Source organism: Poromitra crassiceps (assembly GCF_964638095.1).
Source record: "Poromitra crassiceps genome assembly, chromosome: 1".
In the NCBI taxonomy this organism is placed as follows: Eukaryota; Metazoa; Chordata; class Actinopteri; order Beryciformes; family Melamphaidae; genus Poromitra; species Poromitra crassiceps.
In genome coordinates, this window is record NC_139623.1 from 41,809,688 (window position 1) to 41,881,776 (window position 72,089).

Here is a 72,089-nt window from a genome sequence, read left to right on the forward strand (position 1 = left end):
TCCCTCTCTGTCTCTCCTCCCCTCTCCCTCTCTGTCTCTCCTTCCCTCTCCCTCTCTGTCTCTCCTCCCCTCTCCCTCTGTCTCTCCTTCCCTCTCCCTCTGTCTCTCCTCCCCTCTCCCTCTCTGTCTCTCCTTCCCTCTCCCTCTCCCTCTCTGTCTCTCCTCCCCTCTCCCTCTGTCTCTCCTTCCCTCTCCCTCTGTCTCTCCTCCCCTCTCCCTCTCTCCTCCCCTCTCCCTCTCTGTCTCTCCTCCCCTCTCCCTCTGTCTCTCCTTCCCTCTCCCTCTGTCTCTCCTCCCCTCTCCCTCTCTGTCTCTCCTCCCCTCTCCCTCTCTGTCTCTCCTTCCATCTCCCTCTCTGTCTCTCCTCCCCTCTCCCTCTGTCTCTCCTTCCCTCTCCCTCTCTGTCTCTCCTCCCCTCTCCCTCTCTGTCTCTCCTCCCCTCTCCCTCTCTGTCTCTCCTTCCCTCTCCCTCTCTGTCTCTCCTCCCCTCTCCCTCTGTCTCTCCTCCCCTCTCCCTCTCTGTCTCTCCTCCCCTCTCCCTCTCTGTCTCTCCTTCCCTCTCCCTCTCTGTCTCTCCTTCCCTCTCCCTCTCTGTCTCTCCTCCCCTCTCCCTCTGTCTCTCCTTCCCTCTCCCTCTCTCTCTGTGTCTCTCCTCCCCTCTCCCTCTCTGTCTCTCCTTCCCTCTCCCTCTCTGTCTCTCCTTCCCTCTCCCTCTGTCTCTCCTTCCCTCTCCCTCTCTGTCTCTCCTTCCCTCTCCCTCTCTCCTTCCCTCTCCCTCTGTCTCTCCTTCCCTCTCCCTCTGTCTCTCCTCCCCTCTCCCTCTCTGTCTCTCCTCCCCTCTCCCTCTCTGTCTCTCCTTCCCTCTTTAGCCGTTTTCACACACACATATCGCGCAAAATTGCAGTTCAAAAGGCCCGCAAAACCGGCAGCCTCGCCACAGAAATTGCTTTCAGACAGCCAAGCAGCACCGCCACATTCCCATCCTGGGGTGTGCTTTCAAGCGACAGCCACCGCTCCCGGATTGAAAGGAGAGCGGAGGTATTTCCACCCAGCTCTTCTAAGCCCAAACGAATATTTTCATAGGTTAGTGTAGCCTAGGCTACTGTATGATGAACGAATTAATTCAACAACCAAACATCGCCGATGTGCCAGCCAACGAGGTGCAGCTGCGGTTGTTAAGGATCAAGCTGATAAAGCTGCGCTCGTTAAGGATCACAAACTGATAAAACACGAAAGTGTTGTCCACATGCAGCATGGTAACAAGGCTTTCAATATTAATCTGATCGATTTCATGCATCACAGATGCACCATCATGTAGCCTATTAGGTACAAGGCTAATTCTTATCTTTTGGTTCCAGTTTTTTGTAAAGCAAATGATTCCCATCAAGTAGCCTAATTAGGGGCCCGCATATCAAATAGCTGCAGTCTACATAACGTTCGTTGGGGGAATAGTATAGGCTATAAATGCACATGACTACTATAACGTTAGTAGTTTTTGTAAGGGAATGCACAAGTGGCTAGCTAGACAGATTGCAGTTCTGGAGCTGGTTTCCAGAGGGAATATCCTCAGACCAACTCGCCACAGACAGCTATAGTCCTCTGAAGCGTATTATTATATCCGTTAATTTGACCTACAGTAGGCTACTAATGTCAACATTGTTTGAGCATAAAGCCTAACCTACTTACACGCACGGAGCATTCCTCCTGGCGCATGATTGTATAGGCTACTTTTTTTACTTTCACTGTCTTTCTTGCTGCATGAGGTGATTTCTCCTGTAATTTTTTTTATGAATATGCTGAGCATTCGCACTGTTCCGGCTTGCTGCTCCTACGCTTGCAAGTGGAGGAGCTGCTAACCCGGCGCTGAGACTAGGTCGGCTGGCGGGACAAAACGGCGTACAACAATTACCCACCAACGCGCGTTCAGAACTTTCACATCGGAGGCGCGGATCCTATTTTCCGTGCATTTTGCGGCTTTCAAGGCCGGTGTGAAAGCGCCTTCTGTCTCTCGTTCCCTTTCCCTCTCTGTCTCTCCTTATCTCTCTCACTCTCTCTCTCTCATGACTCTGTAAAATCAAGCCAGGTGGTTGGGTCAAGGCCATTATGCAGAGCCAACTCCTCAAACCTCCCTTCCCTATCCCCCCCTGCACAGCAGTAGTTGTTGTCGGGCAAATCCTGATCTCTTCCAGTGTTACAGTTGCCCTGGGTGTTGCAGTCGGTGTGTGTGTGTGGGGGGCTGGGGGGGATTTACGCATGTGCGTGATTGACTTGGTGTGTGTGTGTGTGTGTTACCAGGGGCGTGATATAATGTAAGTACAGCCCAGCCAAATCTGGCAAGGTGTGTGTGTGTGTGTGTGTGTGCGTGCGTGTGCGAGTGCGGGCCCAGGTATGTACCTACAGCAGCCACTCTTGTTCCCACCTGGCCCTCCTCACACACACTCTGCTTCCATAAAGAGCAGTCTCTGATGAAGTGCTCTGATGAAAGGACCACAATGGAAATAAGCCTTTGGGCTTCATTGTGTTTTTATCCTTTTGGTGATTTTTGTATCTGGGGCTTCTCTGAGGCCACTTGTATTTCAATTAGCAATAAAGAATTTCAATCAATTCAATCAATCAATCTCTATAAATAAACAGACTTGAACTTGTCTGCGTCCTATAAAAAAGAAGAACAGCAAACATCAAATAATCTAATATGCCAAGGTTATAAAAACTCAGGCTGTGAAACTTTATTTTGGGGAATGAAGGAAACGCAACCAAAATAAATCACGTCAGTGTTTTTATTACTCAAATCTGATGGTGGGAAAATGGCAGAGAAAATGGCAAAAGCTGTCTCTACTGACTTACCATGTCAACGTTTTAGATTTCTAAAAGCACAGGCATGTAAAAGGCAAATATTTAGGAAGGCTCTTGGAAGTATATACCAGACCATTGTGTTTACAGTGCTGGAAAAATGTGAAATCTCAGCTCCAGCTCTCATGTTAAAAGCTTGCACTGCGATAAGAGTGTACAATAAAAGCCAGGCTGCAAAAAGAGAAAATATGTGATGAAATGATGTTTACTATTCCAACTGAGCTCATCCGCCGTTCTGCCCACGCAACGGAGGGCAAGCCATGATGTGTTTATATACTGCGAATGGACTTATCCTGCTCCTGTGTGACCCCACTTAACCAGCAAAACCTCAGGACTAATGAATAGGGAGATGGTGGCGCTTGTTGACCTCACAGAGACAAAACAGGAGTTTAGTGTCACGTAGCAGATAAGTTGTTTGACCTTCGACCCCACTCACAGCCGGTGAGAGAGGGAGTGCGAATGAAATGCGAGGTCAACAACTCCCAATAGTGTCCTCTCCTCTAGGAACACTTGGGTGTGAGTGGGAGGGAGAGGCTGTTTATGGAGAGAAACCAAGAGAGAAACCGCCCTGATCTACTTGACATTTGCACTTAAATGGAATATTCTTACCTATCCACCTTATTTCTAGCTGCCATGATGCCTTATGGGTGCTTCTTCCGGTGTAATCCTCCCAGCCTTGTTGCTGACAGCTTGACACCCGTCTGTAATGTTTCAAAGCTGCAGGCGAACGGAGCAAATCAGGTCCAGCTTGGCAAAAATCTTGTCGATAAATATCCAGAGTTGCTCAAAGAGCAACAGGAATAGCGGATGTGATAGATACAATTATTACATTCCCTCAAATAAACGTTAAAACTATGACACTGGGAGGGGGGGGGGGGGTAACGTGACTGACTTGATTGTTGCAGCTTGCACTAATAACAATCAAGTCACGTTAACCCCCATCCCGCCCTCCCAGCGTAGGAGTTTTAACGAGTCATTAATAACGAGGAAATGAGCAAGCTGCAACAATCAAGTCACGTTAAACCAGACCTTGTACCCATAATTATGGGCATTCAAAAATTTGTAAAATTCTCTGGACTCAGCAAAACCAAGTGATTCCAACAGTACATGAAGGCTGACTGGGACATCATCTGAGCACTGATGAAACTGACAGAGGAAGGCGACCCAACACAGGAGGTGAAGGATGCATTGGCCAGCTTTGTATGCTTACTTAACTGTACTGCCCAAAGGGCATCCATATAAGTATTCCTGAGCTGAAAGCGGAAAATTAGAAAGGCTGATATTAGAATTGAGTGCGAGAAGCGAAGCACAGACATTTCTAGTCTTTTTAAAACGGTACATTTTGCAATCTCCTTTGTTATCTTCATCAAATAAACATGCTGTCACACATACAAGCTCTGAGAGCCGGAAATGGGGAAATGGATATAATTATTTTTTCATCTGGCATGAAATTGGATAAGAGAACCCCTAATTCTAAGAGTCTGTCACATTCACCTACCACATGAGGGGGCACAGTGGCGCAGTGGTAGCACTGTCACCTCACAGCAAGAAGGTCCTAGGTTCAATTCCCACCTGGGTCACTGTCACTGGTGCATGCTCCTTTGATGCCTGTTGCCCAAGTGGGTTATCCGTAAAAACGGCCTTTCAGTGTAGTAGAGTCTCTATTTTCTCCCCGTGCTCACCTGGGGTTTCATCCATATAAGAAACCCCACTAAAAACATGCAAAAAGATCATCACCTGACCAGCAATGGATTTAAAAGTTGGTGCCACTGCTCCAGGCCTGCCTGTGGATGGGATGGGGGGGGGGGGGGGCGCCGTGCACGTGCGTGCATGCAAGAAAGCTGAACACATTACACCAGTTCTCAAATCCCTGCATTGGCTGCCAGTAAATCTTAGAATAGACTTTAAAATTCTGCTAATAGTTTACAAATCTCTCAACGGGTCAGGCCCACACTACATCTCTGAAATGCTTCTACACTATGAACCATCCAGATCCCTGAGATCTTCAGGCACTGGTCTACTAATTGTCCCAAGGACCAAATCTAAACATGGTGAAGCCGCGTTCTCCCACTATGCCTCTCATAACTGGAACAAACTCCCTGAACACATTAGATCTGCCCCTACTCTGCCTATTTTTAAATCCAAGCTAAAGACCTTTATGTTTACTCTTGCTTTTAACTGCTACTAAACTACTGCCTCTCTCGGCCTGTAATTTTAAAAAGATTTTTCCTGTACATTTCCAACAAATGGACTGTACATGTAATAATAATACTGAAGAGTGCCTTGTAACTTATTTAAAACAGAAATAATGTTTCATGTTTGTTAATTTGAGTATATATTTTAACTAAAACTGTCGGCTGTGTTTTTTATGTGTTTTTTATATGTGCATTGCTTTGCTGCTTGTTTTTTCGATTATTTTTTTGTAAAGCACCTTGAATTGCCTTTGTGTATGAAAGGTGCTATATAAATAAAATTTGACTTGACTTGACTTGACTTGCATGCACTGTAAACGGTTTGCTCGTGATGAAATAAAGACGGGTTTTGTCCGTACCCTTTCCTGTTCATATGTTTTCTTACTCCCGTGGGCAAACATTCATTTTGCAACCTTAAAAATCCTCCCACAGGCAACATAGCAGCAGCACGACTGCAGGAATGAAGCCTGTTATATAACTGCCTGTCTGAGACAGTCCAGTTTTGATCACTGTGTATAATCTCCCCATACTACAAGTGATCCCTGTGTATAACCTCCCCATACTACAAGTGATCACTGTGTATAACCTCCCCATACTACAAGTGATCACTGTGTATAACCTCCCCATAGAAGTGATCACTGTGTATAACCTCCCCATACTACAAGTGATCACTGTGTATAACCTGCCTCCCCATACTACAAGTGATCACTGTGTATAACCTCCCCATATAAGTGATCACTGTGTATAACCTCCCCATACTACAAGTGATCACTGTGTATAACCTCCCCATAGAAGTGATCACTGTGTATAACCTCTCCATACTACAAGTGTTCACTGTGTATAACCTCTCCATACTACAAGTGTTCACTGTGTATAACCTCTCCATACTACAAGTGTTCACTGTGTATAACCTCCCCATACTACAAGTGTTCACTGTGTATAACCTCCCCATACTACAAGTGATCCCTGTGTATAACCTATCCATACACTACAAGTGATCCCTGTGTATAACCTCCCCATACTACAAGTGATCCCTGTGTATAACCTCCCCATACTACAAGTGATCCCTGTGTATAACCTCCCCACACTACAAGTGATCACTGTGTATAACCTCCCCATACTACACGTGATCACTGTGTATAACCTCTCCATACTACAAGTGATCATTGTGTATAACCTCCCCATACTACAAGTGATCATTGTGTATAACCTCCCCATACTACAAGTGGTCCCTGTGTATAACCTCTCCATACACTACAAATTATCCCTGTGTATAACCTCCCCACACTACAAGTGATCCCTGTGTATAACCTCCCCATACTACAAGTGATCATTGTGTATAACCTCCCCATACTACAAGTGTTCCCTGTGTATAACCTCCCCATACTACAAGTGTTCCCTGTGTATAACCTCCCCACACTACAAGTGATCCCTGTGTATAACCTCCCCATACAAGTGATCACTGTGTATAACCTCCCCATACTACAAGTGATCCCTGTGTATAACCTCCCCATACTACACGTGATCACTGTGTATAACCTCTCCATACTACAAGTGATCATTGTGTATAACCTCCCCATACTACAAGTGATCATTGTGTATAACCTCCCCATACTACAAGTGATCCCTGTGTATAACCTCTCCATACACTACAAGTGATCCCTGTGTATAACCTCCCCACACTACAAGTGATCCCTGTGTATAACCTCCCCATACTACAAGTGATCACTGTGTATAACCTCCCCATACTACAAGTGTTCCCTGTGTATAACCTCCCCATACTACAAGTGTTCCCTGTGTATAACCTCTCCATACTACAAGTGATCATTGTGTATAACCTCCCCATACTACAAGTGATCATTGTGTATAACCTCCCCATACTACAAGTGATCCCTGTGTATAACCTCTCCATACACTACAAGTGATCCCTGTGTATAACCTCCCCACACTACAAGTGATCCCTGTGTATAACCTCCCCATACTACAAGTGATCACTGTGTATAACCTCCCCATACTACAAGTGTTCCCTGTGTATAACCTCCCCATACTACAAGTGTTCCCTGTGTATAACCTCCCCATACTACAAGTGATCCCTGTGTATAACATCCCCATACTACAAGTGTTCCCTGTGTATAACCTCCCCATACTACAAGTGTTCCCTGTGTATAACCTCCCCATACTACAAGTGTTCCCTGTGTATAACCTCCCCATACTACAAGTGATCCCTGTGTATAACCTCCCCATACTACAAGTGTTCCCTGTGTATAACCTCCCCATACTACAAGTGATCCCTGTGTATAACATCCCCATACTACAAGTGTTCCCTGTGTATAACCTCCCCATACTACAAGTGTTCCCTGTGTATAACCTCCCCATACTACAAGTGTTCCCTGTGTATAACCTCCCCATACTACAAGTGATCCCTGTGTATAACCTCCCCATACTACAAGTGTTCCCTGTGTATAACCTCCCCATACAGGAAGTGCACTCAGAGAGCGCAGACCTCCGCCAAGGCCAATACTGCACCCCCACCCCAACTCTCTACGTCCTTCCTATCCCGAACTATGGTCCCTTTTGCCTAGCCCCACCCCTTTCCTGACCACACCACTCCCACCACCCACATACATCTAGCCACTCCCCTACCCACCCCTCGAACTGTGAATCTATGCCCTGCCTATCCCTAGCCACAAGGTGTGTTCCACAGCTCCGCCCCCCATCCTTGATACCCCCCCCCCTACCAGCACCCACATCCCCGAGCCACTCCACTGACCCACCCCTCGTACCCAGACTCTCTACAACCTTCCTATCCCTAGCTACAGCCCCTTCCCCACCCCTTCCCTTACCCCGCCCCCTCCCACCACCCACATCCACTTAGCCACACTAGCCACCCCTAGGATCCTGACTCTCTATGACCTTCTTATCCCTATGCTATGGCCCCTTTTCCATAGCCCTGCCCCCCTTCCTTGACCCAAATCGGATCAGTGCCAAACATTATTGGGTTCTTCGTTGGCCCATGCATGCTACACCCTTCCAGCAAGTTTAATGAAAATCAATGCAGTATTTTTTCTGTAATCCTGCTAACAAACAAACAGACAAACGGACAGAGGGACAAATGATACCGGGGGAAAAAACAACGTTGGCGGAGGTAATGACCACATACTGTAGGCTACACACTGATACATCTGTGACACATGCTGGTCAGAGCTGGCTCAGAGTTGTTATTCGTGACATTTGCTGGAGCAGAATGGCACTCGTCTTGTCGAGCACTGGATGTTCTGCTTCATGCCAGTGCAGACAGAGGTGAGGCGAGAAACGAGAAATGGAAAAACTAAGTGTGGCTGTGAGGGAGAAAAGTGAAGAGAGAGAGACAGAGACAGACACAGAGAGACAGAGACAGAGAGAGAGAGAGAGAGGGATCATTACTTTGAGAGCAACAGGCCAAGTTGTGACAACGGAGGAGGGCTTGGCTTTGTGAGAGGCAATGGAGAAGATGAGAATGGAGAAAGTCTGATGGGTCTGCAACCGACACCAGGAGACAAATGTCTGCACACAATGCACACATCAAGCACATCATTACTGCTGTAGTAATGACACGACAGCAGGCCTTTCCAAACACGCACATTTTTCATCCTAAATTCAGACTCAAACAAATTAAATAATGAGACATTTCCCATGTCCGACTGGCTAATTGGACTGACTCTTAAAGGGATGCTAAAAGACACGTCAAGTTTAATTTCACACTTATTGACATGCAGTGGACGTGGGTGACATTAATCTAATGATTATTCCTATTGTCTCTCTCCCCAGGCATACCATTAAGCTGAAGCACAAGCATTAACCAGCGTGGTTGCCATGGAAAATTATCCAGATGATTTACTGCCCACTGCTGAAATAAGAGCAAGACATACAGATAATACACAAGACAGACATGAATACACAGCCCGTATTCAACATTAGTACCACTTTCCTCAAATTGAGCTGGACCCACTTTTTTGTGCAGTCCATCAATGTCTCCAGGCATAAAGGTGCTTCTTTTAAATGCTCTCCCCTTCGTCTCCTCTCATGCATTGCGTTTAATAGCTGGAATCAATCAGCGATGATGACTTCACCTGCTCGGCCCATGCAGAGAGCAAATGTTCCATATTTTGTCCTCTCTGCAAGTTTCTTTCTTAGAAAATGAACACTATACCCCTGTTTATCCCTCGAGATCCCACATTAGCCTGCAAATAGCCGTGTTTACAGCAAAATGCAAAAACACACAAATATTGGCTGCACTTATACAGTATGAGTTTTAAGAATGCTACTAACATCAAGATTGTAGCAGTAGCATTACATTCTTGGTTTTGCTATAGGCAACATAACAGTGTTGATACTGCATTTAACTTGGATGACAAGAGAAGAAGACAACAGAGAAGATCAAATGAAATACGAGCCCTAGAAAAGCAAATCCTGGCATTCTTCTTACTGTAATAACCTCAAATCATTCCTTTCAACCGAAACATTGGTCAAAACAAGACAACCTCAGGTTTATAACCACTGCACACCAGCTGTGTAAAATAGCCTACAACCTCCGCCAAGGCCAATACTCCTGATATGCAAATTTTCTGAGTCAGATCAGAACCCTTACCTTGACCCACCAACATCCCCCCAGCCACTCCACCTACCCACCGCTCGAATCCCGACTCTCTCCGACCTTCCTATCCTTAGCTATGGCTGCTTTTGCCTAACCCTACCCCTTTCCTTAGCACGCCCCCTCCCACCACCCAGATACACGTAGCCAGTCCCCCTACCCACCCCTCGAACCCTGACTCTCTATGACCTACTGTATGACTCATTAGCCAATGAACAGCCAGGAATGGGTCTCGCGCTACTTTTGCATGCTAAAATAAAGCTGATAATGTACAATTTGATTCAAGGGGGGAAAAACCCTTTCAGGGTACAACACAAACTGTGTATTTTGCTGCAACTCAACAGTGCTGCTTAATCCAGGACCTTACTTCCTGGAACTCTTGAGAGTAAAAAACTGGATTGGAGTGAATGGAGATGTCAGGACTCTTCTATCTACACGACTCTGGCTACGGCCCTTTCCCTGGCCCCGCCCCCTTTCATGACCACATCCCTCCCACAACCCAGATACACCCAGTAACCGCCCCACCCACCCCTCGAATCGCGACTCTCTACGGCCTATATCCCTAGTTACAGCCCCTTTCCCTGAGCCCCGCACCCTCCTTACCCCGCCCCAGAATGGATTCGCTCCCAAATTGAATGGGTTTTTCCTTGGCCCATGCTACACCCTCCCACCAAGTTTCATGAAAATTGGCCCAGTAGTTTTTCTGTAATCCTGCTAACAGACAAACAAACAGACAAACGGCACCAAAAGCATAACTTCCTTGGTGGAGGTTATGCTACTCACCTGGTAGAGCGCACGTACCATGAAGGCTTCAATCTTCCCGCAGCCGGCCAGGGTTCAAATCTGACCCATGGCTCTTTGTTGCATGTCATCCCCTCTCTCTCTCTCCCTCTATCTCTAACCACCAGCAATGCTGCAGCTATTCTTCCTGGGGTCCCCAAAACAGACTTTACATATGGCTCATTTCCACCACATTTTACTGCCCTGCACAGCTCGTCACCACTCGGCTCTAATCGTATCGGCTCGATGGACGTTTTGCTTCCACCGCGGATCATCTGCCCCCACCCACCCCCGCCCACAGCTGGTCGTCATAGCGACCGCATATCTGTCCTTCGCTTATAGCAAAGTAGGCTATAACATAACGTTACAATTAAATCCATCCACAGAACTTTTAAACTGTTTATGAAATACTGGTGTCTCTAAATGACCTACAGTGTACATGGGCAAATGTGACAATCAGCCAAGAGAATGGATATCACTTTGTAGTTAGTCAAACTCACAGGCATGGGCTGCGCTGCGCGGGGACGGGAGAGGCGCAACAGAGTGAAGCCTCTACCCCGCGGCCTCTCACCAGGCAAGACCGCGGCTTCACCAAACACCCGCTGCGGCCTAGCGGAGCGCTGCAGCCTCCACTCAGCTACAGAGCTCCCTGAGCTCCCCCGATTTTATTTCACCGGAGGCGAAGGCAGCAACACAAAAGACTGATGGAAATATACATAACAGAAGAGATGGTAAGACCACTAAACTGGTATGCAGCCGCCAGCATTGCATTGACAGTCAGTAGACAGAGTAAACACGATTCTGCCTGACCAATCAGTCGTCAACAATGTTTTCACGTCACCGTATGAACCCGGGTTCACAGAATAGAACCACGACGAGGCAGGTACTAAAAGTAGCACGACTCGACCCCAATACAAACCGGGCTGGGATAGTTTTTAGTGGTGGAATGAGACCATTTATCGAGTCGAGCGGAGCGGGACCGCGCTACTAGCTGCGGTGGAATTGGGCCAATAGTGACAGTGGATACAACTTACATCACAACACAGAACATACACATATCATACCTACAAAAACAGACACAAACAAAATACAACAAGACAAGCACCTGATCGGTTAATAATACAATATAGTATTCTGGGCCAGAATATTTGACTGGTACTCTAAGGCCTACGGGGTGGCCCTTCAGCCGGAGGCAGAACTCGCCATCTTCGGCTGCTCGGAGTCCTCTCTGAACTTTCCTACAGCTGTGCAACAGTCTCTGACACTGGGGACAACTGTCGCCAAAAAACTTCTGAAGGTATGGAAATCTCCCTCTCCACCCTCTTTCCAATTGTGGTTGACGGACATGACCTCTGTTATACGCATGGAGAGACTTAGGTTCCTGAGAACCAATGCACTTAGAAAATTTATAACTATCTGGGACCCGTTTTTAGTCTACCTCAACGAGGCTAGGGGTGACGGGTGACTCACCCGGCTGGCTTCCCATAGACCCCTTGAGTGAGATCCCAGGTATATCGTTTACAAGAACATAAGAACCTTAGGTGGCTGGCGGCACCACTTTGTAATGTTGATTATATTTTTTGTTTTGTTTTTGTTTTGTTTTTCATTTCTTTCCCCTGTGTCTGAGCCTGTTTGTCTGTTTTGTCTTGTTTGTGTTCTATAAAAATTTAAAATGTGGGGAAAAAAACAACAACAAAACAACAACAATATAGTATATAGTATGAAGACGGCTGTAAACTGCAATAATCGTTTGGTTTCCTAATTTTAGCTGGAGTTTTGTGTCCACTAGGCCTGCTTAAAAGCAGGTGGGATAGTTCTTCTGATATTTGTTAGAATAGCAACGTTGGATGCTCGCCAGGTCTATAACTGAAGTGCTGCCAGATTGGATTTGCTAAGTAACGTCCAGCGAAACAAAAAGTGCAATACAGTCTTTTAGAATAATAACACAACAATTCCAGGTAAAAGCCCAGTAACGGTGTGGGCATGTCCAGAAGGTTTGTGTGGACTCTGACTTGGACTCGAGATCCTCCGTCACTACACTGAGGCATTCATTTCCTCTGGTCAAAAGACCATGGGAACAGTTAAGAGGAAGGACAACGTGTGCTTTTAAACACTGACCTCTCTCTGTCTAACATTTACAAGAGCTTATTCATGAGGGTGTAGGTCAGTGACAGAGGTGGTGATAACGTGGATCAACCTCCTCACCGCATTGAATCCACGCACACTGCTCACTTGTCCTCTCCTCACTTGAAAAGGGCAGAGAAGTCTTGTGGCTGTGTTAGCAAACAGACGGTAATGGTGGAAGATCAAACATGTCGTTTTCTTTCATATACCACGGCGGCTTCAACTTTCCCCCTTCCACTGATAGCCTAGAGACTGCAGACTCCCATTTGATACAATTTTGTCCTATGCTATGGAATCAGCTTTTGGTGTTAGATATGACTCTGTCTATGCTGTAGGTAGGGAAGGAACAGTGGAGAAACCTATGAGGAAAACAATCCTCCTTCTAGTACCGCAGGAATGAGTCTGGAAAACATGCTAGCACGTCTGGCTCGTACGTGTAAAGTGGGATTTTTGTATCCGGTATTTTGGTTAAATGCATGAAATAAGGTTTGTGGTTAACAAAAATGAATGAAACAGCAAAGTTTGTGTTCAGCAAAATAACCTTCACAAAATGAGGAGTCACTTTTATGACTTTTGACTTTTGCGTAAAAGAAAATGCATTTATGCTTCAAGAGTCATAAAAGTGGTCCTTATTTGTGAAGTTTATCTTGCTGAACACAAAGTTGCTGAACACAAACTGTTTCATAAACTTTTGTTGACCAGAGACCTTATTTCATGCATTTAAAGGATGGCTTTACCTGTAATCAATCCACTTTGTATCATTAATAATCACATGGGCAGTGTTTACCTTCTCTCTCTTTGCAGAATCTGCTCCGAGGGCGGCTGTTATTGTTTATTTTTATTTTTATAATTATGCGCACTCAATGCGCATTTCTGCAGGCAGCAGCAGGAGCATTTTTCTCTGTGAGGTAAACTGAGAGAGAAGGTAAAACACTGCCCATATGCTTATATTACCAAGATTATAATAAATATGATAAAAAGTGGGTTGATTTACCGCTAAAGCCATCCTTAGCTTTAAACAGTGAAACTACAAACTTTGCAGATGTCCAGTTTGGGCACCACCGCTCTATTTCCCCTTCTCCCTACACGGGTAAAGTTATAGAGCCCTATTCTCCCACAGGCCTTCGGCGCAAAAACTGGCATTAAACGCAAAAAAACGTGCCTTGCGCCTGCCTTGGGAAGATATCAACATGGCTTTAGGCCCCGAAATGCGCTTTAGGTGAAATGGGCGTGGCACAGTCCCAGAATGGGCGAGAATGGGCATTTCGGCCTTAAATACCGGCCTAATGATATCTTCCCACCTGGCGTTAATTTAGCGCTTTGCGCTTTTGAAAACCAGGCCTATTCAGTGCGCCAGTTGCGCGGAGCGCTCCTCTGCCTCTCCTCTGTCACCCTTCTCTGTGTCACTCCCTCTCTCTTGCTCATCAGTCTGACAGACACAATACAAAGTTCGCCGGTTCTCTCTCTCTCTGACTCCCTCGCTCAGACAGACACAACACAAGTCCGATAATAAGTAAATGCTAAGAAAGAAAATAAGTTGTTATACTGTACATAGTCTAACAACATGACCGTTTTTTCTAACATGACAGTTTTGATCCCGTGACATTCAGAGGGTGTTGCATCAATCTACCTGTGCAGTGAAGGCGAAAGAAAACGAGATCATTCTGTCCAAACATTCACTGCCTGGCGTCCCTGCAACAGCCACACATGTGAAATGTCCCAGCATGCATTGGGCTAATCCATTTTGCTAATAAATAGCAACCAAATGAGCCGAACTAGATATAAAGGTAGATCTAAATAATGTGTAATGTGAACACAACCTGCAATTGTAGAACATTTCAATATTGGAGCAAATAAAACATCGAAATGAAAACACCACCCTATGTGAAACATATATGTCATATTGGGGCTATAATCCCTTGTAGATTTAACGCGAATTTAGATGAGTGACAGTGTAATGCGGTTCTACTGTCATGTCCTACTGTGATGTCCGCTCCAATAAATTGGCTCTACTTCACATTTTAGTTTTACAATAAAAACACATTTATGCAATGACTTTACATAATGTAGGCTATATTTATGTGCATCATCCTACCTGTGCAGCAGGGGAGAAGAAAAGGTACCAAAACAATATCATTCTGGACAAACTTTCACCAATCTAATTAATCTCATCATAGGGATAGGCTATATTTTTTATAGCTGATGCGTTTAGAACATTCTTTTCACTTTGATCTTGCTATAGTGTAGCGTATTTACATGCTTGCAGTATTTAAACTGCAGTTAGATTGGTTTGAGAATAATATGGAATAATAGCCTATATATGGAGACAGACAGAGGGGATAAAAGGGAGGGGGGGAGATCAGAGCCCTGGGCTTTTCTGAAGCCGGACTGGATCGCTCCGTGGAATTGGAGCTGAAAAGTGAAGCATGTGATTCGTTTACTGCACTTACCCAATGAGCAGATAGTGCATAATTTTACGCTTAAAAGGCGTGGTTGTAATGCTTTAAGGCTGCGTGTAGCGCCGATACCAAAATATCAAGTGCGCTGGTCCACGCCCACTACTCTGGGCTGCGTCTGGCGTTGAGCGCAGTTCATAGGCCGATGCAACGATAGAGCCCATAGGCTCTATCGTTGCAATGGCCTTAAATTAGCGCTTAGCGCCAGGCGCAGTGCATATTAGTGGGCGTGGACCGGCGCACTGGCTATTCTCGTGTCGGCGCTACACGCGGCCTTAAGCATTATAACCACTCCTTTTAAGCGTAGAATTATTAACTGTGCTCATTGGTGAACTGCAGTTACTCAATGACATTCTTCCTTTCGAAGCTCCGATCCACTCGATCCATGTCCGGGTTTTGGCTGAATGCTGTCATCTCTTCATGCCAATTTGGATATCTCAGCACATCACAGATCATAGCCTGAATAAAACAATTCAACCTACAGCCAGGCAAATACAGATCTGTTCAACAGGGCTGATGCGGTCTCCCTGTAGCCTACAATATAGAACGTTAACTATCGGTGACATTCCTGATAGCATCCAATTCCATGACCTTTATGTTGTAAACATAACTTTCACAATAGTGAACAAGCACCCCCACTCGGCTCATTCAGGGCAGGTAGTTTTATAACTTGTAGACCTGCTGCACAGGCTAAATGATGCAAATAAATATAGCCTACATTATGTAAAGTCATTGCACATAAATATAGCCTACATTATGTAAAGTCATTGCATAAATGTGTTTTTATTGTAAAAGTACATGTGAAGTAAGCCAAGTCTTATTGGTGCGGACATCACCGTGTTATGGCTATCACTCATCTATATCACATTAACTTTGCAAGGGATATATATTCCACCTGGATTACATATATGTTTCACATAGGGTTGTGTTTTGATTTTTATGTTTTATTTTGTCCAATATTGAAATGTTCTAGAATTGCATGTTGTGTTAACATACATATTATTTATATCTACCACTTAGCCTATTTAGGCTGATTTGGTTGCTATTTCTTGTCGAAATGTATTAGCCTCAATGCATGCTTGGAGATTTCACATGTGTGGCTTTGGTAGGGGAGCCGGCGGCGCAGTGAATATTTGTTTGGGCAGAATGATCATCATTTTCTCTCGCTACCTTTTCTTCTCCCCCACTGCACAGGTAGGGTGATGCAACAGCCTCTGAATGACAGGGGCTCAAAACTACAGTATAACAACTTTTTTTTCATCGGTCATTGTGCCTGTCTGATGCACGAGAGAGAGGGAGTGAGAGAGAGCACAGTAATATCCCTGGCGCACTGAGTAAGGCCTGGTTTTGAAAAGTGCTAAGAGCTAAATTAACGCCAGGGGGGAAGATAGCATTAGGCCGGTATTTAAGGCCGAAACGCCCATTCTGGCCTATTCTGGCACTGCGCCACGCCTCTTCGGCGTAAAGCGCATTTCGCAAGGCGCGTTTTTTTTGCGTTTAACGCCAGTTTTAGCGCCTAAGGCCAGTGGGAAGATAGGGGCCATGATCTCTCAATCCAAATCACTGTCAAATGGACAGCAGGGAGATTGCGGGTGAGGCAGGGCGGGTGCCATGAGTGTTGCCTGCAGGGGGTTTATCAGATCGGGGTGATTCAACATGTAAAAGCAGGGTCCCTGGAGGTGTGAGGGATTAGCCTTGGGAATGGTTTTACTTCGTTTCGAACTCAAGCTCTCACTAGTGCCTAGTTCGCTGCGTACGCAGCACTATGGAAGACTGTCATTTTTGCTTCAAAAATTACTTTACATTAAAACCTGACCACGCCCCTTTAGGTGACGTGGTGCCCCCCTGGGGCTGACTGGGCCACCCACCTCACCCCCGTGACTACGTCATGGCCAGTCAGCCCAGGGTCCGCCACTCTTCGTTTCTTCCAGCCAGTGTGAGGACGTCGTTTTCTTAAGCTCCGCGGTTAGCTCTGAAATTAGCGCTCTTCATAGCTTGGACAAATAGACTCGCTCCGGTTGATTTGCCCACCTCAAGAGGTTCGCGTGGACGAGATAAATCAGGATTCGGGGACCCGTTCCTGTACTCTTCACAAGCGGCATCGGATCAAGCCATCCAAAGCTAAGAGTGTCTTTCATTGTTAACTGTTGTTTAGCTGCCGCCGTGCAGCTCATGTGAACGTTTTCCCCGGCTGGGGTAACGTTGTGTTAGGCTTGGGCACTGACTCAGGTCTGCACTCAAAACTCTTAGCTAGGTTGCATACGTGCAGAATAGCTTGTACCGTTAGCACTAGAACAACGGGCTAATTAGCACAGTTGTCACAGATAGCTAGCTTGCATCCGTGCGGTTGCTTCTGTTTGCTAGGTACTTTAGGCGCCAGCTACTAGCGTTAGAGCGCGCGCGTTTCTCCGGCTGGAGTAACGTTAGATAGATAGCTAGCTAGTTGTCTCGTGCAGCTAGCAGCTAGCTTGTAGCACTCCAGCATCTTCACCGTTGCAAGCTACTGTAATTAGCCAGCTTACACGGTTAACTCCCGCTAATTCTGGTACAGTCGGCGGGGCTTGTTGGCGGGTTAGCTTTGCTTACTCGCACAATGAACCGGGCGGCTGCCATGAGACAGGGGGAGACAGCCAAGAGCTGTGTTAGCTGTGAGGCTACATTGGCGATCCAGGACCGCCACAGGGAGTGTGTGTTTTGCCTCGGGCATAACCATGCTAGCGATGCCCTGCTTAAGCCAGATTTCTGCCGGGCCTGCGAAGGCTTTACCCTGGCCGTTTTACGGGAAAGAGCGATGCTCTTTGTCCAGGTGGGCCCGCGGCTTAGCCATGCACCTCCCGACGGAGGCGCATGCGGTGGGTCTGACCGCTCGGAGGAAGAGGAGCTACCTGACGAGCAGGGCTCCCCGGTCCTACCCGAGCAGCAGGTTTTAAACTGGGGGGACGAGCCCATCGACCCTGTGTTACAACAGGGGGGGCTCTTCCCCTACGACCCCATTATTCCCCCCCAGGACGCCCCCCAAGGGGAGTTGTCTGGCGGGGAGGAATGGGACCGCGCTACCACGGTCACCTCTCTCAAGTTCAAGTTCAAGTTCAAGTTTATTAGTGTCCCAAAGGGCAAATTGAGTTGCAGCATATAGACATACAAATAAGAACATTGACAAGAAACAACACAAGTAGCATGTTAAATGTTACATGCCTATAGTTAAAATAAATAAAAGGCTAAATAAAACATCAAGGACCTTGTTTGTGGCACACAATGACCGATAATGTGCAAGGTAGCATTAAAGTGCACAGCAATCGGTAAAGTGCACAGCGATCGGTAAAGTGCACAGCGATCCGTAAAGTGCACAGCGATCCGTAAAGTGCACAGCGATCCGTAAAGTGCACAGCGATCAGTAAAGTGCAGACACGCAGCGACCGGTAAAGTGAGGTAGTAGAATAAAGTGCACAAATGGCCAGTAAAGTGCACAAAGTAAGGAAAGATAAATCAATAGTTAAAAACAATAAAAGCAATAAAATAATAGATACCATAAAATCAATAGAAACAATAAAACAATACAAACAGCGGCGGAGGCTGAAAGTAAAAAATGATAATAAAACACTAAACCATCAATGCCTTCCCTCAGCAGCGTTCAATGCTCGAATGGAGACAGGGACAAAGGAGAACTTGTGCCTATTTTTTGTGGCCCGTGGGGCACACAGTCGACGACCTGAAGGAAGGAGCCTGTACTCCAAGCTTAGAGGGTCTGAACGGATGGACAAAGCCTTCTTAAGTACTTGTCTGTTAAAGACATGGTCGAGGCTGTCCAGATGGATACCGGCTACTTTAGAGGCCACCTTCACAATTTTTCAGAGGGAATTCTTATCCTTAATACACAGGTTACCATACCAACAGGCAATGGAGAAGGAAATGACTGACTCGATATAGGCACTATAAAACAGTTTCATCAGAGTCTTATCAATTTGGAACTTTGCAAGTTTCCTCAGGCAATGTGGTCTCTGGTAGGGACCCGTTCGGAGGCTAGCCTCAACGAGCCCTATCAGAAGCAGTTTCTGGGGGTAATGTTTAGGGCTGCAGCGAAGCTCGGCATCGCTCGGGCCGAACCACCTCCGCCCCTCGAATCAGTGCTGCGGGGTTGCTATTACCAGCCACTCCAAGCACCACAGGCACCCCGCCCGAAGCCCTGGCTGCCCGTCTGTATAGACGTGGTTCGCGCGGTGCAGTCAGGATGGGAAAGGCCTCAGGAGGCCAAGCCGCTCTGCGCGGGCATGGCTCCGTGGTCGGCCGTAGAGGGGGCGGATAAACTTGCGTTAACCGCGATGCCTCCCCTCGAGGATATGGTGGCCAGACACCTGGCCCCTAACCCCGCGAGGCCCGCTTTGCCCTCTAAGGCGTGCCAACTTACAGCCAAGTTGGCCGAAAAGGCGTACTTGGCGGCGGGGCAGTCCGCCGCCATGACCAACAACCTGGCCATTTTGCAGGGCTACCAGGCGGTGCTCCTGCGGGAGATGCAAGGTGACCCTGCCCCCGAGCTGTTTACAGAGCTCAGGATGGCCACGGATTACGCCATGCGTATGGTAGACTGCCTGGCGCAGAACAGTGGGAAGGTCATGGCCTTCTCCGTTCTCACCCACCGCCACCTGTGGCTAAATCTTACCCAGCTCCTTGAGCAGGATAAGAGGAGGCTGCTGGGGGCTCAGATCTCCCCGGAGGGCCTGTTCGGCTCCTCCGTGGAAGACTTGGCCCAGCGGTTGGAGGCGCGTCAGAGGGACTCGGCGGCGGTCAGCACCCTCATGCCCAAGCGGGCGAAAGGGGAGGACCGCCGGTTCCAGGTCCAAGCGCGCGCGCAGAGTCGTCCTCCGGGGCCTCCGCCGCCGCGGACCGCCCCGCGCCAGCGGGTACGAGTCTCACCGGCTAGGGCGCCCCCAATGGATGCGCCCCACCCAGCCGCGGTGGGCCCATCATGGGTCCCACGGCAGGCCAGGGTACGCGGCCCCCGCCCCCCAAAACGAGGGGGTGCGCGGGGAACCCGTGAACCTTCACGGCTTGCGTGGAGACGGCCTTGGGGTTCGCATCTTCCTTTACCTCGCCGACGCTCTTATTGTGGCCGGCTCGAGGATCGGTGCCATGAAACATACCAAGGTGGTGACCGATCACCTACAAACCTTAGGGTTCCTGGTGAACTGGAAAAAGAGCTGCCTCGCCCCAGAGCAGACGGCGATCTTCCTGGGGCTCGAGTTGAACTCCCGGGCCATGCGAGCCCGCCTTTCGCGGGAGCGACAGGCGCGCACGGTGCGGACAGCGAGGACATTAAGTCTATGCTCCTCGGTGTCAGTGCTTCAGTGCACAGTCATGTTGGGCCTGATGGCCTCGGCACTGCATGTGCTCCCCCTGGGGACGCTACACATGCGTCCGTTCCAGATCTGGTTCCTTGCGTTGCGCTTGGATCCAGCCAGGGACCGTCATCGCAGGGTGCCTATGACAGGTCAGGCCCGCCAGGCTTTGGCCATATGGGCAGACCCCCGTTACCTATCGAGGGGCACTCGATTGGGCCCGGTCCCGCTCAGGCTAGTGATTCGCACCGACGCCTCCCTCTGGGGTTGGGGTGCGGTGTGCGGGCTTCTGTCGGCGAACAGCCGGTGGGAGGCTCAGGAGCATCGCCACATAAACGTCTTGGAGCTGGAGGCGATCCGCCTCGCTCTGCTTCAGTTCCAGCGAGTCATACATGGACGCCATGTGCTGATTCGCTCGGACAATACGGCGGCGATCGCCCACCTGAACAAACAGGGCGGTGTGCGGTCGAAGACTTTGAACCGGTTAGCGGCGGAGATTCACCTGTGGGCGTATCCCCGTCTCCTGTCAGTGTCGGCGGTCTATCTGCCGGGACGGCTGAATTACGGCGCCGACCTGCTGTCTCGAGGCTACCCCCGTCATACGGAGTGGTGCCTCCACCCTCAGGTGGTGGAACAGATTTGGGCCAGGTTCGGTCGTGCCCGCGTCGATCTCTTCGCATCGCGGCGCGCGCGCGACGCACTGCCCATTGTGGTTCTCGATCCAGGAGGACAGCCCCCCGTTGGGACACGACGCGTTGGCGAACGCGTGGCCACGGGAGGGGCTTTATGCGTTTCCACCGATCCCCCTGATCCGTCAGGTGTTGGACAGGGTGAAGGAGCAGCGTCTCCGGCTCGTTCTAGTGGCTCCGTTCTGGCCCAGGCAGACGTGGTTTGCGGACCTGGTCTCCCTGGCGCAGGGCCCGCCTTGGGCATTGCCGGTGCGGGCCGATCTCCTATCCCAGGCGGAGGGGGAGGTGTTCCACCCCTCCCCAGGCAGGTGGAAGTTAGCAGTCTGGCTCCTGAACGGGACCAGTTGCTAGCACGGGGCTTGCCCGACAATGTGGTGCGCACTATTCAGAGTGCTAGGGCTGCTTCGACCCGCACTCAGTACGCGTACAAGTGGCGGGTTTTTTCGCGATGGTGCACAAGTAAGGGTGTGGATCCAGTGAACTGCGGCGTGCGTCCAGTTCTCTGTTTCCTTCAAAGCTTGCTTGACGCGGGCCAGTCCCCGCAGTTGCTGAAGGTGTACGTAGTCGCGATTTCGGCTTGCCACATGGGGATTGAAGGGACCCCCGTGGGGGTGTGCCCTTTGGTCTCGCGCTTCATGAAGGGGGCGCGTAAACTGCGCCCACCGGTGCGGTGCGTTTTTCCCAAATGGGACCTGGTTACGGTGCTGGACGGGCTAACGGGTCATCCGTTTGAGCCCTTGGACTCCGCCGATTTGAAGTTTCTGTCCTTAAAGACCGCGCTGCTGCTGGCCTTATCGTCAGGAAAGAGAGTCGGTGACCTGATTGCCCTCTCAGTGCAGCAGGCCTGTATGGTTTTTGGGGACGATGGGCGCAGGGTTACGTTGCGACCTAATCCGGCGTACCAGCCCAAGAATATTAATGCCAGCTATAGGTCTATGGTTATAGACTTATCGGCATTCTGTCCCCCGCCGTTCAGTTCGGGTGAGGAGAGACGTTTGCACATGCTGTGCCCCGTAAGGGCGCTCTCGGCCTATGTGGCCAGGACGCGTTCATTACGCATTACAGATCAGCTGTTGGTCTGCTTTGGGCAAAGGGCCCAGGGCGGACCCCTTTCCAAGGATCGCTTATCACACTGGATAGTGGAGGCGATCGCGTTGGCATACTCTGCCGTGGGCAAGGTTCCCCCGGAGGGTATCAAGGCGCATTCTACGCGAGGTGTTGCGACATCCTCTGCGTTGTTGCGTGGTGTGTCGGTGGAGGACATGTGTGCCGCGGCCTCATGGTCCTCTCATCACACTTTTGTCAGGTACTACAGTCTCAACGTGTCCGGTTCGCAGTTCGCGCACGCGGTGCTGTCGGTGGCAAGAAAGTAGTATCGTTGCCACTCTAATATGTCATTCGGTTAGGCATAAACGTTGCCATATAGCCGTGGTTCACCGGTGCCTTTCGGGTCGCCCTGTGGGTGCTCCCGGCAGCAAGGTCGGTTGAATTGAGGCACTAGTGAGAGCTTGAGTTCGAAACGAAGTAAAACGTTAGGGTTGTGCTACAACCCGGGTTTTACGAGTGAGAACGAGAGCTCTCACTACCCAGCCTTGCTTAAAAAAACGACGTCCTCACACTGGCTGGAAGAAACGAAGAGTGGCGGACCCTGGGCTGACTGGCCGTGACGTAGTCACGGGGGTGAGGTGGGTGGCCCAGTCAGCCCCAGGGGGGCACCACATCACCTAAAGGGGCGTGGTCAGGTTTGAATGTAAAGTAATTTTTGGAGCAAAAATTACAGTCTTCCATAGTGCTGCGTACGCAGCGAACTAGGCACTAGTGAGAGCTCTCGTTCACACTCGTAAAACCCGGGTTGTAGCACAACCCTAACGTTTTCTTCGGTCTCCCAAAGCCACCACATCCTGGGGAAAATTGGCTGCAGGGAGAACGATACGGAGGCAGGCAGTAAGTGCAAAGGACACATCCTGAGAGGGAGGGAGAGACACAAGAGACAGGCAGTCGTGTGTGTGTGTGTGTGTGTGTGTGTGTGTGTGTGTGTTTACGCCATGGAAAACACCCACCTCATTGGTAGCAGTGGGTCTTAAAATCTTATTTTTCTATACACACGTGAATAAATCCACCAATGGGGGAGATAATTTCACTTGTGTCCAAAGCCAAGTTATTTTGACCCACCTTATTTCAATATATTGATCCCCCACCCCCCTCGAGAAAACCCTTGAAACATTTGAAACGGCATTGGAAATAAATGCAATTATTGCACAGCATTTGCAGATTTAGTCAGTTGTTTTAAGAAAAATATGATTTTAAGACCCAATACTAGACTACATTTCTTTACATGGACTGCACCGTTATCCTATTTTGGTTCTAAAGCAGAGACGGGGTGCCTTGCATGACGTTACTGAAGAAACATCTAGTGCAATCAACTGCCTGGTTGACACCCTCTCTCCTCGACACCCCTCAGCTACTGCAGCACCAATCCAATGGATGCATACACCTGCAATCAGCATTTCACACCTGCACATGCACTGCACATGGCTCTGCACATCCCAACCAGATTGCCAACTGATTGTGTCGATCCTTGACAACCGAGTGCAATATGATGATGTTATTTGGCTAATTAGTGAACCCCACACACAAAATACCAGTTTTCAAAACAACAGCTGCTTTATTATGAGGGGGGAGGAAGATAATAATGGGATTTGGGCTGTGGTAGACACGAGGACTGTTTTATGCTTTATATGGGCTGAGTTGTATGGAGCAGATGGGCTATATACTCTTGTCCTGAAGGAGCGGGAGGTCTATTAGTTTTCATTCCACCTTCTAATGCTTTAATTGGGGAGGATTAAGTGGGCAGGAAGTGACCCGAGCAAGTGATCACGCTGAACAGGGTAATAATAGTCATGGACGTGAGAGAAGCAGACTAACTGTATAACTGTCTAGGTTTCTCCCTGGTACTAGAGGTGACACTACAATCACACTGTGAGTGAATGGAATGGGTTTGCATATGAATAAAAGAAATTCCCTGCCATATTTATGTGATTGAAGACAAACTGAGGATCAAAATGAATGCACACAAAAATCGAGATACAGTCAGCAGCCAATTGAGATAGCCATTGCCAGATTATACATATTAGAGTGTTGTAGCCCCTTTTGGGACTTGTGTTTGTGGAACTGAAGGACTCAGCTCCACAGTCCCTTCCTCAAACGTTAAGCGAGGCCCGGAGAAAAGCCCCAAGCAGCAGAACATGCCGATCTGCTCGTCGTACAAGTGTTGCAGAGACATTCCAAAGCCACCTACCAAAGCACATGACTCCATTGATTAGATCTGCCGGGGTTTGAAAGCTTGATGCTCCTAATAAGTACCTATTTTTTATCCAGATTCTCTGTGATATTATTTTTTCGAGCTAGTCTTCTTCTGCGTTTGTGCCGGATGCGCCCAGCCATCACAGCGCTCCACAGCGCCCCTCCGAACAGAGAGGCACCAGTAGATCTAATCAATGGAGTCATCTGGCATATTTGGTATCTATACATACTGGTATGTCTGTGCACAACATGCAAGTGCACATGCACAACATGCAACACCAATTTTGTTGTTTCTTTTTTGTATTGTATTATATGTTTACTTATCCATTTTTGTTCTGTCACATGTCTGAGATGTCTGTTGTTAATCTGTCAAATAAATTAGATCAAAATATAGGTCAGGGTTCAGTGTGTTGCTCAGAGATTCTTCAGTAAGACACCGAGCAGTTGATGAGCAGTTAAGTGGGATTCAAAGTGATGACATTATGGGACATCTCCCTAACCACTAGGCCACCTCTAATCTGGTCTCAGGCCAGTGGAGGATGTGGAAAACTCTCTCAGGTTTCCATTCTTGAGTCTTGAATGCGTGAAGCCTCGAAAACCAAGAGCCCACAATGTCAGCAGGCTTTGTGGATAGAAAAAGGCCAGGATTACTAATCGAACTCTAAATACACATGTGCTAATTCCACAGCTTAGTGAGATCACTGCAGCGGTTAGAATGGACCCTGATTGAATCATGGTCGGGGGAAGGGGGGGGGGCGGTATGTATACACTAACAGCAGTTAGAATGGACCCTGATTGAAATAACCCATGTTTCATGGTGGGGGGGGGGGGGGGGGTATACAGGGTCCTAAAGGAGGCTGGGTGGATTACACGGCCTTTTGAACGGGTAACAACCTCCATGTGTGTCTGTCTGCATACATGTGTTCTTGACAGAGACTGGAAGGAAATGGGAGCCAGAAATGACTTTTCACTGCAGGAATGTTGGGGTCCCCGAAGAGGAGAATTAAGAACCGATGGCAAGAGGCTGGATAGATGGGGAGTGGGGGGGGGGGCGGGGGTTGTGAGCGGAGCGGGTATCAGTTGACAGTTTCTCACTTATCTTCAGTCAGCCCCTGACTGCGGCTTGGATACAGGACAGTTCCGAGCGCTCGCTTCAGATAGGTTCCCTGATAGGTTCCCTGGCTTCAGATAGGTTCCCTGCATGATCTTGGCTTTCCTTGAGTCTGTCTATCTTTAAATCCCATGTGTCAGTGCTGGAGTCTCAGCAGCCCCTGCAAAACTGTTCTAGATGGAAAGATTGAGTGAGGAAACAAGGTAAAGGAAGAGAAGACTATCAGCAGGTGGAAAATACTGCACGGTGATGTGAAGAGGTTAGAGGACAGGAATGCCTTAGTGCACAGTGATGTGAAGAGGTTAGAGGACAGGAATGCCTTAGTGCACGGTGAGGTGAAGAGGTTAGAGGACAGGAATGCCTTAGTGCACAGTGATATGAAGAGGTTAGAGGACAGGAATACCTTAGTGCACGGTGATGTGAAGAGGTTAGAGGACAGGAATGCCTTAGTGCACGGTGATGTGAAGAGGTTAGAGGACAGGAATGCCTTAGTGCATGGTGATGTGAAGAGGTTAGAGGACAGGAATGCCTTAGTGCATGGTGATGTGAAGAGGTTAGAGGACAGGAATGCCTTAGTGCACGGTGATATGAAGAGGTTAGAGGACAGGAATGCCTTAGTGCACGGTGATATGAAGAGGTTAGAGGACAGGAATGCCTTAGTGCACGGTGATGTGAAGAGGTTAGAGGACAGGAATGCCTTAGTGCACGGTGATGTGAAGAGGTTAGAGGACAGGAATGCCTTAGTGCACGGTGATATGAAGAGGTTAGAGGACAGGAATGCCTTAGTGCACGGTGATATGAAGAGGTTAGAGGACAGGAATGCCTTAGTGCATGGTGATGTGAAGAGGTTAGAGGACAGGAATGCCTTAGTGCACGGTGATGTGAAGAGGTTAGAGGACAGGAATGCCTTAGTGCACGGTGATGTGAAGAGGTTAGAGGACAGGAATGCCTTAGTGCACGGTGATATGAAGAGGTTAGAGGACAGAAATGCCTTAGTGCGCGGTGATATGAAGAGGTTAGAGGACAGGAATGCCTTAGTGCATGGTGATGTGAAGAGGTTAGAGGACAGGAATGCCTTAGTGCGCGGTGATATGAAGAGGTTAGAGGACAGGAATGCCTTAGTGCATGGTGATGTGAAGAGGTTAGAGGACAGGAATGCCTTAGTGCACGGTGATGTGAAGAGGTTAGAGGACAGGAATGCCTTAGTGCATGGTGATGTGAAGAGGTTAGAGGACAGGAATGCCTTAGTGCACGGTGATGTGAAGAGGTTAGAGGACAGGAATGCCTTAGTGCACGGTGATGTGAAGAGGTTAGAGGACAGGAATTCCTTAGTGCATGGTGAGGTGAAGTGGTTAGAGGACAGGAATTCCTTAGTGCACGGTGAGGTGAAGTGGTTAGAGGACAGCCTCAGGAATGCTTTAGTGCAGGGCTATTCAACTGGCGACCCGCAGATGAGTTCTAAAATTTTTTTTACAATTAAACCTCATTTACTTATTACACCCGACTGGTTGTTTTTCAGATGTCATCTTGCTAAAGTGAGCTATAAACAAGTCAGATCCACTATGAATGTTTTTCAGGAGATGCTGCGATGTAGCCACAAGAAAGGTGCAATATTAATGTTTTTTCAGGAGATGGCGCTGTGATGTAGCTAATAGGGGTGGGGGAAAAATCGATTCACCTAAGTATCGCGATTTTTAATGTCACGATTTTTTGAATCGATATTTTATTCCAGAATGGATAATTGCAAAAAAAAAAAAAAAATTGGTGCTTGCAGTCAGGCCACTCACTGAACAGCAGGCCAGACGCTGCCTACTGGTTTACTAGTGGTTTTATTACTTTATTAGTTAGTCTGAAGTAATAATTACACTTCAGGGTTAAAGTGGGTGCATCTCATTGTAAAATTGGACTTCAAACGGCCCAAATCTGGCTTCAAACGGCCCAAATTGGGCTTCAAACGGCCCAAATTTCACGCGCGTCGGCCCATATCGGCCTGGCCTGCTTGGTATCTAATGCCCGGCCTGAATTATGATCCCAGTCCGCCCCTGTTTTTAACTATATCGCCCAGCCCTACTCATGATATAATATACAGTCTCTAGTGTATGATTCAACTTTTCCCATGTTCTAATCTAGTGTAAAAAAGCAAACAAACTGAAAAAATAAAAGAAAAAAATAAACAAAAATCGCAATATCGAATTGCAATAATCGTAGAATCGCAATACTTAAGAATCGCAATATAAATCGAATCGGCACCCAAGAATCGTGATAGTATCGAATCGGGAGATAAGTGAATCGCCACAGCCCTAGTAGCTAATGAAGAAAGATGCATTATAAATGGTTTTCCAGGAGATGTCTGCTGTAGCTAGCTAGGTTCTAAACAAGAAATATGGTTAAAATGTTTACAGTAGTTTTCCTTTCTGCTGCAGTAGAATGTTACAATGCTGTGAGACGTAGCTAAACACAAAAGATGCAATATTAATAGTTTTTCCTGAGATACTCAGTATTTAATACTGTGCTAGGTTCTAAACAAGAAAGAATGTTTACAGTTGTTTTCCTTTCCTGATGCACTATACATGTTTACAATGCTGTGGTGTAGCTAAGAGAGGTCAGAATTGACCAAATTATATTTCAAATGGCTGGCATGTGTTGTAGAATACTTAGATTTGTTTGAAATGTGTTTACTTTTGGGGCTTTAACACAGCTTTTGTTGCACAGAAATTAAGCACTTTTAAATGAAAATTAAGCTACTTTTGCAATGTAGTGAAATGCAAGTTTTGAAAATTGTGGTGGCGCGTTGTGTACATATAATGGGATTAATAGCTCTTAGGTTTCTGACAATGTGGCCCCCTGAACAATTTAGTTGAATAGCCCTGCTTTAGTGCATGATGATGTGAAGAGGTTAGACGACAGCACATGCCACACTGCCTTCCAGCCCAGTCAAGCATTGACTGGGCACTTCCTCATACCAAAAACAACTGCCAAAACGACATATATGAGCGAAACGGTGCGTGCAGGTGATAAGCCTAATTTGAAACATCACGTCAGTTATGTTTAAACCTCGGTTATGTTTAGGCAACTAAAACAACTTGGGTTATGTTTAGGCAACTAAAGCAACGTGGTTAAAGACGAGCTGAACCCAAGTGGCGCGAGGTTCGGTCAAGTATCAAACTGAAAACAGATATTGCCTGAGATGAAAGAGGGTTGAGAGGCGGGCCATAGCGTGTCAATGATTTGATTTGACAGTTCTGGGCGCTGGAGTTGGCGTTGGCCAATCCTGGCGTGTTCCACCCCCAAATCGAGCGTGTAGTGCCGTTACGCGAGTGGGCTCCGGGAGACCCAGGCACCCGGCTGCTTCCGTGTCAACCGGTGCGGACATGCCGAGGCAAGAGTGCTGCCTGCCAGCTTGGAGCATCGACTAGCCATGGTAAAGAGCCATGGTAAATACAATATTCCTGAATGCGAGTTTAACGAACCAGTTACATGTCCTATCAGGGGCGGACTGGGATCATAATTCAGGCCGGGGATTAGATACCAAGCAGGCCAGGCCGATACGGGCCGACACGCGTGCCGGCGTCCGAAGGGCGCCAGATTTGGGCCGTTTGAAGCCCAATTTGGGTTGTTTAAAGCCAGATTTGGGCCGTTTGAAGCCCGATTTGGGCCGTTTGAAGCCCAATTTGGGCCGTTTGAAGCCCAATTTGGGCCAAGTCCAATTTTACAATGAGATGCACCCACTTTAAACCTGAATAAAGTAATAAAACCACTAGTAAACCAGTAGGCGGCGCCTGGCCTGCTGTTCAGTGAGTGGCCTGGCCTGGCCTGCAAAAAAAATTTTTTTTTTTTTTTGCAGGCCAGGCCAGGCCAGGCCACCGGGCATTTGCCCGACGTGCCCGATTATGCAGTCCGCCCCTGTATCCTATGCATTCTACATCAAATGAAGACATTACCGTTTGCTTTATTTTATATGTTACATACTTATTACCCTAGTTTATGGGCTAGAATTTTTTTTTTTTTTTTAAACTGTGTTTATTATTTTTTGCACATAAGACAGAACAGTACAAATCACAGACATACGCACAGGCTTAAAGCAGCTACGAGCAACTTTTTCGATTGTTATTAAACAGTATAAATTTAATATCAATGCATCACATCTTACCTCTAATAGTCGACGAGACCAACGCAGAGTAGTCTCACTTGAACCCCGAGTGAATCGGCCAGTGTAGTCTGTCTGTGGCCAGGGAAGATCAGGAAGTGAAATGAAACGGTTTGCAGCAGCCACTTCGGCCATAACCACAAAATAACTTCCAAAAAACCTGTTAGAATATAACGAGATGTTCGCGAGAGTCTGCGCGGCGTTCACATTGTTTATGCTGCGTTGCTAGGCAGCGCGAACGGGGTAGGCAGGCAGTTGCGTTTCACTTCCGGGTTTCACTTCCGCGTTTCACTTCCGGGTAGCCGGGCCGGCGGTAAGGAGAGAGAGAGAGAGAGCCCCCTGTTGACGCGAGTTTAGACAGACACAGACTTAATAATCATCCAAGGGAGCAATCTCCGATACACACGGCTTTGGTCTCGTCGACTATTAGAGGTAAGATGTGATGCATTGATATTAAATTTATACTGTTTAATAACAATCGAAAAAGTTGCTCGTAGCTGCTTTAAAAACATATTAAAACAGACAACCAAAACGGGGGGGGGGGGGGGGGGGAAATGAAAAAAAAAAAAAAACCTGACAAAAAACAAAACTACCACACATAATTGGATGCACAATAAAAAAAATATATATATATATATATGTATATATAAGAAAAAATACTATCTGTTCCTCCTTGACACTAGTATTCAAAGGAGACCTTCTCCACTCCTGCCCGACACATTCATACTCCTGAAATGATCTACAAACGGTTGCCAAATCTTATCAAACTTGTGTTCCTGCTTCCTCAGAGAGAACTTTATTTTTTCCAGTTCCAAATGCTTCATTACATCATTCATTAGGTTTAAATGGGTTGGTGCAGATTTCTGTTTCCAGTTCAGTAAGATGAGCCTCCGTGCCAGTATACAGACCAATGATACCATATAATGTTCGTCACCACTAATTTTTTCAGGATCAATAATTCCCAGAACTGCCGTTAAAGGGTCTAACTCAATAGGTCTGTGCAGAATGTTTGAAAAAGTTTTAAATATGCTATTCCAGTAGTTCGATAACCCTGGGCAGATCCAGAACATATGAGCTAAAGATGCTGGAGCAAGCCCACAACGATCACATAAAGGGTCAATATCTGGGAATATCTTACTAAGCTTTTGTTTAGACCAATGTAACCTATGAATTATCTTGAATTGTATAAGACCATGTCTTGCACATACTGAGGAAGCATGAACCTGTTCTAAAGCTATCTGCCACTGCCACTCCTCAATTTCCCCACCCAAATCATCCTGCCACGCCACTCTCAGGTGTTCTACAGTTGCTGTACATGTCAACTCATACAAAATCCCATATATATAAGATATGCCTCCTTTGTAATGTGGATTCCTCAACAGAATAGCTTCCATTGACGACTGATCTGGAGAATTAGGAAAGGATGGATCTTTTTTTTTTAACAAAGTCCCGAACCTGTAGATATTTAAAAAAATGTGTCCGTGGTAAGTCGTATTTGTTTTGCACCTGTTCAAATGATGGAAATACATTTTTAATAAACATATCCTTAAAAGTATGAATTCCTTTTCCCAACCAATCCTCAAAAGTTGTATTGTTAAATGACGGTGCAAAGGAGTGATTCTTCGTGAGAGGACCTTGAAGAGAGGCAGTCTGCCATCCATAAAATCTTCTGATCTGAGACCAAATCTTAAGTGTGTGAGACACTACTGGATTATCGAATGTTTTAGGATATGTAGAGGGTAAAGCTGAAAAAAGCAAAGCAGAAAGAGAGGTAGGATAACAAGAAATCTCTTCAATGGCTAACCAGAGTGGAGGTTTCTCTTGTAACCAGAAGGCCATCATCCTTATATTACTCGCCCAGTAATAAAGCTGAAAATGTGGCAAACCCATTCCACCTGTTGTTTTTGGTCTTTGCAGAAGTGCCTTCCGGATCCTGGGAGGTTTTTTATTCCAAATGAACTCTGAAATAATTCCATCTATGCTATTAAAAAAACTTTTCTTAATATATATTGGGATGCATTGAAACAAAAATATGGGCTAGAAATTCTGTCAGGTGTGGCAAGCTTTTTCAATATCAGACTGTGGTTAGGTTTAAGTTAAGTTGAGTTAAGTTATCCTTTATTGTCCCTGTGGGAAATGCATCATTTGACCCATCCTCTACTAGGAACATTCCTAGAACTAGGAACAGTGGGCAGCCGCAGTGCAGCGCCCGGTGACCACCTCCAGTTCTTTTGCCAGTGCCTTGCTCAGAGGCACTGACAGGTAGCCTGGCAAACCAGCCCATCACGTGAACTCACATTTTATTTGGTTCTGCGTGATGGTCTGGCTGTTAACACGTTCATTGCCAACAACGAGTTGAGTCGTCAAACACAATCCAGCTGTTCACTGCCAACGACGAGTTGAGTCGTCAAAAAAAAAATTTTTTTTTTTTTGACGGTGCTACGTGGATCAATGCCCCCCGCGTCTCCTATGGAGATATTGGAAGTATTGAATGTGTATAATCTATTTTACCGACCAGCTAGGTGGCGACGGTCCTCTCCCGACAGAGATAAAGTCAACCAAAAGCAGCCGCCTCCCGCGGCTGCTTCCTCCAAGGAAGGAAATCAAGGAAATGGCTTGGCGATTTTACAGTCAGAAACGAACGAGCCTCATTCTCATACTGTAGGCGGGGACGCTTTCGCGCTGCTGCGGTGGGGGGTTCCAGAAATGGACTGTGTGGGCAGCATAAAGCCTAGAGTCGCACGGGGCTTCATCGGGGCTCTCAAACCCAAGAGACGAGTGAGACCTATCCACACTCGCTGCCAGGGAGGGAGGGTGCTCAAACTCGCTGCCAGGGAGGGACGCTGCTCAAACTCCCAGCAGCAGAGCACTCACTTGTGACAAACGCAGGCTGAAAGCCACTAGACACGCCCACGGAGGGAGGAGTTGAAGGAGAGGGCGTTCGGAACTATATTGTTTGGATGTCTGATCTCTCACTGATGCCAAAAATAAATGGTTAAAGTGACTGTTCTTCCTGTTTGATTGAATTTCACAAAACTGCGATTATCTCAGCTTCCTGTCTCAGACGCTAAAACCATGCTGTACTCAACGGCTAATATCTACATAACTACTAACTCTACAAACTAACTCTTTTAGACAGAGAAAGCACACATTCTATTAGTACTTTTGTGAACTTTGTGTTGACAAACTCCAAGCAGAAAAGAATCCTCGGCTCTTGTAAAATGAGCCAGAATCCACAAAAAAACGGCTTGGCAAAAGCTACCTACAGCAAAAAAAAAACGGCTGGCAGTCAATGTGTTAAGCAGAAGCTGCAAAGCGGAAGAGCCAATCAGCGACTGCGCTCAGTGCCCTGTGATTGACAGCGCAAGTTGGCCAATCAGGAACGCCACTAGCAGTGCTCTAACAAAACAGTAATGGCTGCCTCCTTGCCTGTCCACCTCGAGGAGTAATGTCAGCGTTTGTCTAGTTTAAACAGCCATAAAGTGCAGTTATTGCAGAAATAGACTCAATAACAACAATTAAACAAGTACAGGAGTATCGCCGCAACCGCGGAGTTTCTCGGCGGAAAATATGTTTTTGCCATTCTCCCGAGTCGATTTGGGTTTGACTGGATCCAATGCTGATTGGCTGAAGGAGTTGTCTGTCAAGGCAAGTAGACCCGCCCACTGCGATACACTGGGAGAAAGCTTGGGGCCAGACCATCTCGCAGAACCAAATGAAATGTGAGTTCACATGATGGGCTGGTTTACCAGGAGTCTTAACCCTAACATACATGTCTTTGATGGTGGGAGGAAAAAAAAACTCTCGTAATGGACAAGCCCCGTCTTTTATTGTCACAAGAACACCACAACACATGCATGCGGCCACAACACACTCATGCTAACGGTGGCCGGTGAAAAGTGTCCTCTGCATTTAACCCATCCAGGCATGTCCTTTCCTCCGGGGGGCAGGCCAGGAGCAGTGGTCGCTTTCTCGTACAGCGCCCGGGGACCAACTTCGGATGTTGTCGTCACTGGTCGGATGACGGTGACGATCTGATCTTCTGCATGTTTTTAGTGGGGGGGTTATATACGGAGGAACCCCCTGGGGGGTACGGGGAGAACATGCAAACTCCACACAGAGAGAAAGGCCCTTACGACAAGATACCCCACCTGGGCAGTAGGCACTGAAGATATGGGGGGAACACAACCACAGCGCTCACAGTGTCCCAGGCGAGAATCGAACTCAGGACCTTCTAACTGACAGCTCTACCACTGAGCCACCGTACCCCGAAACCGGAGCACCCAAAGGAAACCCACATGGGAGAACACGGGAGAACATGCAAACTCCACACAGAAAGGACCTGGGATGGACCGCGGTTCGAACCCAGGACGTTCTTGCTGTGAGGCAACGGTGCTAACCACTGAGCCACCATGACGTCCAGACCGCCAGAGGTCACCACTACTTCCTGGTTACAGCTCCCAACTGGGGTATGCACTGCATGCAAACGTAATGTCATAAACATTCATCCTTTTAACCTCCTTGAAAATCAACCAATGTTGCCATTTTCCTTGTGAGGACGGGCTGGTAAAGAGCATGCCCCAGTGCTTCAGTGATAACAAAGCCTGCATAGATCCAAAACATTTCCATATCTCTCTCCCCTCATGAAACATAGACAATGCAAGAAAGGTGTCATAAAATGATGCAGTCTTTCAATTAAACATACTGAAATACAGGGGGTTCATCTCATGCCAGACAGGACTTATAAAGATCCAGATGCACTGACAATAATAAATGCTTTATCCAAAATCCATTTGTTTGAGTCTCTCCCCCTCTGGCACGACAAAATAAATGTATGTGCTGTCAGTACATGAACTGCCTCCTCTACAGTGCAGTGAGGTCATGTTTAATGAAACAAACAACACCCCGCCCACCACCACGGATGCATCTTCTGGCTTCTCACGCTGCAGTCCTCACATGACTTGGCAGCAGTCGTCTGAGGACAACTGCTGTGGGTGAGTAAGCAGAGAGAGAGAGCGAGAGAGAGGGAGAGAGAGATAGAGACAGAGAGGGAGAGAGAGAGAGACAGAGAGGAGAGAGATGCTTCACACTGCCTAGGGAACTGTACAGCATCAGCTCACAAATCAATGGGTATTGTGAACCAGTGAGAAAAGTAGCCTGCTGTGATATGCTGATACTGACTACACTCATACTGCTGCAACTATTTGCCTCCCGTGGTGGAACAGACTTGTGTAAGGGGAGAATGCATGGGGAGCCGTTGCATCGGAGAAAGGATGGATGGATCATGGGAGGGAGGGAGGGAGGGAGAGAGGACAGATTGATGATGGATGGATGGAAGGAAGGACAGAAAGAAGGAAGGAAGGAGAGATGGTAAGAGGGAAGGGGTCAAAGGCAAAATGGAAGAGCTCATTTCAATTGGGGTAAGATGTCTGTTTGCAGATATAAATCAAGCCAACATACATGCCTTTTATTACAAATATATAATATTGAATGATGGCTCGATACACTGGTTGTATATTGGAAGTCCTTAACCTTTGATCAGATTCCATACAAGTTCAACACATTTAACAGATTTTCCTGGGTTTCATTCAATGGAGAGTTGTTGTCTCCCATGATTTAAATAGTTAATCTTTCAGTGGCTTTTTCTACCTTGACAATAATGAAAAATCAGGGGGGGGGCACTTAGCACTTTGTTCATTTTGGGGATTGTTTTGGCAATGAATTATAAAAGAGTGAAGATATAGGCTATTGAATGTAGACACAAAATATCAGCTATCAGCGATCAATCCAAATTGATCTGCATCAGTAACCCTTCAGCAACAAACGCTGTGTGTGGTGACGGCTGTGGGCTCTGCTCGTCTCTGTTGTGGCTGTTTTATCGGAAGCAAACCGAGAAGGGGGAATGAGGAGCCCCAGAGCAGAGGACGCCCTGCTGCATCCCTCTGCAGCAAAGAGGAGTGGAGAAGGACGAGGAAGAAGAGGAGATCGATGACAGCAGGGGAGGGAGTGTGACAGGTGGTACAACACTGCCCCCATGTGAGGAGAGATCTAGAGATGGCTTCTCTCTCTCTCTCTCTCTCTCTCTCCCTCCCTCGTCTGGTATAGCTTCTACATTATCTGCAAAAACAGCCATGAAACGCATCGTCCTCGTTCAACACCTGAAAGTGGGGGGGGGGGGGTCTCACACTTTTATGAGCGAGGAGGCTTTCAGCCCAGAATCCCTTTGCCAAACTTAAATCCATGGGTCTCCTCACCCTTTGACAGATTCCCTCTGTGTTTGCAGGTGCTGGTACATTTACTGTCAGTCAGCAAAAAAGAACGCAGTGGGCCAGGGTGAGTCAGGCATTTGTTCGTTTATTGCAGTGCAGGTGTGCAGATCTGTTTTTCTGCTTTTCAAAGACTTTACCTGTGGAGGGGAAGAGCCAAGCCCCAACATTCAGTTCTGAAAAAAGGCTAGGTGGAAACCTAGCATAATGGCCGGTGTGGTAAAGCGTGCACATATCATGTTTCTCATAGGATGATTGCGGAATGGGATGTTATCTGGAGGGGAAAATGTTAACCTTGCTTGCAAGATGGATAACCTCGCAAGATCAAAAGAGATTCTCTCGACGTAATCCATCTTGTCATGCACAGGCAGTTAAGATGATTGGCCGAACCATGGCCGGCTCGACGAATCAGCGGCAGCCTTAGGCGGGCTTAGGCTCGTCTGGGCAAGTAGTGGGTACATGGTCTTTGTAGTTCTTTTCACTCGTCAACATGGCTGCCGCCGCGGAAGTGACAGGCAGTCTGAATGAAATTGAATGTAATGTTCCCAATTCTATGTATTAAATTCTAAAAAATGACCCTCAGCATTTGGGAAGGCTAAGCCACACAACTAGTTCGTTATAATCTAACGTCATGCTTCGAAGGTGACTTTACGACGATGAGGACGGTGAGGACTCAATCAATGAATACCACGGAGATCAGGCACCTTCCTCCGGTCACAAACGTGACGTCAGAGGCATGGCGATCTGATTGGTTGAAGTTAACACGCACCAGCGGTGATAGACAGATGGGTCATCCAATCACCTGCCAAGTAGCTTGGAAAAAGTGCCCGCCTCCATCAGTGGGTCGGGTTACTGCATTCCCAGATCGACTGGTTTAGTGAAACATAATGTGGAGCTAAACCGTCCATCTGGCAGCATCAGTTTAGGAAAATGTAGCCTAAAAAAAGGAAGTTTAACATGACTTGGCTTGTGTTAAATGAACCTACCGTTCGTCAATTCTAAACGTCATGCAGCTCTTTATTTTCTGTGGAGCAGTGCTGTAGTGGTCACTGGTCAAAAAAGTAGATAAACTAATTTCTGAGGCAGTTTTCTCACATCGTGCTGTTATCTAAAAAAAGGTGTAACACTTTACAATACTGGTGCAAACATGTGCATGAATGCATGCTTAACTCATGATGAATTAAGCCATTAATTGATGCTTACCGCATCATCAACTAGTGAGGTCTCTAGACCATATTTCAAGCAGAAGGCCATTCGTGCATAATCTAATCCGATCACCCCCTGACGTCAGTCAAGTTCTAGTATGACGTGGTCAGTCAAGGTCTTAGTATGACGTCAGATATGACGTCAGTTAATTCTCATATATATAGCAAGGGTTCTACGTCACCTCTCTCTCTCTGGCCGATCATAACAGCAGCTAGCTTCACGGCAGTCCATCTCCCCTGAAGCCGTCCTCCGAAGCGTTGTTTTGCGGCTGTTTTGCACCACATCTGCAGACCGAATCAGCACCCCCAAGTCCTCTTTACCCGTGGATAATCCCCGCGGATCTCTCAACGCTCCCCTCCCCACTCCTGGCATGTCGGTTCCCGAGCCAGAGCAGCCCATGGACAGGGACGACAGCTTAAACAACGATACCCCGTTCCGGATCAGCCACGGAGCGTATTTGCCCTCCGAGACGCCTGACGACACCGGCGAAGCGGCCGTGCCACAGGCCGCCGATGTACGCCACGACGAGAAGGCACGGGGCGCGCCACTGCGACGGGCCGCGCCACAGCTCAGCAGCCGATCCTGTCCCGGGTGTTCAGGCGTCCAGCTGCGTCCGCACCCAGGCTTCTTCTCCAAGCAGGCATCACAGGCCGTTCCAGTCCACGTCGCTTGTGGTCAGTTGCACGGCAGGCGCGGATCCCTCTGCTATCACCGGGCAGTTAAGTCTTTACTTTAACCGTAAATAAACGGGAGGTTGCGTGAGTAAAAGATGTCACGTCGCTGCCTGATGACGGTGACGTTATCACCGCACATTGTATATTTCATCCATAATTCCGTCAGCATGTTGTTGAAGCCAGACGGCCCAGGGGATGTTGACAGATCACCATCATTTTTCTTAACAGCAAAGCTGAATCGTTTGCATTGAGGCCGTGTTGTTTATCACCACTCTGACAGTAACAGCTTCGTTTACATTCACGCTGGCTGTCTCATTTCACGTTTTTCCGCGTCAAGCTACCCAGTCCTAACTCACCACTTCCTGTTAACGAATTTCAAGGTAAAACGCCTTTGGCGTTCCTGTTGACCATAAATAATACCAAAGCTAAAACAGTTAATACAGTGACATGCTAGTCATGTAACAAGAGGCAGCGAAACCCACCGTTATATAACCATATAACCAACCATAACATATCACTGCGAGTTTCAACTAGCAGTATATGGTGCATTTGCAAGGGGGTGAAACTATTTTATTCGTTTGTTAACCAGTTTCTTTATATCTCATGCATTAAGCATTTCATTTCAGCTCTAGGGTTGCGCCAGAATGAACAGCTTGCCCCATGGATCTCTTGGTCTGCCCAGAGCGTCCGAGATGATATGGCACTCCCGCATCAGTGCTGCAGGCCGGGTCCCGTCAATCACCGTGAATCTGCCCAGACTTCCCCATGGTCTGGCCTCAGCTGCGCCAGCAGGGCTATGAGCAGTCCGTAGCAAACAGGTGTTTGTTGGGGGAAAAGATGATGCTATCTGATGACATCATCACCGGCCGTCACCGTATCTTTTTCATGCAAATAGCTACTAATAATGCTTGCATTCCCATGAATTATTGGCATGTAATCTTGAAATAATTTGTCCTTGAAAGAAAAAAAAAGAAAAAAAAAAAGTGTTGAAGCTATTATTATAAGAATCTCGCATCGGGTGAATCATGTCTGCCTCTCCACCTAGCGATCCTGTCCATGTGTCATATTTATTTTCAGCTCATCAATCTCATCATGTGATGACTGCTCCGGATTCGGATTCTGGACTCCTCATCGCACAATTCGGTTCACCAGACAAACCACTAAGTAATCCAAGTCCAGCGCCAAGTCAAGTCATTAAGTCACCCAGGCCAAGTCGGGGAACCCTAAGTCACTAAGTCACCAACCCCTAAGTCATCCAAGCCCAGCGGCAAGTCGGGAAGTCACTAAGTCACCGAGGCCAAGCTGGGAACCCCTAAGCCACTAAGTCACCAACCCCTAAGTCATCCCCTAAGCCACCAAGTCACCAACCCCTAAGTCATCCCCTAAGCCACTAAGTCACCAACCCCTAAGTCATCCCCCAAGCCACTAAGTTACTAACCCTAAGTCATCCAAGTCCAGCGCCAAGTCGGGAAGTCACTAAGTCACCGAGGCCAAGCTGGGAACCCCTAAGCCACTAAGTCACCAACCCCTAATCATCCCCTAAGCCACCAAGTCACCAACCCCTAAGTCATCCCCTAAGCCACTAAGTCACCAACCCCTAAGTCATCCCCTAAGCCACTAAGTCACTAACCCTAAGTCATCCAAGTCCAGCGCCAAGTCGGGAAGTCACTAAGTCACCGAGGCCAAGCTGGGAACCCCTAAGCCACTAAGTCACCAACCCCTAAGTCATCCCCTAAGCCACCAAGTCACCAACCCCTAAGTCATCCCCTAAGCCACTAAGTCACCAACCCCTAAGTCATCCCCTAAGCCACTAAGTCACCAACCCTAAGTCATCCAAGCCCAGCGCCAAGTCGGGAAGTCACTAAGTCACCGAGGCCAAGTTGGGAACCCCTAAGCCACTAAGTCACCAACCCCTAAGTCATCCCCTAAGTCACCAAGTCACCAACCCCTAAGTCATCCCCTAAGCCACTAAGTCACCAACCCCTAAGTCATCCCCTAAGCCACTAAGTCACCAACCCCTAAATCATCCCCTAAGCCACTAAGTCACCAACCCCTAAGTCATCCCCTAAGCCACTAAGTCACCAACCCTTAAGTCATCCCCTAAGTCACCAACCCCTAAGTCATCCCCTAAGTCAGAGGTTCTCAAATGTTTTTCAGCCAAGGACCCCTTACAAGATAGAAAATATACCGGGGACCCCCTCATTCTGATTTGTGATTTTGGGCTAAGCTTAATTGTTTCCCCGGTAACGTGCTTGACTTTTAATTTGATAGGTTTTTTATTAGAATGTAATCCATGAACCATTTTAGATTTAAAGCATAAACTATTTTCGTTGAACTATGAAGATTTTGCAAAAAAAAATATATATATATTTTTTTTATTACATTACATTTACATGACGTCATTTAGCAGACACTTTTGTTTTGTCCAAAGCGACTTACAATATCACAATTTGTCAACAGTACAGAAAACCACTATGCAACACAATCAATGACAGCCAAGATATTTTGATAGACTAGCACCATGTAGGAAGTAGTTTGAGAAGGAATAAGTAACATGTAGCATTTTATTTTTTAATTAAATTTTTTTTTTTTTTGCAAACTTTTCGCGGACCCCCTGGCAAAGTGCCACGGACCCCTGGGGGTCCGCGGACCCCCATTTGAGAACCACTGCCCTAAGTCACTAAGTCACCAACCCCTAAGTCATCCCCTAAGTCACTAAGTCACCTACCCCTAAGTCACTAAGTCACCAACCCCTAAGTCATCCTAACTCTTGGAAACAATCTACTCCCCATGGCTCGCTTCATCAGGCTCAGGCCTCAGACTGGCCCCGGCTCCCCTGTTCCTCATCGCACCTCGTCACCACACGTCAAGATCCTGGTTCATCCTGTACCTCAAGCGGACGCTCCAGAATGGCAACCTCCCGATGAAGAACTACTCCAGCCACTCCTCCGTGATCGGGGCGGCCACCTCAGCCGCCGTGCAAGGAGTGCCCTCCGCCTCCCTCCAGCAATTGGGCCGCCGGTCTTCATCAGCATTCTCCAGCTACATCCGCCCGGAGCGGGCGGCCATACCGGCGGCCCAAAGAACCCTCCTCCCTTCATCGGCAAGCATGGCAACGAACAGTGTCCCGGACTTCCGTGCCAAAAAAAAAATGTCTCGTTGGTGGTGGCTCCCCGAAAAGCACGGCGCCCAGTAAGGCGCAGTAAATCTCCCGGTTCATTTCCCCGGGGGGGAAGAGAGGAAAGAGAGAGAGCCAAGAGAGAGAGTCAGGGTCAGTCAGAAGGCCAGGTTGAGCGGCGCGCACCAAGTCAAGTTAAATCGTGAGGTGCCAAGTAGGCCAAGCTGGGAAGCGCCAAGTTAAACGTTAATGTACCAAGATCGTAGGCCCGATTGAGTTGGGAAGCGCCAGCCGCAAATAGCTGTAAGTCGCTAAAGGTCGAAGGCCAGAAAAGTACAGTCAAACTACCAGTGCCCGCAGATCTCAATTAACCTCCGGTAATCGGATCTTCCTTTTGGGGGATCAAGATCGAAGGCCCGACCGAGTTGGGAAGCGACAGCCGCAAGTAGCTGTAAGTCGCTAAAAAGGTCGAAGGCCAGAAAAGTTCAATCAACTACTAATGTACCAAGATCGAAGGCCCGACCGAGTTGGGAGCGCCAGCCGCAAATAGCTGTAAGTCGCTAAAAGGTCGAAGGCCAGAAAAGTACAATCAACTACCGGTGCCCGCAGATCTCAATTAACCTCCGGTAATCAGATCTTCCTTTTGGGGGATCTCCTAGCCTATGCAGATGCCCTCCTCTTGCCTCAAGAGCAGCGCCACCGGCTAATGGAGTCATGCGCCAAAGTATTTGCCATGCATGCCGATTGCTAAATAAAGTTTGTTAAATCCTACCAACTGGCCTCTCATGATTGAAGTGAGGTCTCTAGACCATATTTCGAGCAGAAGGCCATTCGTGCATAATCTAATCCGATCACCCCCTGACGTCAGTCAAGTTCTAGTATGACGTGGTCAGTCAAGGTCTTAGTATGACGTCTGTAATGACGTCAGATATGACGTCAGTTAATTCTCATATATATAGCAAGGGTTCTACATCACCTCTCTCTCTCTGGCCGATCATAACAGCAGCTAGCTTCACGGAAGTCCATCTCCCCTGAAGCCGTCCTCCGAAGCGTTGTTTTGCCCCACCCACCTCCCCAGTCCGCCACCAACGAGTCGTGACTCCTGATCCCCCATGGGGGGGGATCTCCTAGCCTATGCAGATGCCCTCCTCTTGCCTCAAGAGCAGCGCCACCGGCTAATGGAGTCATGCGACAAAGTATTTGCCATGCATGCCGATTGCTAAATAAAGTTTGTTAAATCCTACCAACTGGCCTCTCATGATTGAAATGAAAGGTATGTTTGATGAACACACCGAGTCATATATGAATTACTATTAATTAAGTAGGCTATGCCTATATCATCATAGTTAATTCCTCGTCAACACATACATTAACACACTGTGTTCAATAATACCGTAATTCATGTGTTAATTACCACTATCGACATCCAGGTCCCTGCAACCGGAACTTTAGCGTTACCAGACTGCAATGCCGATAGCCCACAATCAGAACCAGCTGAGTGAGGCGGTGTGCAGCGTGTCAGGGACCGGCTGGATCTAACCTCTCCCAGCCATTACCTCGTTCATCATGGGCATTCCTTCCTCTTCGAAGCTTGGTCCACTGCATGGACACAGAACATGTGGCCGGTGTTTTGTGCCTATCTTACCGGGTGTCTAAATGCACGACCCAGCAGGCCAGCCACCCCCAGGCTAAGAGCCTCTCTCCCGGCCCGACACCCAGGGCAGCCCAGGGTCTGTCTGAGAGCAGGTCGAGGTCACTGGGGGCTGGGTTTACCCAGGCTACCACCACCCAACCCCTACCCGGCCTGCCCCTCACCTTGCCTGGGTCCCACACCTCCGGCCGAGACCCCTTCAGAACCTCTTAGCCGGGTACGGCTATTTCAGCAGCTGTAGCTATCATTCCGATGTTGCTGCTCTGATATAGGCTATGCGTGTAGTAGCCCGCCTTGGTAGCCCCGAACCAGACCAACTCCAACACATTCTCTGACGTTGTATCCACTGTGCATCTCCAACAGACATCAAACACTGGATGTATGTCTTGTAGGCTCTATATGCCAAGAACCACATATATATGTATGAGTTAAGTGTTGTGCCTCACAAGTGCCTATATCATTATGTATGAATTAATAGTTATGTGCCACAGATAGTAAAGTCACGACATACTTATGTATTAATTAATTGTTATGTGCCACAGATAGTAAAGTCACGACATACTTATGTATTAATTGTTATGTGCCACAGATAGTAAAGTCACGACATACTTATGTATTAATTAATAGTTTTGTGCCACATATTGTAAAGTCACGACATAATGATATCCTCACAAATCATTAGCTGATGCTGATCATGAAATCACTTTTATACAGTATAGTCATGAGAACAATTCAAAATATATAGGTAATCAGTGAAGACCATCATTGGAGTTATAAAAGCACATTTATTTATCAAGTTTGTGAACATGTCCCCAAATTCTGCCCTGCAGCAAGACGCTCTCCGGTGCCCCTTTTGTCCAGCAGCTGGGGGGGAACAGTCTGGCCTCTCCCCTCTCCTCCCCACGGCCCGCGTTGCTCGATCTCTCCAGCGGGTCCACCTCCTCCAACTTCCAGCTCTCGTCCTTTTTCACTTGTGTTGCTCTTCACTTCCCGAACCAACGTGACTGTAGCGACAGGTCTCCACCATGCACGCACACAACAAACAAGCTAGCTAAGCCACAAGCTAACTAAATTGCTAAAGCTAAATTGCTACGGCTAGCTACCTGAAACTCTAACAAACCCGCTCGTTCATCTTGCGATTGGTATCCATTCGACACTGCCACCACCACTGTGACCGACTCTTAGGCTTTGCAGTTTGTACTCTTCATAGAATAAGAACACGGAGGCTGCTGTTGATATTATTCGGGCAAAACGACCACCACGTGTGCAAACCAGCTAGTTTGCTCGACCACGAGAATAAGTGTCACGAAAGACATGGCACACAAACAATTACTTCCGCTGCCTCAACCTGCCATCAAAAATAAAAGCATGCAGAGCTCAGTACTGCGTAGCTGGTTACAACATGAATTTCGACTTTTATTCTGAAAGTCTTGGCCGGAAACAATATGTTATCGTGGCTACCTTGACAGTGGCCCAGTAATAGCGCACACTCACTCGCTTTGAGCCTATTTCGGATTGCAGGGGCAAATCCCAAACTGGCAAAGATACATGCAGCGGATGCCAGATTGGGTAAACCCATGGGCAAGCCTCTTTTAGGCTACTGTCAATTTGAGTTTACCCGTGAGCACCAAGCATTAATCACTCGATCAGCCTGAGCCACGAGAGGAACTTCCATAAAATAGCGTAGCCTACACTACTACACTAGTAACAAGTAATCAGAATGATAGCCTACTGATAGACTACAGCACAGCTGCTGAAATCGCCGTAGCCGGCCGGCCGGGGCACGCACTGGACCCAGTTCGCCCATACACACACGCTAATCCCAGTCATACATAGCGCCAGTGTCCCCGCCAGGCCACCACCACTGACAAACCACCGTAAACAGCAGAGGCGACTCCGCTGCACCCCGAACGCCTCTCTTTACAGCCAGCTAGGCACCGGTCAAACAAAGAGAACTCTCTTTCCCCGAAGTCGAGTATGTTTCCCCTGAGATGTCGCTCGGACATAGCCTGGTAAACCAGCCCGTCACGTGATTTTCATTTGGAAATTAAATGTGAGTTCACGTGATGGGCTGGTTTACCAGGCTAGCTCGGACAAGGAGGAGCGTGGCTAGTAGCGCATCCCGTCTTCGTTATGCAACGGGGGAAACTCAATCGATTTCCCGGTTGCAGGCGACTGGAAGTTGATAGTGGTAATTAACACATGAATTACGGTATTATTGAACACAGTGTGTTAATGTATGTGTTGATGAGGAATTAACTATGATGATATAGGCATAGCCTACTTAATTAATAGTAATTCATATATGACTCGGTGTGTTCATCAAACATACCTTTCATTAGTTGATGATGCGGTAAGCATCATTTAATGGCTTAATTCATCATGAGTTAAGCATGCATTCATGCACATGTTTGCACCAGTATTGTAAAGTGTTACCAAAAAAGGTGGATATATAAACTTCAGTCGCCCATATAGGCTACGAGATACTATGAGGCTAGAACAACTGAAACTGAATCATATATCCCTAATAAAATTGTATTCTTATCAACATCATTGTTTATTTTGTGGTTTTCTGGCATGTTGGACTTACCCTGCTAGCCGGGCGCAAGGAGCAGACAGAAAGTAAATGCTGGAAGAACGCTGGTCCGCCCGCAATATGCAATTAAAGGGGGGTACGGGGGTACGGTGGCGCAGTCGGTAGCGCTGTCGCCTCACAGCTAGAAGTTCCTGAGTTTGATTCTCAACTGGGACGCTGTGGGCGCTGGAGTTGTGACCCCCGCATATCTTCAGTGCCTACTGCCCAGGTGGGCTATCTCGTTGAAAGGGCCTTTCTGTGTGGAGTTTGCATGTTCTCCCCGTACCCCCCAGGGGGTTCCTCCGTACATAACCCCCCACTAAAAACATGCAGAAGATCGTCATCCGACCAGTGACGACAACATCCGAAGTTGGTCCCCGGGCGCTGGAAAGAAAAAGCAACCACTGCTCCTGGCCTGCCCCCTGGAGGAAAGGACAAGCCTGGATGGGTCAAATGCAGAGGACAACTTTCACCGGCCACGCATGAGTGTGTGTTGTGGCCGCATGCATGTGTTGAAGTGTTCGTATGACAATAAAAGACGGGCTTGTCCGTCTGAAATCGTGTTTTTTTTTTAAACAGATTGAAAACAACGTTAGCTCAGCAGCTGGAGCTAGCTTTATAGCTACCAGCTAACCAGTTAACACGCTGGTCCGCCCGCAATATGCAATGAATTAAGTTAGCTCAGCTGTGGGACGCCAGCGCTGCCTTGGCGCACAAGTGCACCACTTTCTCTAACGCTCCCAACTTTCTCTATAGACGGTTTTAACTTGATGTTACAAGTCCCAAGGCATTGGGCTCTGTATTCAGATAATATGTTGTGTAGGGTGACCTGTATTTAACAGGGAAAACGGGGGGAAACACGAGACAGGGAGATGAGGTGATGTTGTCCTCTGAGTCTGCTCAGTCAAGTCTTTATTTTCACAATAATCTTAATTATGTTCTTTTTCTTCTTCATATAAAAATAAACAATATTCCAGTCACCAACATTGGTTTCCATTTTCCCATTTCTTTTCACAGCTATATTTCAAATATAGTTCAGTGGGTTTACTTTATCAGTAAATTACGTTTGCACACAATCAGTGTTGCAACCAGCAGTCACTGTGTGAATTACAGTAAACACCATTGGCTTTAGACATAAAATGCATTAAATTAAAACGTCAAAATAAATATCTGAGTACTCTGAGTGACTTGCCATATTCGAGAAAACCTTATTTATAAATCATCTTAACCTTATAAACTGTTCAACATTCATACAACTATATGTTCACATAGCACATGCACCAGTAGGCTATTAGCTTAACAGGCTAACTCTTAGCACATCATCAATGGCTTCATTAGCATTCACCCATTCCCAAAACGAGTTGACACTTGGTAACACGGACAATAGTTTACACCTTCACTTAGCTCCTTCCCCCCACCCCACAATGACAATTACAATCCCCCAACCACAATAGGACAAAATTCAGTTCACTAAAGCAACGAAAATAATGTTAAATAAATGCGGTCGGCCATCTTGTCCCATGCGCCACCATTATAAAGCTGTTAGCTTTGTTAGCCAGCTATGTTAGCCTTTAGCTACCAAACGTAACTTGTAAACTAATTGTTACTTCTTTTTAACCCACGCATTTTACATGTTATATGACACCTTAGTTTCGTTATCTAGCAGTGTTTTGATACTAACCTGTATTTAACAGGGAAAACGGGGGGAAACACGAGACAGGGAGATGAGGTGATGTTGTCCTCTGAGTCTGCTCAGTCAAGTCTGAGGTGACGTCAGGTTCCGTTTCCTACATCACGCTGTGGACGCGACAGCGCCTCCCTGTGGTGTAAACTAGAAACACTATTAACCCAAGTGTTCAAAGCAACTACATAGGTGTAAAATTAAAATAATTTAGCCTATACCATAAAACCAAATGTGACTGCTTTTATGGGTGTCACACGCTCCCCAACAAAAAGAAATAGGCTCCGGCCTTTCCAACTCGTTGAGCTCCTATTATTTTAGTATGCATACATGGGAATGCTGTAAGGCATTATCAAGGGATAGGGTAATGTCTGGGGTGGTGGTGGGAGATAATAAAGTGGAGTGCCCCCCATAAACATAGGAGGTATATTGTGAACTGCTAGTGTATTGACTGCAGTGTGGGGCTAGAAAGAAGGTTGACCTAAGTGCTGGTAGGTAAATGTTTGTGTGGGTTTTCTTTCTCTGGTGGACCTTCTAATTGTATCTGGGTGAGTATCAGTCGAGGGGATCAGGGTTGGTCGGAGTGGACTATCTTCAGGTGCTGGGGGTCCGTACCCATCCTGTTCACTTCCAGCCTCTGACATTTCAGGCTCTTCAGGTAGGTCCTCTTCCTCCATCCTTTCCTCTTGCTCCCTTGTCCCTCCCATTCCTCTTCCAGATGTCTCAATCCTAACTTCTTTTTCTCTTTCAGGTTCGGCATGAAGACGACTTTGCGGCGGATTCCAGGTAGGTACCTTTTCAGCAGGATGTCGGTGAGGATCACAGGCAAGTGCTTTGTCAGACGGACGTCGGCGAGGATCAGAGGTAGGTACTTGGTCAGTGGTTTGGTGGTCACTTCTTTTACGTGTTCTCAGCCAGTACTGGTATTTAGGGTTTTCATCATCGTCAGAGTTTGTGTCGCTTGTTTGTAGTGGAGCAGGTGGCATTTCATCCTCGGCTGCTACTGCTCTTTTCTTTCCCTTCCTTTTCTTAGGTGCAGAGGGGTTTACTGTTGGAGGGGGTAAGTCTGCCGGTAGGTCATTGACCACGTGCAACAGGTTCCGATGTAGGATGCGTGTCTTCAAACCATCGGCTTCTGACACCACCTTGTACACAGGGCTGTCGCGAACTTGTTCTTTTACCACATAGATGGTCTTCTCCCAGTAAGCCCTTAGCTTCCCAGGCCCACCTCTCTCCCCCAGGTTTCGTACAAGCACTCTGTCGCCTGGCTTCAGGATGACTCCTCTTGTATGCTGGTCATAATACTTCTTCCCTCTGGCGCTGGACTGTTTGGAGTTCTCAGCCGCAATCCTGTAGGCTTCAGTCATTGTCTTGGCCCATTTCTCGACGTAGCCTCTTGGAGTCTGAGCTTCTTCGTTGACGTTCAATCTGAACAACAGATCCACTGGTAGGCGCGGGTGGCGACCATACAACAGGTAGAAAGGTGAGTATCCGGTTGATTCATGACGCGTGCAATTATACGCGTGGACTATTTGAGGGAGGTGCTCCTTCCATCTTTCTTTCTCTTTCTCAGCCAGGGTCCTCAGCATCTGCAGCAATGTTCTATTGAAGCGTTCGGCGGGATTGCCCTGGGGATGATACGGCGTTGTTCTGGAGTGCCCAACTCCACTCAAGTTCTGCAGGGTAGTGAACAGTTCATTTTCGAACTCTCTGCCTTGGTCATGGTGTAACTTGCCAGGATATCCAAACCGGGGAACGAAATCACTGAATATCCTCTCTGCAGCGGTCTTGCCTGACTTGTTCCGAGTCGCATAGGCTTGGGCAAATCTTGTGAAATGGTCAATTACCACAAGGATGCACTCATAGCCACCTTTACTGGCTTCCAGGTGTAAGTAGTCGATGGAGACCAACTCGAGAGGTGATGTAGTGGTGATGCTGCCCATCGGAGCCCTTACATGCACGACCGGTTTCTTCTGTTTAATACATGGACAGCGTTTGGTCACATATGTATCCACTTCCCGCTTCATATATGGCCAGTAAAAACGCTCCCTGGCCAAGTTGAGAACTCTTTCCACTCCAACATGGCCCATGTCATTGTGTAGTTGATGGAGGACCATGGACTTATATTGAGCTGGTAGGACAAACTGACGCCTTTGGCTGGTTCTTCGGTATAATAGTCCATCTTCCATGTGGAGCTTCCCCCACTCATGCATCAGTTTTTTTACTGTCTCGCTCACGCCTTGTCTCATTTCGTTGGTGAGTATCCTGTTGGTTTCTTTGAGTTCCATTATCTTTCCAATGGCTGGATCAGATATTTGGGCTTTAGCCAATTCATTATGGTCAATTGCTGGTATGGGGTCTGGGACGCCGTCCACAGATGATCCATATTGTGTCACATCCGGTATGCAATCTGAGATGCTGCATTCAGACGCTCCATTCCGCGTCATGCTCAGAGCTGCCACCCAGGCAACCTCTTGCATCTTCGCTGCTCTGGTCCCCTCCCACATGGCACTGACAACCTCCCGGGGCAGCTCCTCTGTACATTCCACCAGGTACGTGTCAACATCAAGGGGACAGCGAGAGAGTGTGTCAGCATCTATGTTGCTTTTCCCCGGCCTGTACTTTACATTGAACCTGAAATCAGACCGCTCCCCCACCCACCTGTGACCCACTTTTTCCGGACGCACACCACTGGAGCGGAGTATGGCGATTTTGATTTTACAACCCAGCCCTTGACCAGGAGATCTTGGATATATTCCTTGACTTCCTGATACAGAGGCTTGGGCACTGAGGTGTATGATTTCTGGACTGGAATATCATCCTTCAGTGTTATGGGCATTTGTAGGCTTGGTATAGATCCCATGTCATTGTCATCGCGAGCAAACACCAGTGACTCCTCGAACAGCATCTTCTTCACAATGTCTTGCTGTGTCTTGTCAAGATGGCTTATGTCAACTGGAGGATCCCATTTTACAGCTGCATCATTTTTGTTACGGTTCAGGTCAGGGTGTGAGTTGACACTGTTGACTGCTGCGCTGTTTGGTTGTGTAGGCTGTTCGGGCTGGTCTGTTTCTATTATCTTTACTATTGGTTGGATGCTTCCAAGGACAGTTTTACGACGCAGAACCACATCTTTGTTGGTGTTATTCCCAATGGGAACTTTGACAAAAGTGTTTTTGGTGTTATTCCCAATGGGAACTTTGACAAAAGTGTTTCCTGTCTTACAGACCTCAATCAAACCATCTCCTACATCCAGTTGTTGGAGTTGTATGTCTTCGGTGGGCTCGAACAGGACAACAGGATCTGCGAAGTCAAGGTTAGCTGGCATTTTACATTTAACATGTGCGACTTGGCCTGCTCGGATCACAATATCACGTAGACCCACTTTGACCATTGCTTCATCAACAGCATTGACTGTCTGGGTCTGGATGAAGTTTACGATTGTGATGGCCTTATCTTCCTCAATTTCCATTGCACTACAGAGTAGGCTTACCAGGGTGGGCACAATCCCTGGCCCATCTTTCCGTCCTTTGACGATCTGCTCAACTACGTTGAACCCCAAGAGCGGCCGCTCAAGGGACACGTTTCCTACCAGAAATGGTACCTGGATTGATAGGTTGGGGTCACTGTTGCCGGTGAGGTTCACTGTCACTTCGACCCATCCATCATAAGGCACAGGGGTTCCAGTCACAGCAAATATGTTAAGGGGTTTGTTTCCCATCAATTCATCCAGGGGTCGGAGTCGATGGCCAGGTATGTATGTCTGTCTCCACTCATGATCCACAATGCTGACTTGGGAGCCCGTATCAAAGAGTGCCGTAGTAGCATATCCATTCATGTAGCACTTGAGTAGGCATTTATTCCCCACTAGTGCTGTTACTTTCACATGCGTCGGCTGGGTCTCACCGGGCAGCTGGTATGTAGCTGTGTAGCTGGCGCTCACGTTGTGGATCTCCGGTTGCCTTGCATCATTCGTGGGCTGTCTGTGAGGATTAGTTGCTTGGTGTCGCTCTGTTGACGGCCGGAGGCTATCTTCTTGCCTTTGCCTCCTCAGACATCCTACAACTCTGTGTCCCACTTCTCCACAGCCGTAACAGTGCGGACAGTTGGGGATGCCCTGCTCGACACACCTTGGACATCCGCGTGGTCTCACTTCTCTCCGGAATGATGGTCTATTGTCTGCACAATTGCATGAGCGTTCTGTTTGTTTTGATTGTTTCAGGGCCTCAATGGCGTTGGTGAGGGCCTCGACCTGAGCTGTGAGCTCTTGTACCGTCTTGGTCTTATTTTTGTTCTTATCAGGAATCGTCTCTTGTTTGGCCTCCGGTGCAGATTCAAGCTGAGCACTCCGGACTACTGTTACCTTTTGACGTGAGTTTTGACCCAATCTGCGTTGTCTTTCGTTTTCATCGCTCATGACTTTGATCACCTGCCTGAGCAGGGCTTCATCTGATACACTGTGATCAGCGAGTAGTGGTTTCAGTTCGTTCCTGACGTCACTATACTTTGGAGCGATGCCCTGGTGGAGAGTTCGTAGGAAGACATTTTGGACGTTACGTGGGTCATACTCAATATCAGCAGCAGCAGCGTGCCTTGACGCGAACATCACTTTTTGTTTAAGTCCGATGAGTCTATACAGGAACTGCTGAGGCGTTTCATTTTCATGTTGTCGGGTGCTCATCAGCTCCTGAAAAAGCTCTGTGCTGGTCTTCTCGCTCAAGTGGGATTGGATGAAGCTTTTCAGTTCAGTCACAGTCATCTCATCCATGTTGATGAGCATGTCTTTGAACTGCCCCGGCTTTATGATTCGGAAGACCCCTTGGATAATTTCACTGTCAGTGTGGTTGTTCTTCTGTCCTTCTTCAATCTGCTTGCACAGGTTGCTGTAGCTGATGTCAGAGGAATGGTCACCTACCTGACCCCCGTGTATTTTAAACTCTCTGCGTTGCAGAAATGACAAATCTCTTAAGGAGTACATTGTCTCACCTCTATTGTGTGGTGCACTTTCAGAGTGGTGAGTATGTGTCACATTATGGTGAGTAGGCGTTATGTTATGTACTGTGGAAAAGGGTTTGTCATGTGTGGTTGAAGCAGGTGATATCTGACATGCTGCGAGCTTCTTGCCCAGTTCTTCATAATTTGACAGTAACTTTTGGTATTCAAGTGTTTGTATTTCAACACTAAAATTAGCCACACCTGTTTCACTGGTTGCACTAATTGGCCACTGGCCCGTGTTATGGTAGACTGTATCAGTTGGTAGATTACCAGTGTATGACGGACCCATGTTAGATACTGATGTGTGTGTCTCTGTCGACATGCTAACCCCCACCTCAGTTTCAGGTGGATTCTCTGTGGCAATTTCGCGGTGCGTTTCAAGGTCAATAATACCATCTTTCAATGCTAATAACTCGGAAAACCCCTCATCTTCTCGATTAAGCATGTCTTCGCAGAGCATAAATGAACAGATGTATTCTATGCAACCTTCCTCATTACCTCTAGTTACCGCAGAAGAATCCAGACCGGGCAACAGGGCGATGCCCTGCGCGACTTTGAACAGTTCATCTGGTGTTAAGGTGTATAGCTTCTTCTTTATTTCCCATATCAGTGCCTTTCTGTCTGCCATATTGTGGTTCACTAATTGTAAACTGTTCTATTACTCTTCCGGTTCTGGAGTCAGGAAAGACACACGCCACTCTACGTTACCGTCACTGATCCTGCAGACACCTGCTCCAAGTGTCACTGGAACTGTTACTCAGGCTGACGTCATCACGGCCATGGTCACTGAAGCTGAAGTCATCACTGGCATGTGGTCGCTGAAGCTGAAGTCATCACTGGCATGGTCACTGAAGCTGAAGTCATCACTGGCATGTGGTCGCTGAAGCTGAAGTCATCACTGGCATGTGGTCGCTGAAGCTGAAGTCATCACTGGCTTGTGGTCACTGTAGCTGACGTCATCACTGGCATGTGGTCGCTGAAGCTGAAGTCATCACTGGCTTGTGGTCACTGTAGCTGACGTCATCACTGGCATCAAAGCACAGGTCGCCTGGGTTGTTGATCTTCGGGATTGGCACTTCAGGCTGCAGTCACCAATCCCAGCGGTGCCTCCAAAAATCTGTTACAAGTCCCAAGGCATTGGGCTCTGTATTCAGATAATATGTTGTGTAGGGTGACCTGTATTTAACAGGGAAAACGGGGGGAAACACGAGACAGGGAGATGAGGTGATGTTGTCCTCTGAGTCTGCTCAGTCAAGTCTTTATTTTCACAATAATCTTAATTATGTTCTTTTTCTTCTTCATACAAAAATAAACAATATTCCAGTCACCAACATTGGTTTCCATTTTCCCATTTCTTTTCACAGCTATATTTCAAATATAGTTCAGTGGGTTTACTTTATCAGTAAATTACGTTTGCACACAATCAGTGTTGCAACCAGCAGTCACTGTGTGAATTACAGTAAACACCATTGGCTTTAGACATAAAATGCATTAAACTAAAACGTCAAAATAAATATCTGAGTACTCTGAGTGACTTGCCATATTCGAGAAAACCTTATTTATAAATCATCTTAACCTTATAAACTGTTCAACATTCATACAACTATATGTTCACATAGCACATGCACCAGTAGGCTATTAGCTTAACAGGCTAACTCTTAGCACATCATCAATGGCTTCATTAGCATTCACCCATTCCCAAAACGAGTTGACACTTGGTAACACGGACAATAGTTTACACCTTCACTTAGCTCCTTCCCCCCACCCCACAATGACAATTACAATCCCCCAACCACAATAGGACAAAATTCAGTTCACTAAAGCAACGAAAATAATGTTAAATAAATGCGGTCGGCCATCTTGTCCCATGCGCCACCATTATAAAGCTGTTAGCTTTGTTAGCCAGCTATGTTAGCCTTTAGCTACCAAACGTAACTTGTAAACTAATTGTTACTTCTTTTTAACCCACGCATTTTACATGTTATATGACACCTTAGTTTCGTTATCTAGCAGTGTTTTGATACTAACCTGTATTTAACAGGGAAAACGGGGGGAAACACGAGACAGGGAGATGAGGTGATGTTGTCCTCTGAGTCTGCTCAGTCAAGTCTGAGGTGACGTCAGGTTCCGTTTCCTACATCACGCTGTGGACGCGACAGCGCCTCCCTGTGGTGTAAACTAGAAACACTATAGAAACCCAAGTGTTCAAAGCAACTACATAGGTGTAAAATTAAATTAATTTAGCCTATACCATAAAACCAAATGTGACTGCTTTTATGGGTGTCACATTGACAACAAAAACATTCTAATTTGAACCCTTCCTGTTGCAGTGTTTGCTATGCACATAAAAGAAAAAAAAACATTCAAGTGCAGGACTGACCATTCCGTGAAAACCGTCTATACAGCTGAGCAGCGAAAACAAAAGTAACGATGTCGAGTGAATATTTCTGCAGTTTGCCGAATGCTGAGAAAAAGGAAGTGCTGTGGGGTTGCGCTCTGGTGAAAACCGTCTATACACGCTCTGTCTCTCTATACACGCTCTGTCTCTCTATACACACTCTGTCTCTCTATACACGCTCTGTCTCTCTATACACACTCTGTCTCTCTATACACACTCTGTCGTCATTGAAAACAACTGGAAAACTGAAGAAGCTGGAGCTGTGGAAAAGAAGCTCAGTGGACACACTCAGTGGACACACGGCCATTAATGGACTAGTGGCAGTGGCATACACTTACCATGGCAACAACTTGAAAGCGGAGTACAGCGCCGTACAGCGGTGACCAGTGGGACGACCAGACCAGATGGGCCCCAGGTCGGTCCCCAGGTCGGACAAGCAAATTGTATGGACAAGTGGAGACAGGCCGCCGTGGCGCATGCGCACACACCGGCCAAAAATTAGGCCAAGTACCAAAAAACCGTAGTTCCTTGAATGGCCACTTGAGGGTGGCTCCAAATGAGAGTCATTCACCCCGATGTTTAATCTTTAATCTTTGCAGCAGAAATAAATATCTTTACAGCCTGGTAGAAAAATTGGTTTTGGTCTCTAGCTAATTTTCACCGTTCATAACTCTATGGGGGTGAATTTTATATAACTCACCCGTTTATACAGTCTATGGCTGCAAAAAGGAAGTGATTGTATAGAAACCAATGGGAAAATGACCCTATATTTCTTACTTGATTTATTACCTCAGTAAACTTTGCTAATGAGTTTATGGTCTCATCGCGAGTTTCACGTCTTCTTCAATGCTTATTCAATTTTGTAACTCATGGTCCCTTTTACAGTAAAATCGTCAATAAAGCCGACTATGCTTTGGAGCGTGATTGAATAGACCCTTTTCACGGGGGCCATTTTGTGTCGAAAAGGCCCCAATAAACAGAGGTGCAAGCAAAACACTAATGAGGGTTTCCAAATTCCAATCATGGAAGTTGGAAACCCTCATTAGTGTTTTGCTTGCACCTGTGTTTACCCTGCCTTTTCGACACAAAATGGCCCCTGTGAGAAGGGTCTATAAGTAGTCTCTCACTCTCTTTCTCTCTCTCCCTCTCTCTCTCACACACACACACACACACACACACACACACACACACACACACACACACACACACACACACACACACACAGACTAAAAATGCCCCCTGCCCCCCGCCATGCATTCAAGGTACAAACTGTCTCCAGTGGACGTCACATGTCACACTCGAAGTGTGTCCAAAAGGCTCACTTTTCATATGATCATGTTCTGATTTCCAATAACACACACTAATAATAAGCTCTGCTTCCCCTGCTGTGTAGTGAATTTCATTCAGACAGGATCGCGGGGTGGGGGGGTAAAAGTGAGCTCCCTTGTTCAGCACGACGGCAGCTTTGTTCTTAAAATAGTCGGCCTTGTGATTTAAATTCAGTCTGGAGTATTGAGAGAGATGAGACAAGATCAAAGAGGTCTCTTTAGACTCACTGCTGCGAAAAGAGAGGAGGCGAGAGAAGAGAAGAGAGAAGATACAAGTCTCGCTGGATCACAGAGGGAAATTGTTCTCTGTACACTTCCAGCAAATCTTATTAGATAGAGTCACTGTGGCAACTAGAGGAGATAATCTTTAATGTGCTCTTTAATGAGAGAGAAAATGTTTGTCTCTGGCGATTGAAGCTCTCGCTGTGCAAATTACATCCAAATCAGTTCACCAGCGTGGGCTCTGCGCTGATGAAAAGTGGCTGAGGGATAGCATTCAATTAGCGCACTAGATTGACACAATCAGAACATGTAATGGGTTTCACAGCTTTGGCTGTTAGACCCGGCGCTGACTGACAGCGAATTGCCTGGAAAAGAACTTCAGACTCGAAAGGTCATTAGATTGAGAGGGTATATTCCTTTCGTACCGCGCGTGTGAATGGTTATATATAACTCACCCATTTAGAGTAAAATAGACGGTAGAAAAGACTATGTTTTGGGTGTGATTGACAGGTCGCCTGTCCAATGATCATGCAGCTTGCGGATCATGGACCAATAGCAGGCGGCTCTGTGGAAAAGTCCTGGTCTCACAACGTCTCACGCGAGCTGCGGGAGAACCAAGATGGCAGCAGCTAAAACAAAGAACTTTTATGGAAAGAACTGAAAGCTCCATATTGCCCCATTGCAACATCAGCGCCCAGCAGCCTCCGCCATTTTTTATTTTTGGAAGCGTGACAGCGCCAAAAGAACCTCGCACAGGCTCGCAGTGGTCAGCTGCGGTAGCGCGGGCCCCTATAATCAGCCTCTCTAAACAGTAACTCAACGGGAGAACACTCTAAATTTCGTGGATTCACATCTTTTCTGGGCGTACTGCAAATCTTGACTGAAGTGGTGTAGTGCAGGGATGTAAAACAACAACCATATTGTGGAAACTAAGCAAAATGTTTTGTTTTCTTTGTTTAGTTTTTTCAAGATAAATAGCTAATGCGGCTGTCGTCCACTCCGTCAGAAGTGTGTTGCCGTGGTTTTAACCTCGGGTCCTTTGCATTTACTATTTATCTTGAAAAAACTAAAAGAAAAAAACGAAAAATTTTGCTTAGTTTCCACAATATGGTTGTTGTTTTACATCCCTGCACTACACCACTTCAATCAAGATTTGCAGTACGCCCAGAAAAGATGTGAATCCACGAAATTTAGAGTGTTCTCCCGTTGAGTTACTGTTTAGAGAGGCTGATTATAGGGGCCCGCGCTACCGCAGCTGACCACTGCGAGGCGCATTCTGTTTCCAAAAATGGCCGGAGTTTCGTCTCTTTCCTTCCATGCTCTTTGGCTAAAATGCCAAAACTGAAGGCTTCAAATCAGGAGTCCACAAACCAATGGGTAACCTCACACATACTCCATCCATCTCGTTCTCTGGTCTAGACCTGTGTTTAAGTTTCCCACTCCATTATTGAGACTAAGTTATCCCCGAACCAAACACTAGTGTTTGAAGTGTCTGAACCATCACTAGTGACGACATATCTGAATGTTCACTAGTGACCAACGTATCTGATCCGATCATGACGACGTATCTCAGCGATCACTATCTGAACTGATCACTAGTAACCATCTGAACCGATCAGTAGTAAGTAACAGACGTATCTGATCTTTTCCCCTCTATTTTTCTCCTCAATTGTACTTAGCCAATTCCCCCTGCTGCCCCGGTCGTTGCTCCACCCCCTCTGCAAATCTGGGGAGAGTTGTAGACTAGCACATGCATCCCCTGATACAGTATAGAGACACTGCGTAACGCATCATCATTCAGAAGCCACGCCCAAGACGGGGGAAAACAGAACCCCCCCTCCAATCTTGGCGTTCTCCTATGTCACGTGCATGGTTGCGTGTTGCACAAAAAGATCGTATATACGGAAGATGAACACTCCAACTTACTTCCTTGACAGCTAGATCCACATTTTTCTTCTTGCCAATTCTCAATGGCTTCCTTGTTTTGCTCAGGAGTACAAAAAAACTTTAACTGGCTATTTTTTACATTTGTTGTCTGCGCAGCCCACCACACAACAGCTTTTAGCTATGTTTAATTCAAGGAAAATGAAGCTGGTGTGTGGAAATGAACGGAGCTTTTCCCCCGTGATGGGCGTGGCCTATTTCATGCAGTGTCTCTATGTGCAGTTGCCAGCCACTTCTTTTCACCTGACAGGCATTCCAAAGAGTTTATGGCCGTGGTGGGAGGGGTCGGCCAAGATTTCACGAGACCGCTTCAGCGTCCTGGCGGTGTGCAGCTCATGAAGGTATGGCAGATTGCATCCGATCACCTTTTCAGCACAGCGGATAATACAGTACGCTGCAGATGTCCTTGAGGGCAGCAGCAGCGACTGGAATTTAATAATACATTCTTCTCCCGAACAGAACATTGATAATATGCTGTAAAAATGTAAGTTACATTGGCTTTATTTACATAATCAATAGCTATAAAGCAGATACAGATAGTTATTAGTTATTAATGCATAAAACACACAACACATAGATCAATGCTGCAGTAGACTGTGCATCTATGAATTCCTATTTTTCTGTATTCCTGTATGAAGCCAATGTAACTTACATTTTTATATATCACAGGAGGTGAGGATGGACTCAACGATGGAGGTGTAGAAGTGCACCGTCCATCATTGTCTTTGGCACTGAATTTATTCAGCTGCCGCAGGAAGTACATCCTCTGTTGTGCCTCTTGGTGAGAGCTCTGATGTTCAGCTCACATTTCATGTCCCGGCTGATGATGGACCCCAGGAAGCAGAAGGACTCCACAGTGTTAACTGGGGAGTCACCCAGGGTGATGGTGATGGGGGAGGGTGGGGCTGCATATAGTTTGGGGTTTGGGATTTTGATGCATGTGCTTAACTCATTGAGTGCCAATGACGTCGATCGGCGTCAAACCACATAGTAACGTAGAGTGCCAATGACGTCGATCGGCGTCAAATGCGTTTTTTGACGGTGGGATGTGGATCAAAGCCTCATGCATCTCCTGTACAAATATTGTAGCTATTGAAGGTGTATAACCTATTTTACGGACCCATTAGGTGGCGACAGTGTAGAGAGCTGCGCGGGCCTGAAATCTCGGCCCGAGCTCTCCCGGCCCGTGACATGCAGGCCCGTGCCAGATCCGGCCCGGAGGAGTTATGAAATTAATTGGCCCGAGCCCGTTGCGAGGCCCGAAGCCAATATTACGATATAATGACACATCTCTCCCCCTCTCTGTTCCTCAGCTGCTGCGGTGCTCCTGCAGCCTCTCTCTCTGTCCGCTCCGCTGCTGTAGCCTACATGGACGCACACAAGGCTTGTTTCTCTCTCTCTTTCTCTCTCTCTCTCTCTGTTCGGGAGCTGTCTGCGCTGTACACCGACGGACACGCGGCACACGGCTTGTTTCGTTGTTTTTTACATACTGACAGCACGCTGTCTGTTGCTGACTGAGCAGAAAGCTACATGTCATGACATGAGTCCTGGCAGACTAACGTCACGTGAGGGTCTGTGTGTGACTGTGGCTGGGGGAGTGTCTGTGCACTCCTCCTCTTTGTCTGACTGCTCTGCTGTGTCAAATCAAGCGAGTAACACAACGTTATTTTATTTAATTATTGAAACGGCCCGACCCCGGCCCGGCCCGGACCTATTAATTAAAAATAAATAAAAAACAAGCCTGGCCTCGGCCCGTATTGGCAGGCCCGAGGGCCCCGCGAGGGTACCCTCGGGTTTGCAGCTCTCTACGACAGTGCTCTCCAGATTAGAGAAAGTTGAGGAAAAAAGACAGAAGAAGTCGTGGGGAAACGGAAACGCTGTTCTTTGTAGTGAGCGGCGATCCTTTGATGAGACAGACATGGTGAAGCGTAAGCGCAAACCCGAAAAGTACAAGTAGCTTACTCTGCAGGAGAGTTTGGCTTCTGTGCCTAAACGTGTGGCGATCGCTGGAGAAGGCACTAGTGGTGGTACCGGTGCCACCACTTCTGGTGGCGACCAGGAAAAAACTTTTCCCGCTGCAGAAGTGGTCAACAGATGGGACCGGCGGCCTCTGTTACCTCTGCACCCACCACCACAGTGCAGCATGGTAGAGCTAACGTTAGGCGGGTGCGCTTTCCCTCTCAGCGTGCAGAAGAAAAAGTGATCGATGAAGACGATGGTAGTGGTCAACAGATGGGACCGGCGGCCTCTGTTACCTCTGCACCCACCACCATAGTGCAGCATGGTGGAGCTAACGTTAGGCGGGTGCGCTTTCCCTCTCAGCGTGCAGAAGAAAGAGTGATCGATGAAGAAGATGGTACTGGTCAACAGATGGGACCGGCGGCCTCTGTTACCTCTGCACCCACCACAGTGAAGCATGGTGGAGTGCGCGGTTCCTCTCAGCGTGCAGAGGAAAGAGTGATCGATGAAGAAGGCGATGGTACTGGTCAAGAATCAACAACAACAACACTTTCACCCATCCTGTCACAGGGGTGGAGTTTAAGGTTAAAGGAAGGATTACATGTAGGTCTAAGTTTGTGATTTATCTGGTAAAATGTCCATGCAATTTATTGTATGTTGGTAAGACCAAAAGGGAACTCAAAACGAGGATATGTGAACACAAATGTAACATCCGTAATCATGATGAGAAATCAGCAGTGGCTAGGCACTTCAACAGTTATAATCATAGCACCAGTGATTTACATTATATGGGCTTGGAGGTTGTGGAGGCGCCATCTAGAGGTGGAAATCGAGATAGACTTCTCTTACAGAAGGAGTGCCAATATATTCACTCCCTTGGCACCCTCATTCCAAATGGGATGAATGAGGAGATAGTATTTACCTGTTTTCTGTGATGCTTTTTCTGTGTGTGTGGTTTTTTTGGTTTTTGATCTATTCGATCTATTGATTGTTTGTATCCTCTTGTCAGATCTTGTTTGGAGTGAAGATTGCATTGTAGGCAATTACGAATCAATTATGTTAATGAGGTGACAATCACCACACCTGAGCCAGTGCTGCCATGATATAGCCACCTGTGTGATTCTGATTTGTTTGCTACTGCACTGATGAAGGGTTAAGAGCCCGAAACGTTTGCTGCAGGCAATAAAAAGTTAACTTGGAGTGCTATCCTCTAGGGATGGGCATTTCTAGCAAAAACACTATTCGAAATTCGCTGGCCAAATTCGAATTTAATTCGAAATTCGAAAAAAAAAAAAAAATGTAATTTTTTTTTTTTTTTTTTGTGAGTGAAATGTTGCATTGTCTCCCCTGATTCTAAGTCTACGGCTTTATTCATTAATATAAAAAGCTTCTGCTGTGGATTTTTAGCTCAAACAAGCATTGCACCACTGAAGTAAAGAACATGTTACATGACATTGACATTTTCGAAAATAAAAAACAGTTTTGACAATCATGAGTGGTTCATTAAATATTTAGTAGGCTCAGGTCTGAGTGCCAAAGGGGTGCCAAAGTCACCCCCTCTCCCTCTTCATGGGATTTCATCCGCCATTCATTTTTCCATAAACCTTGCTTAAAATGCTTATAAAAATTGTTTTATTTGCTCAAACCAAGCGATTTGACTATACTTAGAATCAGGGGAGACAATGCAACATTTCACTCAATTTTTTTTTTTTTTTTTTCTTTTTTTTTTCGAATTTCGAATTTCGAATTTCAATAATAAAAGTCGACCTTGATAATAACAACGATTATTCGAAAATTCGAAATTCGATGCCCATCCCTACTATCCTCTTCTCTTTTAAACTGGTCAAGAATCGGACATAGTTTCATCTCAGCTCACAACTGAAACTTCAGATAACATCTGATGAATTCAGTGAGCCGGATCCAGATTCCTCCGACGAGTGGTTGCCTGAATGGGGATCTGCAGGTAGCAGAGATTCGTCGCCTGACGGAGGTAGCAGAGATTCGTCGCCTGACACACGCAGCAGAGCAGGTAAAACTTTTTTTCTAAATAGCCATAACATTGCAATAACACAATGTATATTTATGGTAGATATATTCCCACAGATCATGGATTGAGCAGGTTCAGGCATTATAGTCAGTAAAACTGCAGCAATAAAACTGTGGTCAATTGTGGTTGATAATTGTATATATTTCTACAGACTGTGGATCGAGCAGAGACACTCCCACGGCTTCCACAGGCAGTGCAAGGAAGACAGGTAATATATATATATATATATATATATATATCCTACACATCATAAAACCAAGCAATAATGAAATGTATTTATGATAATTTATATATATATTTCAATAATTTACAGCTCGTACATCGTCAACATCGAGGAGAAAACCCACTCCCACTCCCACATGCAGTTCAAGGAAGAAAGGTAAAATATATATATATATATATATATATATATATGTATCTACACATCATAACCAAGCAATAAAAAATGTATTTGATAATTATATATATTTCAATAATTTACAGTTGCATCGAGCAGAGGTGGGGAAGATACAGGCTGGCAGCAGGCAGACTGGGAACCAAACCAGATCCCCTTCACTGCAACCCGTGGACCCCAGAATGCTGCTGCGGAGTTGGATTCCGACCTGCCAGCTGACTTCCTGGAGCTGTTCCTGACGGATGAGCTGCTCCAACACATTGTGGAACAGACAAACAATTTTGCCACTCAGTATTTTCAAGCACACCCGGACAGTCTGCCACATAGCAGAGGTAATGCTTGGAAACCAGTGTCAGTCCCAGAACTGAAAACATTCTTTCTGGTTTGATCGAGCTGATCTGGTTTGTCTAAACCAGATCAGCTCGATTGTAATTAACTTGTACTACGAACGTCGATTGCCACTCGTTAACGCGAACCAGGTTTTTCTAATCTAGCTGGGAGCTCGTGCACATGAAAATGCCCGTGCACTGGAGCTCGTGCCCGCAAAAGAGGCGTGGTTTTTAACAACTGCCAATCACAGTGCAATATGGACTGCTCCAACTCTGACAGCGCCAGACACGCCTATTTCCTCATTGAATGAAACCGCAAATACAAATCTGCGTTGGATATTATTACTGTTCCCGAATGACTGTCTAAAGTGACCACTTTTATCCACACCAGTAATTTCTTTGAAGAGCGGTTTCGTAGGCTATCTACAGCTCTCTATCTACAGTCTTTTGTGGAAGCAATGTGTAATCTATCTCAGTCCAAAATCCGTATGTATAGACCATTTAGGCTCAATGAATAATAATGATCTCATGATGTGTTTAGTCGCACAGTGAGATCATTATTATTTGATTGAATAATTCCTATAGGCTAATCAATAAAAAAAGAATGATAATAAAATTAAAAAATGCTTCTGAACTGAATCGACACGGTACGTGCGGGCATAGATTTCATTTATAAAAAATAGCCTATTTTGTGGTCACATATATAGGCTAGGCTATTGTCAGCAGAGTCGCATATCTCCATATTTCATATAATGATGCTGGAAATATGAAGTTCAATCACATCATACAGGCCAAAAGCAACACAGTTGCAGCTGCAAAATGCAGGAGTAGCCTAGATATGAATCATCTTAATATGATTAAGATGATTAATCATCATGATGATGATATGTGCAGGTGATCCCATATTAAATTGCTTAGATGTAGTAGGCTATTCTAGCATGTAGGCTATGACCATTTCAATTCCAACCCAACGTCAGTCTCAGCTGCGTTGCGCACACGGCACCGTGCGCTTTGGAGACGTTTATGTAACCTTTTTATGCCGGTTTAGTGATATTTATACACTCACTATTCAGCTGCAATCGATCAGCGGGGTCAAACAATGTATCTAGGCTACTTGAGAGCATTAAAATGAATATATAAAAACATATTCCAAAGTGGTAAGTAGGGCTTAATTAAATTATTCGTCCTTGATTAATTCAACATTACAATTCGTGCTCCTTCCTAGATGGGAAACTCATCCAGAAAGGGGTTGGCCATTTTTCCAAACTGCTGATTCGATTGGTTCGTGGGCGGTGTATTTAAGGTCTAATCTTATCCTTGCAACTTAACCTGCTGCGGACCAGGTTAAGTGTGAAGCATAAGTTGCTATGGAAATATATGTCGGTAAGAAATTAACTTGCTTTGTAGTACGGCTAAACCAGGGTTAAACCTGAAGTTACCTCGCTAAACCACTAATCTTGCTTTGTAGTACAGGCCTCTGGTCAAAACATCTGCATTGATGAGGGTATGATGCTGTGGAGGGGCCGTCTGTCTTTCAAGGTGTACAACCCACAGAAGCCGGTGAAGTATGGCATCAAATCATACATACTGTGTGACTCTGCCACAGGGTACTGCTTCAACATGCAGCCTTATGTTGGGGTACCTAGCACTCTGCCAGACACTGTGTTCTCGCTCCTTGATCGTCTTCAAGGTCATGGTTACACGCTCTACATGGACAACTTTTATAACTGTTGTACTGTGTGAGCGTTTACTGCGAGCACAAACCAATGTCTGTGGAACGCTGAGGAAGAATAGGGGGGAACCTCAGATCATCAGGGAGGTGACAAAGACTGACCTGGGGGTGGGGGGAAAAGTTGTGCGTCACAATGAGAGGGTTATGGTTTTAGCTTGGCAGGACAAACGGCTGGTGAAGATGGTGACAACCTGCCACAAAGACAGCATGCAGAGCGTTGACGTGTGGCAGAAGGGACAGACAAACAAAGTTGCTCAGCTCAAGCCAGAGTGTGTTGTGGCATACAACTCCTCCATGAATGGGGTGGATAGGTTGGACCAAAACATTGCCTACTAGGGCTGTGCCGATTCACTTATCTCCCGATTCGATACTATCACGATACTTGGGTGCCGATTCGATTTATATTGCGATTCTTAAGTATTGCGATTCTACGATTATTGCGATTCGATATTACGATTTATTGCGATTTTTGTTTCTTTTTTTCTTTTCTTTTTTCAGTTTGTTTGCTTTTTTACACTAGATTAGAACATGGGAAAAGTTGAATCATACACTAGAGACTGTATATCATGAGTAGGGCTGGGCGATATAGTTAAAAACAGGGGCGGACTGGGATCATAATTCAGGCTGGGCATTAGATACCAAGCAGGCCAGGCCGATATGGGCCGACGCGCGTGAAATTTGGGCCGTTTGAAGCTCAATGTCGGTCGTTTGAAGCCCAATTTGGGCCGTTTGAAGCCTAATTTGGGCCAAGTCCAATTTTACAATGAGATGCACCCACTTTAACCCTGAAGTGTAATTATTACTTCAGACTAACTAATAAAGTAATACAACCACTAGTAAACCAGTAGGCGGCACCTGACCTGCTGTTCAGTGAGTGGCCTGACTGCAGCACCAAAAAAAAAAAAAAAAAAAAAAAAAAAAAAAATTTTTTTTTTTTTTTTTTGCTTTTGCGATTATCGATTCTTGAATAAAATATCGATCCAAAAAATCGTGACATTAAAAATCGCGATACTTAGGTGAATCGATTTTTTCTCCCACCCCTATTGCCTACTACCCCTTCATCCGGAAGACACTGAACTGGCCCAAGAAGTTTGTAGCCTATCTGTTCCAAGTGTGCATCTTCAACGCCTACATCCTCTACAAAGCCAGGAACCCAGGGGAGTGTAAAACCCTCTTGGAGTTCATGCGGAGGGTGGTGAAGTCATGGACCTCAAAGCCACCTGTGCCGGAGGAGGAGGAGGAGGAGGAGGAGGAGGAGGAGGAGGAGGAGGAGGAGGAGGAGGAGGAGGAGGAGGAGGAGGAGGTTGAGGTTGAGGTTGAGGTTGCAGTTGAGGGGGGTGGGGCACGCAGGGCACCATACAACACCGACCCAGACTGCAGGCTCGATATCCCGATTGGCAAACACAAGCTGGAATACCTGATGCCCACCAGCAAAGCAAGACCATCAAGAAGGTGTAGGGTCTGCGCACGCAGGGGCCAGCGCAGCGAGACCAAAATGTGGTGCAAGACCTGTTGTGTCCCCTTGCACTCAGGAGTGTGTTTCATAGCTTACCACACTCAGCTGCACTACTCTGGATAAACACACACACACATACATAACTGTACATCATAACAATAACTTTGAACTGGACTTGCATCATTGCAGCATCCCATACATACATACATACATAACTGTACAAATTTATTTTCTTTTTTTCTCAAAATAACTGAACTGTACTGAACATTTTTGGTCAAGGGGATTTGAATTTGAATTATTCAAGAAAGTTGTGCATTTTGAAATGCTTACACACGTGTTGTACACACGTGTATAGCGCCACCTATGGATGAATCCTGGCCATTCTTTCTGGCATAGTCACTCATGGTCTCTACTTGCCGTATGTCAATTTTTAAAATTTTTGGTGAAGGGGTTTTTGAATTATTCAATAAAAACTTTGTAAACAGCCAAAGTGACGATCCCACAGAGCTGCTGGTTGCAGCTAAAAAATAATATTTTGCCATCAAAATTCCTTTATTTTTGCTGTTTTATTGAAGGAAATTACTGTTTAAATGTTTTAGGTGTCACTACATCAGAAAATATTAGCTTCAGAGTCAGTGATGTGCTTGAAATGTTTCATTTCACAAAAGGCTGATTATCTCAGCTTCTAGTTTGAAACGTCTGTTTTTGCTGAAAACAACCTATCTTCTCCGGCTGATAACTAAAGAATGGAAAATGATATCAATAAACTTTTTTTTGCTGATGATAGAAGAGAGTCTCATCGTTCTTTGGGCGTGTTCGGTGTTTACATAGTAATATCACACAATATTCTGTGGGCCTCGAGAAATCACTGAAAACGCTCTGAAACTCTGGCACTGGGAGCGTCCGTTCTCCAAAAGTGGCTGGCACTCAATGAGTTAAAGGAAGGCTTCACCGATTTTCATCCCACTTTGTATGTTAGACTGTTAGACTAAGAAAATGGCTTGGTTCCAGACCAGGGATTCCGCTAGACATTTTCCCAGACGGCCAGTGCAGCCGGTAACGTTCCAAAATTCCGGCCCTATCGAATATTTACCGGCCACTATTAAAAAAAGGATGTTACAAAATAATTGTTTCCTAAATAAACAAATCAATTTATTTCTCTATAGTCTATTCTTTATAGCCTCTATAGTCGATCATATTTATTCCAGTGTTGTCATTAAGAGGCCGATTTCGCAGCAAGAATATTGAATTGGTCGGCACGTCATTCTCGGTAAGGACGCTTTCGTTATTGAAACAGACAAGATGCATGCATGCTCCTATAGCCTATCTACCTGCATTTGCAGACACACATGAACCCATATCTTCTGGACATTGCCTTGATGAAACTAGAACGACCGCAACGCGGACTTATGCCTCCGCCATTAGTTCATTCTGGGGTCCAAATCGCCATTTGAGGCAAATTGGAAGAGATTCCGTCAAGGCGCTCCTGTGATGTTGCGTTACAGAGCTTGGAAATTGGGTGTGTGAGAGGTCACAGTGACCTTGAACTTTGACCACCAAAATGTAATCAGTTCATCCTTGAGTCCAAGTCGATGTTTGAGACAAGTTTGATTAAATTCCGTCAAGGCATTGCTGAGATATCGCGTTAACAAGCTTGAAAATGGCGTTCGAGAGCTCACCTTGACCTTTGACCACCAAAATCTAATCAGATCATCCTTGAGTCTAAGGCAATGTTTGAGGCAAATTTGATGTAATTCCGTCAAGGCATTTGTGAGATATCGCGTTAACAAGCTGGAAAATGGCATTTGAGAGGTCACAGTGACCTTGACCTTTGACCTTTAACCAGCAAAATCTAATCAGTTCATCCTTGAGTCCAAGTCGATGTTTGAGACAAGTTTGATTAAATTCCGTCAAGGCATTCCTGAGATATCACGTTAACAAGCTTGAAAATGGCGTTCGAGAGGTCACAGTGACCTTGACCTTTGACTTTTGACCACCAAAATCTAATCAGTTCATCCTTGAGTCCAAGTCGATGTTTGAGACAAGTTTGATTAAATTCCGTCAAGGCATTCCTGAGATATCGCGTTAACAAGCTTGAAAATGGCGTTCGAGAGGTCACAGTGACCTTGACCTTTGACCTTTGACCACCAAAATCTAATCAGTTCATCCTTGAGTCCAAGTCGATGTTTGAGACAAGTTTGATTAAATTCCGTCAAGGCATTCCTGAGATATCGCGTTAACAAGCTTGAAAATGGCGTTCGAGAGGTCACAGTGACCTTGACCTTTGACCACCAAAATCTAATCAGATCATCCTTGAGTCTAAGTCGATGTTTTAGGCAAATTTGATGAAATTCCGTCCAGGCGTTCCTCAGATATCGCGTTAACAAACATCGTACGGACGGACGTACGGACGGACGGACGTACGTACGGACGGACAACCCGGATCCATAATGCCTCCGGCCTGGCTATCGCCGGCGGAGGCATAAAAACAACGTAGCGTTAGCTAAAAGTAATAAGTGCAACAGTGTCAGTGCAGAGTGCAGACAGCACACAACTTGAATCTCCAGCAATAGGCACCTGCGTCAGCTCTCCTGCACTCGTTCTCGGCTCCCATGTGGCTTTATTTGTGGTAAGCATTTTGATTAATCTCCTCATCATAGGAGCACGAGCCATTGATTGATTGATTGATTGATTGATTGATTCGGCCGACGTAGGTAAAAAGGCTTTTTACCTCCGCTAAATTGACAGCCTACGTCGGGTCGCTTTCGCTTTTGACAGCGGCAGGCACGCTTCTGTTTATTCCCTGCCGTCTTGCTGGCCTCGGCTGAAGTAGGCTACTTGTTGCATGATCTCGATTAAAAAAAGGACTGGCCTAGCAAGGGATGTCTGTTTTGACATTTCGGTTTCCTCCTGTGTGTTTCCTCACAGCGGGTCCAGCGCTGGCCGGCGGGACTGATGCTGCTTGTGCGGCTTTTAAACGGCACTCTACAGTAAAGAAAGCGTCTGCTATATTTTTCTTTTTCACCAACACTCAACATACAGGGGGCGGAAAACATATGATGTAATAAATCTCTATTTAAGTCGTAGCTTATTGGCAACATCACTTAGGTTATAGGCCACACAATATTAGGCTATTTTATATAAGGAATTTATTTATCTGGCGTATTTTCAGCCGGCCACTTAAGCCGGTGACCTTTTGCCGGCCCACGGCAACAAATTCCGGCTAAAAGCCGGCAATTGCCGGCTAACGGAATCCCTGTTCCAGACCATTCACGGCGTCTTGTGGACTGTTAGACTAAGACAATGGCTTGGTTCCAGACTATTCGTGGTGTCTTGCGGACTGTTAGACTAAGACAATGGCTTGGTTCCAGACTATTCGTGGTTTCTTGTGGACTGTTAGACTAAGAAAATGGCTTGGTTCCAGACCATTCGTGGTGTCTTGTGGACTGTTAGACTAAGAAAATGGCTTGGTTCCAGACTATTCGTGGTGTCTTGTGGACTGTTAGACTAAGAAAATGGCTTGGTTCCAGACCATTCGTGGTGTCTTGTGGACTGTTAGACTAAGAAAATGGCTTGGTTCCAGACCATTCGTGGTGTCTTGTGGACTGTTAGGCTAAGAAAATGGCTTGGTTCCAGACTATTCGTGGTGTCTTGTGGACTGTTAGACTAAGACAATGGCTTGGTTCCAGACCATTCGTGGTGTCTTGTGGACTGTTAGACTAAGAAAATGGCTTGGTTCCAGACTATTCGTGGTGTCTTGTGGACTGTTAGACTAAGAAAATGGCTTGGTTCCAGACTATTCGTGGTGTCTTGTGGACTGTTAGGCTAAGAAAATGGCTTGGTTCCAGACTATTCGTGGTGTCTTGTGGACTGTTAGACTAAGAAAATGGCTTGGTTCCAGACCATTCGTGGTGTCTTGTGGACTGTTAGACTAAGAAAATGGCTTGGTTCCAGACCATTCGTGGTGTCTTGTGGACTGTTAGGCTAAGAAAATGGCTTGGTTCCAGACTATTCGTGGTGTCTTGTGGACTGTTAGACTAAGACAATGGCTTGGTTCCAGACCATTCGTGGTGTCTTGTGGACTGTTAGACTAAGAAAATGGCTTGGTTCCAGACTATTCGTGGTGTCTTGTGGACTGTTAGACTAAGAAAATGGCTTGGTTCCAGACTATTCGTGGTGTCTTGTGGACTGTTAGGCTAAGAAAATGGCTTGGTTCCAGACTATTCGTGGTGTCTTGTGGACTGTTAGACTAAGAAAATGGCTTGGTTCCAGACCATTCGTGGTGTCTTGTGGACTGTTAGACTAAGAAAATGGCTTGGACAGTGCTTACCTTGTGCTTACCTAGGCTCTCCATGAAAGAAACAATAACAGCCGCCCTTGAAGCCGCCCTCGAGCAACATCTGCTCACTTCCTGTCCAGAATGATGCGTTTTGCATCATTCTGGACACGGAAGTGCTGGAATAAACTGCGGAGTTCTCGGTGCAGGAACACATGAAGACAAGGTAAAGGCTGCCCATCTGCATAATTACTGACATAGTAATGATACAAAGTGGGTTGAAAATCGGCAAAGCTTCTTTTTAAATGATCACAATTGCACATAATCTGAATTTGTTAAATCTCCACAATTATCTCCACAACTCTTGTACAGTACATGTGCATATACAAACACACACACACACACACACACACACACAAACACAAACACACTCTGTTTACAATAACACCACAGCCACGGCAATTACGGAGCATCTTCACTGGCCTACTGTAATTAAGGCTCTTCAAGCGTTGCTCTATCTATCATTTTTGTTTTCAAATCCAACATGCAAATGATGCTAATCTGGCAAATTAAACATCTTGTGAAACAAACTTGCACAGATAATGGGATATCTCCCAGTATGAATGAGACTAGAATTTTTTTTAGATGACTATTTGACTGTGCAGTGATGCTGATTTAAAACAAGACCTTTAAAGACGAGATGAACCCAATGGAGCCCAAGAGGCGCGTGGGTCGGAGTCACGTTTCAGACTGAAAAACAAAACTTGTCTGAGATGACAGGTTGAAAGGCGGGCCATAGTAGCATGTTGATGATTTGATTTGACAATTTCGGGGGCTGGATTTGGCTTTGGCCAATCCTGGCGCGTTCCGCCCCCAAATCGAGTGGGATTCAGCGTGTTGTGGAGCTACGTGAGTTAGAGCCGCAGGCAGCCAGCTGCCTTTGTGTGGTGTGGAGTGGAGAGTGCAGCCTGTCGGACTGGAATCTCCAAGAGGCCAGGGTCTGAATTCGGCCTGAACAACTTTAACTAACCTTATCCTGGAATGTGATTTTAACGAGCCAGTTACATTTCTTTGCATTCTTAGACATTACCGTTTGCTTTATTTTGTATGTTAAAGTCAAACTGAACCCGTTCGTCACGTGCATAATGAGTCCGTTTCAGACTGGAAACATAGTTTGTCTAAGATGACAGGTTGAGAGGCGGGTCATAGTATCATGTCGATGATTTTATTTGACAATTCTGGGGACTGGATTGGGCTTTGGCCAATCCTGGCGTGTTCCGCCTCCAAATCGAGTGGTATTCAGTGTGTTGTGGCGCTCCCCTCGGGAAGAGCCTGGTGACGCGAGGTTAGTGGCTGAGTGGAGCTCAGCGAGCCGCAGGCAGCCAGCTGCCTTCGTGTTGCCGAGCAGAGAGTGCAGCACGTCGGCCTGGAATCTCCGAAGTACGACCCCTGACAACCAAGCTCTCGGATGCGCGCTCCATTATCGCTGCTGTAAATACGATATCCCTGGAATGCGCGTTTTAACGAGCCAGTTACATTTCTTTGCATTCTTAGAGATTATAGTTTTTGTTTTTTGTTCATGTTTCTAACAATTGGCCAAGTTAGTAGTTAGTTTATGGGATAGGAATTCTGCCAGATGACAGGCACTAGGCGCCATTTTCTACTTCATTTGGAAGAGAAAATTATCCTGAAATGAAGATTTGATTGACAGCTGCATGTCGTGATATGATTGGTTGAAATGGGGTAGAAATTTGATAGTACTAGATGACGTCAGCAAACTGTACATTACTGTTATCAATGAAATCTTGAAAAATGAACTTTTGATGTGAAAAAGTGTGAAAAACTAAAGAAATTAGATTGTTGTGATTTTGTTTGCATACATTATTAAATAGGTGCACTGCATACCCAGGTATTTGAACTAAAAGAAAATAAAAGTCATTTTTGGGTTCAGCTCGACTTTAAATACAATTGGCCGACCCAGTAGTTAGTTTATGGGCTAGAAATTCTGCCAGATTACAGACACTAGGTGCCATTTTCTCCTTCATTTGGAGAAGAAAATTCTCCTGAAATAAAGATTGATTGACAGCTGCCATGTCGGGATCCGTCGATATGATTGGTTGAAATGGGGTAGAAATTTGATGGTATTATGTGACGTCAGCAAACTGTAGATTACTGTTATGAATGAAATCTTGAAAAATGAACTTTTGGTGTGAAAAATTAAAT